This window comes from Myotis lucifugus, unplaced genomic scaffold, assembly GCF_000147115.1.
Source record: "Myotis lucifugus unplaced genomic scaffold, Myoluc2.0 scaffold_43, whole genome shotgun sequence".
In the NCBI taxonomy this organism is placed as follows: domain Eukaryota; kingdom Metazoa; phylum Chordata; class Mammalia; order Chiroptera; family Vespertilionidae; genus Myotis; species Myotis lucifugus.
Window position 1 is genome coordinate 5,098,444 of NW_005871091.1, and position 72,089 is coordinate 5,170,532.

Here is a 72,089-nt window from a genome sequence, read left to right on the forward strand (position 1 = left end):
ATGTGACCTTTGCAAAGTCACTTTGAAATGCTCTGGACCTGTTTTCTCCTCTGTCACATGAGGAGTAAGATTAGCCAACGTAATGACCTACATAAATAAATGGACTTGTTTATACCTAGTTTCCAGTGGTGTCTGGAGCAGACCAAACACTTGTTTTCAAATAACAGAGTAGCATGGATGATATAATCTGTCTAAACGCTTCTGTTGGGTTCAAATGATCCATAAAAAGATGTACCACTAGGGAACTACAATATATTCGAACCATAAATTCTTACTATTGCAATCACCAAGCCCTAAGTATAGGACACCAAGGAAGACTATAGAGTGATTTTTGAATTAGCCTCCAGTCTTATGGCAGCTACCTTGCCAAGGTTTAGGTCTGACAGTCATTTTAATGTGACACAACTTGATATACCAAAATTCAAGCCTGCAAAAGAAATCATCTAAGAGGTGAATTACATAAAGTCATATTTTAAATGTGTATTCATTCTATCAAGGGGATTTCCTGCAGGGTTTCATTAAACAATGATCCTCCTCATATAGTTTAATGATCATTCAATCTCCCCAGAGCTTTTTAGGAGCAAGGGCCCTCTGCACACACAGACGTGGCCCCAACAGCAAAAAGGTGCACTCACTCTGAGAAGAGCATTAAATCCCATATTCAGGCCTCCCTGCAGTCCTCGGCAACATGGTAAAATGAAGCTAATATTAAAATACTGTCTAGCCCTGGCCGGTTTGGCTCAGTGGATGGAGTGTCGGCCTGCGGACTGAGGGGTCCCGGGTTCGATTCTGGTCAGGGGCATGTACCTTGGTTGTGGGCATATCCCCAGTAGGGGGTGTGCAGAGGGCAGCTGAACGATGTTTCTCTCTCATCGATGTTTCTGACTCTCTGTCTCTCTCCCTTCCTCTCTGTAAAAAAAATCAATAAAATATATTTAAAAAAAATTCTGTCTAAAGTGTGACTTTGATTTAATGCCAGATGAGAATAAGTAATGTTGCTCAATTGACAACCATCAGCAAACCATTGGTAGTTTGGGGACACACTTAAGTCCCCCCAAGCTTGTGAGAAATGCCCATTTGTGTCTCCTCCTATTCTGGGTCCATGGGGAAGTTCACTGAGTGCAGTTTAAAGAAAGGACCCAGAAGGAAATGCATTGCTTCTGACACACAACGTGCTACGAGTGTGAATGCTGCATGGGGTTTAATGACATAACGGCCTTGCTCATTTGGGGAATGAGATTTTGAGGGGGCCTCATCCAATTTTCTTCTGATTACCAAACCAAAGGGGCTCATTTCAACCTTTCATAAGTCAAATATCTTCCTTCCAGAGTGGCAGGAAATTTTAACTCCTCTGTTATGTATACACTGGAAAGCCGTAATTGCAAATCCATCAATTTCCTACTGGTGGTTCAGAAGGTTTTAAAACCAATGTACCATCAAGAACTTTGGGGAAATAAAATGTCCCAGAGACAATCAAATGACATAATTTGTATTCTGGGCTCAGCTATGGGATTCATCTCTGAATCCAAGCATCATCAGGGTGGCAAGTGGTGGTGAGTTATGCCAAATCCACACTGTTCCATTGGTCTGTGGATACCACCCCTCCCAACATAAGACTGAGCTAATGCTCCATAGCTGGGAAGACAAATTCCAAATTCATTAATTCATTAGAGTCTGGTATTACAGTCCCATTGTCTGCTCTAAATCTTTTGTTTAAACTAAGCTCTCTGTTAAATGAGTCGTTAAATGGTAATGTTTGGATTTTCATAATTATATTTGAATTTTACGGGTCTTAGATCAGCAGGAACTCAGGCTGAATTAGAAGTTATTAATACCTGACATGTGAAACTGAGGGGTTAGAGAACCTATTTCAGGTGTTTTTCATAAGAAAACTAGGAACTCTAATTCATAAGTGATCAAGTCCTTGCCTCTCACAAATATAGCCCACCATTTGGCTTTGGAGATAACATATATGGGAATGGCTCATGGCAGGTAACACCTCCCACTTCTGTAGCGATAAAGGATGCAGAGCTCTCCCATAGGTATCTGTTGCATTCCTGTAATCTTCTCATGTCAGGAGGGTCTTTTCTCCACAGATTTTCCCACAAGTCTCCAGGATTATTTTCCTGCAAGAGCCAACCTGAAGACTTGTTTTGTTCCCCCTTGATCAAACATGCTACATTTTTCAAAAGAAACTTTAAAGTATGTTCTGAGGGCCCTAGCTGGTTTGGCTCAGTGGATAGAGCATTGGCCTGTGGACTGAAGGGTCCCAGGTTTGATTCCGGTCAAGGTCACATGCCTGGGTTGCAGGCTTGATCCCCAGTAGGGGGCGTGCAGGAGGCAGCCAGTCAATGATTCTCTCTCATCATTGATGTTTCTATCTCTCCCTCTCTCTTCTTCTCTAAAATCAATAAAAATATATATTTTTAAAAAATGTTCGGAGGGAAGCATTTTTTACTCATCTGAAATGTGCATTTCTACTCATCTTGCTTATAACTGAAAACATATTGAGTAATTGTTTTTTCTTCAAACGGCATCTCATGTAGATGTTGGACATATAAAATAGACAGAAACAGGCCGCATTCCAAAGCCACATTCCTCATGGCCTCCAGTCAGCTCCTGGCAGCTGTCCCTGAGCCACCTCCTGTGACACTTAAATTCCTGCCTCACAAATTATTCATCAAGGTGACACTGTAACATGCCAAAGGCTGTCGATGGCCAGTGACTTCTGAACAAGTGTCTCCCTGGGTGCTGAGAGTCAGAGCCGCACTAAGGGACGTGGTGGCTTGGGCCAGGTGAAGGAACCTGGTAGTCACTGAGCAGAGTCCTGTCGGGCAGGGGGGGTCCTTGGGGAAAGAGTCCCAGAATGTTGCCCGGGGCTGCCACTCCCGTTTGCTGCAGGCTTTGCTCCCCCAAGACCTTGACCAAGAAGTTGATATACCTCATTGCCAGGCGAAGCGTTTCATTCTTGCTCAGCTTCTTGTCTGGAGGGTGAGTGGGGATGAGCTTCCTCAGCCTGGCGAAGGCGCTGTTCACATTCTGCTGCCTCCACCGCTCCCTGGTGTTTGTGAAGATCTTCCCGGTCATGTCTGAGGTCCTGGCCAGGGAAAGAGAAAGGGCCCCGAGGGCCAACACCTTGTAAGAGGCCTGGTGGGTAGCACGTGTCCTGCCAAAAACTTGAGATGTTTGATCTTCTTGACCCAGATTTTAGGAAATTCATTTCCTCATTTTCAGGTTTTTTGAATCCTCCTTTTGAGAAGGGAAGAAAACGTGGCAGAAGAAAGGGCAGGATAAGAACACCCTTTGGCCTTTTTCTCTCTGGCTGTTTTAAAGGTTATTTTATCCTAATACCCCCATCCAGTTACAAGGTTATTTTTATCCCAATAACCCCATTGCTTCTTTTATAATGTACTCTTCCTAACTTTTTGGAGTCAGGTACAACATAGAACTGAATAGTACATGCATAGGCTTGAATAATAAAATATATATTTAGTCAATAGGAAGTTAAACATGGATTCTTTTTTTAAAAAGCTGTGGTCCTAAGTTTCATGAATAATACAATATTTGGGATGATGAAAATAGAATGCATCTCTGCTCTTAGCTGGCAGCCCTCCCCTGGAGGATTGGACCCCACAGCATAAGAACTAAAATATTCAGAGTGGACCACATTTAGAGGAGGGTAAACAGGGTGCTGAAGAGTCTTGAAAGCCTGCTGTATGAAGAACAGAAGTGGGGGTATTTAGGGTGACAAAAGAAGAAAGGCCAGGAGCATATGGGGGTGATGATTTGGCATGGATGCTGTAGAAGGTATGCAGGCCTCCCCAAGGCTCCATTTCTGTGACCTCTCCAACCCAGGGGGAGTGATTATCCTCACATATGGCCAAAAATTACTGTGCCATTTTTAACTCTTAGAAACATGACCCCTTTTTTCACGTGGTTTGGATTGACATGCATCAGTGGGAACGTTTTGATGCATCAGCAAACTAGCCAAAGCTCAGACCTCAACAGTTGGGTGCTCTTGGCTCACTGCCATCAGCTGGCCATTCCTGTTCCCACAGAGAGTAACAAATATTCCAACTCCACTCCTCTACACCTGCCTTTCTCTGTGCCTTGAATTCCCTCCTCACTCTCCTGGCCTATTTCTACACATTCTTTAAAGAGCAGCTCAAATCCTCCCTTTCTATGAAGCCATCCATTCCATCCCAGAGCCCCCCATACTCTCTCCTCACTGAAGTCCTTCAGCCCGTGGTGGTAAGCAAAGGCTCTTAGGAGAATGAAATATTTGTAAATCACTGATCACAGTGCCTGACACACAGTAATTACTATAAAAGTGTTGATGACCACATACAACAAAATAATAAATATATTTATCAGTAAAATGACTTGTGGGGTATTGAATTATTCTTGAAGGGTGATATCTTGTTCTTCTATAACCAAGCCTGCTGTCCTTTTATTTCAATCCTTAACCAGCTGTACGCCATAAGCGTCTATAGTTGCAAGTGGCGGACCTTTTTTTTTTATATAAGGAAGGTCCCTTTTATTGACCTTTTTAAATTAAATTCAAAATACAGAATGAGGACCTGCAGCTGAAGGCTGTCGCTAACTGCAGTCAATGCAAATACAACTCAAGGTCTCCCTTAATGTGAGAGCCAATGCTCCACTCTCCGAATCGGAACACGGATGCCTTGCAAAACTATGCTTAATAAGGAAGCAGTGTATTCACATATCAGATACCTGCCATCGTAGAGGAAGGCACAGCAGGACAAAACAGAAGGGAAACGCCACTCCTTCCCTCACCGGGGGGGTGTTCTGGTCACAGCACCAAACACTAACCAGCCCTGGGGCGCTCCCTGTCAGTTCATGGGCCTCAGTTCCTCTGCTACCAGGTAGGTTAACGGTACCATTCTCTCCACCCAGGGTTGTTGTAAGGAATAAATGAAATACCGCATATGAAGGCAACCTGTGAACTACACAGTAAGGAAAAATTAGAGCAAACAGAGCACTTGCCTTGTGCCAGGCACTGTTTCTGTGTTTTAACTCATGCGATGTCCACATGTAAGCAGTGCTGATTGCGGGAAGCGTGTTGTAGACATTGCCTAGGGAGGGAGACATGTTCCAGAAGTTATCCCACTATACAGTACGCTTCATAGGAACCAAATGAGGAGGATCCCAGCTCACTGGGACAAGCACTCTGATACCACCAAGCCCTGACTCTGTAGGAGTCAGACAGTGGTGGTGGCATCCATGTGATGGTTAAAAGCACAGGCTCCAGAGCCAGACCCTGGTTTGGCTACTGCCTCTACGCCTCCTAGCTGTGTGACCTTGAGCAATCTCTTAACCTCTCTGTGCTTCAAATGCCTCAGAAGTGAAGGGCAACTGTGAGGCCACATAAAATGATACCTTAGGGCAATGTCTGGCACACAGTAAGTGCTCACTAAACGTTAAACGATTACAACGATCCCTACCAATAAAACAGAGAAAAGAAAATGTTCATTGTAATTTAATTTTTCCTAATGAAGCAGCTATAATGGCTTTATTTATGTATTTGCTTATTTCACCCTATAGGAGTGTATGGATATGTGTGTGTGTGTGTGTGTGTGTGTGTGTGTGTGTAGATACAGAGCTAAATACCTGGAAGGATTCAGACCAAACCGTCAACAGGGCTTCCTCAGGGGGAGGAGAGTGGGTTGGGGGGAGATAAAAAAAAGGAGACTTGTGGGTTTTATTCTCTATACTTTGGCATTATTTTACATTTTTATAATAAAGTATTCATATTTTATTTGCCTCACAATAGAAAAAAAATAAGAAAGTTTATGGGTTTTAATGTAGAAAAACCTGGCTTTGAATCTCAGCTCTCAATTCCCCAGGCTCCCAATTCCCTAGTTATATGACTGAGAAAATCCGTTAACTTCTTTAAGCCTCAGTTTTCTTCTCTGGAAAATGGAAATAAAGCCATCCTCAGTTTGTTGTGAGAACTAAGTGAGATCCTCCATGAAGTGTATAAGGATATCAGTGAGACACCATGTGCCGAGCACACAGGCACTTAATAAACACGAGGGCTCTCCTCCCTACACAGATGAGAAGTGTCATTCCTCCAGAGCCTGGCGTTTGTCAATCATCTATACGCCCCCGGGACATGTCCCAGCCAGGTTCTGGTTGCCGTTCCTGCTCTGTCCGGGTTGGCGAGTCCAGTGCTGGGCCGGGAACCCGGTGGTGTGAGCGAAACCCCGGCAGCGCATGGCAGGCTTCAGGCTCCCTCCACCAGCCACTTAGGTCCATGTCCTCGCTCGGCAGAGACGCTCCCATTTGGACCCATGGTCCAGTCACAATCATATGCCCTCCAAGCTTTGGCATCAGCAGTCACCGGCACTACGTGCCAGATACTGTGCTGGCTGCTGGACACGGAGGAGCCAGCCACTGCCTGTGTGACATGGAGAGGGAGGCGCAGGGACTGCTGAAGCAGAGAAACAGCACTGAACCAGGCCCTCGGGGGGCTTCCAGGCAGCCCACGTATCCTTCCAACTAAAGGGGTGGGCCAGCCGACCCCCACTTTCTGTTCTGAAATACCACGACACCCACTTACTGCGAATGATCTAACCTAAGCCACTTCTAAACACCCTGGCCGTTGGTTCCACCATGAAAATATGAGTGTTGTCAGAACTGTGCCCACCTGTACCTAAAACTGAAAGCTTGAACCTAAATCAGGAGGATTTTAAGATAGAAAGAAACCCGTCATGTTTTCTCCTGGCAAGGCTGGCTGCTTAGCCAGGACTATGGGAACAAAGTTATTTTCAAGCTTCTCTTGTCAAAAGAGGGTTTAGCTCATTCACTAAGTCAACTCAGGCCCATGGGGGTTCTTTTCAAAGTGGGCAAGAAAAAGATTAGGCAGGATAAACTAACTGGTGTTCTCTCCTAAGAGGGCTCCATTCTATTGTGCCAGAAGCAGACAGAGGGAGACAAGCTTCTGAAACGAGGCCTGCCATCCCAGGAGGTGCTGCATAATTACTTGTGGATTTATCCTCAAGTATGTCCCCCTCCTTCTCCATAGGGGGAAATACAAATCAACGATTTAACAAGCTGGAAAAACTCAAAGCGGAGGTCACTGGAAAATTACAAAAGCCCTGATTTGGGTGGTAAACACACAATGCAATATACAGATAATGTATCACAGAACTGTACACATGAAACCAATGCCACCCCAATACATTTAATTTAAAATTTTTAAATTTTATTTAGTCTTTTTCTAGTTGTGAGGACTGACTGCTGCTAATCTTGATTTCAGAGTAAGCTAAAAGCTTAAAAAAAAAATATGCCAGATGCCACAGGATCAAACTGGGGTGGAGAATTTTGTCCCAGGTCACACAGGGAATCAGTGGCAGAGCCTGTGTCCCAAGCCTGGGTGTTTATGCATTTGTGTCACCACTGACTCCTGCTGGGTCCAGGTGCATAACCTTTTTTTGTGCCATGGAACCTTCTGGCAGTCTGAGGGAGCCGTCTCAGAATAATGATTTTCAATACATAAAGTAAAAAGCCTTTGGTTCTCTTCTCAGAATAATGATTTTAAGTGCATCACTTAAAATACATCGACCCATCAAATAACCAATTATCCTTAATAGTTATTAAAATAATTTCACATTTATATATAATAACGCATTTGCTTTGCTTTATAACACATTAGATTTATTAGCATAATTTATGCATAGTGATATGTAAATGATGTTTTTCAAAAGATGTGCAACCTCTGTAACATGAAAGTACCTATGATTACGGCTAATACCACTGCAGTTTACTGCCCCCATGCATCAGCAAAGGAGAGGTTACATTTAGACGAAAGGTTACTGGAAAGAAAGATGTAACTTTTTCCCAACTAAATATATAGAACCCCGAATTCTACCTACACACCCCTGAATGGACCCCGCCAGGAATGCCTGGGCAGGAGGAAGGTCATAGAAAACAAACCTGTGTTTATATTGTCACCACTGACGATAGCAGGTCACCAGAGAAAAGAGTGACGACAATTGTGCCTCCAGAGAAGGTGACTAATGTCCAAAATAGGAGCTGCTTCTTTTCATGCTGGTGGTTCCGGGACACACAGCCCAGGTCAACCAGAAAATATGCGACAAGGCACCCCGCCAACACACCCACGGTGGCCTGTCCAGGCATTCAGACACTTACGGCTCTTCTTCCCTGAGACTTTACACTTCTCCTCCTGGCCCTTGGTCCTGTATCTGCCTCTTTTTTTATCTTTCTCCTGACAGTAAGTGAAAGAGACGAAGGGTGATCTATAGAGTTGCCTTTGTGGGAGATGCCCAACCTCCAACACCAGGCACAGACATGTATAATAACGCATGTGCTTTGCTTTATAACACATTAGATTTATTAGCATAATTTATGCATAGACATAAATTATATAATTCAAAATTTGCCTTTGGAGATGTTTGTAGAAGTAATATATGCTCATTTAAGGAAAATGATCAAGCAGTACACAAGTTCATAAAGCAAAATAAATAAATAAAATAAAATAAATGGCAGTCTCCCTATCTATCTACCTACCTACCTACCTACCTACCTACCTCTCTAATCTCATTCCACAGCAGTAGCCAGTTTGGTGTGCACATATACACTGTTTATAACCTTTACACGTAATATAAAAACCAGAATACATATGGTTATGCAGGTTACTACTCCCATTAGACAACTCCGCATGTTGATGCTCTAAATAAGTTCATTTACTGTGAATGCCAGCCTCAGGTGGGCACCGGGAGAGCCACCTGTTCCAAGGTGCGCTCCACAGCCGTCACTCAATGCGTGCCCCGCCCAACCTGCTGCCCTTGCCCGCTGCCCTTCCCAGCCTTCCCCCTTTTCTATTTATAACCTTTGCTCCCCCAGCCTGCAGCCCTGCCTTGCGACTCAGTGGTTCCGGCGTCCAGGAAAGCCTGTCCTGTTCAAGTTCCGCACCTGCCAGGTGTCCGGGAGCCGCTCGCCTCTGCACGTGAGCTACCTGGATGCTCTGTCTGGGGTGTCTGTCCCCGGCATCGCGTATCAAAGCAAAGCGGCCCCGCCTGCACGCTCCCCGGAGCTGCGCCACCGCCCGGCCCTGCCCAGAGCCCCAGGTCTTCTCACCCAGTTGACTTGGTGGCTGCTACCCAGTCGCCGCCACACTCCTGCCTTCCGGGCGAGTGCGGCTGGGACTGGCCTCCGGGGCTGCGGAGACCCGCTGGCCCACGAACCCCCGGCCCCCCGCGCCCACCCCTGCACCCGGAGTTCACGCACCTCCTCGCCAAGAGCCAGGAGCCCGCGCCGTCGCTGGCCGTGCGCGCCCTCGCCCGGACGCCCGCCGCCGCCTTTATAGGACACCGCCCTTTGTTAGCGAGGCCCACGGGGCCCTTCCCTCCCGGGGATCCCGCCCGCCCCGCCCCGCTCCCCGTGCCCCCGCTTCCCAGGACCAGCCCTCCCTGTGCCCTGGAAAGGGGGTAGAGGCGGAAGGAGAACCCCGCTTTGTGAAAGCTCAGGGCAGGAGGGGTCCTGCCCCTCCCCTGGGCCGCAGCTGGAGGCCCCTGCGTGCAGCTTACCCACCCTCTCCGAGGCCCACAGCCGCGGGAATGCGTGCCCCGTGGTTAATGCATCAGATGTGAACTATTTAAGTTCCAGCGCGTCTCCAGCTGCGCTCCGAGGACCACTCGCTTCGGAATCAAGAGGTTGAGGGGAGGCAGATCTTAACAACCACAATCCAGACTCACCAGACCAGGTGTTCTGGGATGGGAGCTGTAATTCGCGTTTTTTACTAAGCACTGAAAGAGAGTAAGGAGCACAACGAAGGTAGTCACTGCACTGGACGGATTCCCAGGTATATTCGTCAGTTTCCAGTGCCCAGCACAGGACCTGGCTATCACAGTGGCCTTCCTGCCGCTGCACTTGCTTCTTTCCGTCTACTGTCCAGCATCACCCAGAATGATGCTGTGAAAACTCAAGTCCGATTCCATCACTTCTCTGCTCAAACCCTTGGGTGTCTCTGCATTTCATTGAGACTCAAACTCAGGTCTTCACAGTGGCCCTGAAGACAGCCTCTACCTGACCTCTCTGCTCCTTCTCTCCTGTGTTTACTCAGCTCTAGCCACTCTTACCTCTGTTGTTTGAGGAACACACCACATACCCCCCTGCCTCAGGGCCTTTGCACTGTTTTCTTTGCCTATAACATTCTCCCCCACCTTATCCGCATAGCCTCCTCCATCACTTCCCTTCATTCATCCAACAAATTACTATGGAGTGCCTCCCATGGGCCAGTGCGAATACAGCTTCAAACAAAACAGACAGGTTCCTGCGCTCAAGGAGTTGTCATTTCTCAGGTCTTTGCTCCAATGCCACCTTCCGAGGGAAGGTTTCCCCTCTGACAGCAATATCTGAAATTGCACCATCACGCCCACAAGTACTCTTCATCCTCCTGCCCTGCTGTATTCTTCTTCTTGTCACTTTTATTTAATAATATTATACATCTTTGTCTTGCTGTCTCCTGCCCAGCCCTAGTGAAAAGACATTCATCAAATGTTGGTTGGCTAATGAAATGGATTAGTAATGAATTTCTAGCCATCACCCTCTCTGAATGACCCAGCATAGGATTTGACACAATAAATGCACAAATACATCACAGTTTAGTAGATAAGAACACAGGACTCTGAAGTTGCAAACCTGGGTTGAAACCCCTGGTCTACCCACTTGTGTGATCCCAGGCTGTCGTAAATGTTTCCTCCCACGTCCCGCGTGGTTCAGGGTTCAATATCTGGAAGAGGAGTCGCACACAAATGAAACAGAAAAGACAAGAGATAATTTGGAAATATCGGGGGACCAGGCAAGTAAGCCCAACTCAAGAGGAAGGACTTCCACCGTGCTCAGTCCACACCGACCTTTTATAGTCTGAGGTAAACAATGCAGTGGTTACCATAGTTACAGTTCTTGTGAGTTTCACCTGTTTTGATCATGTTTACACTCCCTGAACTTCCCTCAGCCCATTAGCTTCCCAGGTAAGATCTGGGGAGTGTTATAAGGTCAAGCCTAATTATGCTTAGAGACTGAGCCCTCTAAGCTGGGACTTGTTTGTGACTTTGCCAGTAGGTCAGTCTGAGGCTTAACCCTATATCAGTTTCCCACACCAGGCGAATTATGTAACTTCTCCCTGCCTCTGTTTCCTCATCTCTAAAATGGGGACAATGACAGGTGTGTAAGCATTAAGTGAGGAAAACCAAGCAGGCAATGAATTTAGCACTGTAGGGGTGTCGATGGCAAAAGATAAATAGCTGGAGGATCAGAAATGGCTTGTGGGAGGGGTGGCATATAAGCTAGGCCTTGCGGCAGGGCTGCCTCTAGGCAGCCTGACATTTGTGGGACTCGGGACAAGGGTACAAATGCAGATTCCTGACCCATCCTCAGCCCCATTTTTCCCGCCCCTCCAGTTCTGTAAAAGGCCCTGTATATGTGATGCGGGCTCCCAGCTCACACGGATCTCAAGAAGAGCCCTGTGCGGGCTCTCAAAACAAAATCAGGGCCATTTGAGCAGAAACTCAGAGGTCCCGAATGCACAGAGTGTGGTCTAGAGAAGGTGGGAAATGGGCACAGAACCCAAGGCTGGGTGGGGAAAGCTAACCAGGAAGTACACGTGTAGGAGTGGGGGAGAGGGCAGTCCATGTGGAGGCAACCGTGTGCCTCGAACACGGGAGTCGTATGTTTAGGTTTACACTGGCTACAGAGCTCATTCTGGTGGCAAAGAATGGATTGGAGGGGAGGTTGGAGAGAATTAACTGGTCACTTTGTCCATCGGCACAAAAGGGCCTTTATAACCTACTATGTGCTGTAAACACCGCCGAGCCGTCCTCTTTCTGCCTCTACCTTCTCTGTGCTGTGGAGGGCAGTGCTGCCTCGCAGTGCCCATGCTTTCCCACCTGCCTACTGTATCACAGTTCTGCCAGGGCTCTAGGTAGAATTTGCACCAAGAACCCATATTACCTTTCATGTTAGCCAAACACCTGTGAGATAATATAGGTTCTTAATGGCATAGTCTACAGCTGTAAAAAAAAAAAAAAAGGATTGTGGCAACTGAATAGCAAGATCAGATGTGAACTGAAACAATAAGCTATGAAATAAGATCTGTGTACAGCTGGATAAGGACTGAGAGAGAGGATGAGAGCTACAGAGAAAGGAGCACAATTATGTTGGCACCAGAGCTGACATTTGTTTTGCTCACTGTCTTTCGTATGATGGCTGGTTTCACAATTTTTAACGTGGGGAACGATTCTGATGCACCATTCCACTAGCAGTGACCCTTCAGAGTGACAGGTCCTCTCCATCCTGTCTCCCAGTGTGGAGAGCTCAGGGGCTGGGTCCTGCAAGGGATGGGGTTGAAGTAGGAATTTACATAATCTGATTATTGGGGATTAGGTCCGGGCAGCTAAATGCCTCAGTGTGCTTGAGCTAAAACCCTTACTATTCATGGCTCTCACTGCCCCCTGGAGAGACTGCACCTGCGGGCTCCTGGGGAGGGAAGGGCGGCTGGGGAGGGAAGGGCAGATCCTAGGAGGGCTTGGGCATTGTCAGGATCTGGCTTAATTGATCTGTCTGGAGGAGCCTGTGAACACTGCACCTCTAGTCCTGTGTGCACGGCTTGTCAGCTTCAGGGAGGACCAAACCTGAGGCTTTCAGAGGGGATTCTGTCAGCCCAGAAGGTTGTGGGCCATGGTGGTTTGGCGGGAGGTCATCCAGTCTTAAAACTCCCTTCCTCCTGCCTCATTCTTAGCCCCTTTACATTCTCCAGTTCTGCCTGTCCAGGCCCCAGTGCTTCTCTCCACCCACCCATCTATCCATTCCTTCTCTGCACCGATTGTGTCTGTATCCATCAATTAGCTGGTTTAGTTTTTAAAATATATTTTTATTTATTTCAGAGAGGAAGGGAGAGGGAGAGAGAGAGAAAAACATCAACGATGAGAGAGAATCACTGATTGGTTGCCTCCTGCACACCCCACACTGGTCATATGTTCTGACCAGGAATTGAACAGTGACCCACCCTTCCCCGCCAGTTCACAGGTCGATGCTCAACCACTGGGCATGGCTGGGCAATTAGCTCGTTAATAGAATTTACTAGTAAATTCTTTTACGTAGGTTTTGTTCCTTGAAGTGTCCTCTCTCTTAAGGCGATTTTGCTACTTTGATATTTTCAGAACCATTAATAAAGTGTTACATACAGTAATTTGATGATTTAAATAAAGCCTCTGTATTTGTGTTACTGCATTTCTCATTCTTCATGTTCTGCGTTCATGACTTCTCTATTCTTGATTAGCTCTGCAGAAGCTGGTACATTTTATTGTTCTTTTAAGAACTACCCCTGTGATTCATCATTTTTATGATTTTTCTAAGGCATTAATTTCTACTGTATCTTTATAAAATGTGCTCTTTCTCATTTGCTTATGTTTATTTTGTTCTCTCTCACCTCCCATTCTTAGATTCAGTGTTTATTTTACTAATCTGCATTCTTTCTTGTTCAGTAAGAAAAGCATTTTGGACTCTGAATTTTCTTCTGATATACCTTCCATGTCAGTCTGTGTTTCCATTTGCAGTTATCTTTGCCATTCGCTTATAACATTTGTTGTTTATTTTAAATTTTCTTTTAGAAAGTGGTGTTTGTTTGTTTTTTACACTTGCTTATTGTTGTATTTTTTGGTAACCATTTGCTAATTGTACTGCACTGTAGTCAACAATATGCCCCGAATATTTTTTGCTTTAGGAAGTTTATTGAGATTTTCTTTTTGGTAAAACATGATCAACTTTCATGAATATTCCATAGGTAATAGAAAAAGAGGTATATCCTCTGTTTTGAAAATAAAATGCTTTTTATACACATCCATTAAATCAATCCTCTATATCTTTAGGAGCCAATTTGATTGGGAATAATAAGTACTCATTGATTTGCTGTGTATTAAGTGGAATAAAGTATTGAGAAATACCAAGTGGGAGGTGGTTTAGAAAAGGCCTTTCTTTGGCGTGGCTGTGGAGTCAGACTGACCAGTGTTTGAATCGCTGCTCTAATACCAGCTGTCATCCTGGGCAAGTTGCCTCTCCCAGTCTCAGTTTTCTCAGCTGTAAACTGGAAATAATACCAACTTCATGGGTCAATGTGCATATTGAGTTAATGAATGTAAAGTTAGTTATTTGGAGCAAATGCTTAAAAATCTTATTAACAGGCATCTAACAAACTTGTAGTTGCTCAATAAATAGTTTTACTTTTTTATTATCAGAAAAACTATTCAAAAGCTAGACAGGGAAACTGAATACCTGCCTCTAATTAGCTCCAAAGGGTACTGTCATCTGCCCAACCCAGCATCTTGACTCCCACCTCTCTCCCTCCACTTGCTTTGGGCCCTGTGGTGCCAAGAGGCATCTATTTCTTCCCACTATGTGAAGCAAACAGAGCCCAGGACTGGATGAGGGAGATGTCAAAGAGGGGAAAGAAAAGCTTCTCTTGATTACCTTTTAAGGCTCTTTTTTACAATTAATTTCTACTCTCCAGCCCCCCAGACCCAGGACCCCTTGGTAACACCCACACACCCACATGCACACACATTTCCCCAAGACACCTGGTGCTGAGGCCAGGCAAGCATTTCTGTCCAGAGCAAATGCTGACTATTGCAGCAGAAAGCAGGGCACATAACTGATCCAAGTGAATGAGTTTTTCTTCCCATAGTTACCAGTTGGAGGGTCGGACAGCCCTGGGTGTGCCCAGCTGCTGAGGCTCTCGGGCCAGGCTGGCTTGGCCTTGACTCTGCAGGTCTGGAGCTTCGAGCGCTTCTATTTCCAGCCAATAAATCTAAAGGCAGTTGGAAAGCAAGGGGGTTGGGACCAGAACCAGGTACTAGAGAAAAGAAAGGGGTGGGGTGCAACTCCCCTTTTCCTCTTAATCTCTGGTCTTTGTATAGGACATCACTCATCAATGGGTCCCGAGATGAGGATTTAGATGCTCTGTGGGCAGCAGATAAGAGAGCAGCCTCCTTGCAGAAAGTAAATTCATTGAATGCGCCCCATAAAGTCAATAACTGTCAGGCTTATCAGCTGTCCTCGTACCGCTTTCAGCCCCCTGGGGACCAGACTTGAAATAAAGGCCACAGCACCAGGGTCTGGAGACTGGAGGTGCAGGACTGGGCTTGGGGGGTGGGGGGTGGGGGGTGGGGAGATTCTGCCCCCCTGGCTGAATTCCGGGCAGGTGGGGGAAATCTGCCAGGCCTGAGCTGCCCAGAGCCTTCAGCTTTCCACACTGACAAATCCCAAACCAAACACACACGGCCCCAGGGGATGAGGGCCTGGTCTCCCTTACCCTTCAAGGCCAGCAGATGTTTTCCGGAGGCTTCACTGGGGCTTCTTAGAAAAACTAGAGGATGTTGCCTCAAGTCTAACCAATAAAAAACCTACGGAGGAAACCCTGATTCCCCACTTCTCACCTGGCTTTTCACAGCACTTAGACTTCTGCACTGGCCAAGAGCACACGCATCTTTTCCAGCGGGTGGGGATTCAGTTTCCTTGAAAATTGTCTGAAATAAGTAGGCTGCCAGCTGGGGTTTCAGAACCAATTCTGAGACTCACACTGTAGCTGAAGCCGACTGCACTGACAAGATACAACCTCCCACCTGCCACCCCGATGATCCCAGCAGGCGTTACAGGATGGGCCAGGTCCCACCAACCACGGCCCCTGCTTGAGCTCTGACCCAGGCAGCAGAATCTGGTTGGGCGGACATGGGGAAGAGTGGAAAGCAGGTGGACTTGGCCAGGCCTGATTAGTAGTCCGGAATGACCCTGAGAGCCGGTGAGTCCCAAGCCTTCTCAGGGTAGCAGGCAGGCTGGGGACAAGGAGGCACTTGTCAGCATGAATTGTGCTCCTAGAACAACTACAACAGCTCCTCTTTGCCCTTTGGAGATGAGAGTCTGCAGAGGTGAGCAGTCAACAGGGAAAGGAGGACGGATTCAGACCCAGAATTTAGCATCTTTACTGAGCCCATCTCCTTCCCTGGCTCCTGCTTTCCCAGCTCCCACAGCGGAGCCTGTCCTGGTTTCTAACTGAAGCAGCAGGTGCAGAAATGGCGCCAGCCTCCTCCCCACATCTCTCACACTGCCTTCCTTGGGGTGCCAGACCTAACACTGACCACTGTGTCTCCACCCCCACCCCTTTCCAGGAATTGCCTTCATGCCTTTCCCAGAGCCTAGAATCTCACCACCAACTCTCCTGTACCAGTTCACCTCGTAAACTTGGTCTTGGGCCTCAGATGCCTGCTCCAACTCCCCAGAACCCTTGGGAGACCTACCTTGGTCCAGCATACTTCCTCCCTATGGCTGGCAGCCTGGCTCTTGAGCTCGACTTTCCAGATCAGCCCCAGGGATGGGGAATGTCCCGCCAGGCCTGTGGGCTATATAAGGCCTGAGAAATTATTTAGTCTGGCCCTGCCAAGACATTAGGGGTGAGTTAATTAAATGTTTGACCAAATATAGCAGGCTAAATTTTAAGCTGATAATTTTGTATGGCTGGTGAATGATGTTATAAATATCCAAATGGCCTTTGGCAGAAAAAAAGGTTCCTCACCCCTGTTCCAGACCAACACCAAGTACCAATCAGCCTCAAATACTTCTTGTCCCTCGACTCCCTGTGTCTGTGCCCGACACTGGCTGGGAATGCCGAGGAGTGACCTTACCTGAGCCACCTAGGGTCTAACGCCCACCTGGCTAAGCCTCTGTCCTCTGTCCCTGCAATTTTAGGGATCCGAGATCAGTCTCAGTGAATCTAAATTCTCCCAAATTCCTGTGTTTTCTTCCAGGAGTGTTATGGTTTTAAGGTCTCACATTTAAGTTTTTATTCCACTTTTAGTTAATTTTGGTAAGTGGTATAAGGCAAGGTTTTAGTTTCATTTTTCTGTGCGCAAATATTAGATTTCCCAAGTTCCATTTATTGAAGAGACTGCCATTTCTCTATTAAGTATCTTGGCCCCTTTGACAAATATTAGTTGACCATATACGGATGGGTTTGTTTTCAGGCTCTCAATTCTGTTCCATTGGTCTATGTGTCTTTTTTTACGCCAGCACCACACTGGTTTGATTAATGTAGCTTTGTTATATACAGGAAATGTGATGCCTCCCACTTTGTCCTTCTTTCTCAGGACTGATTTTGCGTATTTGATTAATGTCATTGAACATCTTTTTAATGTGCTTGTCATCTGTATATCCTCTCCAGTGAAATGTCCTTTCTTGTCTTTTGCTCTTTTTTTAATTTCATTTTTAAGATTTGTGTTACCTCTAAACTGCCAATGCCTACTAAAAATATTGCTGAGATTTTATAGGAATTGCATTAAAACCTATAGAAGTGACATTAAACCTATTTTGAGTTTCCCAGTCCATGAACATGGTATGTATCTCTATGTATTTAGGTCTTCTTTGATTTCTTTATCATTTTCATATACAGACATTGTGTATGTTTTACCAGATTGCTTATGTTAGTATCTGTTATTTCTACTGTAAATTTCAAAAATAAACACAAAATATTTCAAGAGATTAGAAAAATTTTATTCATCATCACAAACTGGATTGTATATTATAAATTCTGATCAAAGGAGTAATAGTAAAGGTATTTTCAGTAGTACCACAAATTATTTGTACCTGAAGTAAACTGGTAAGCATACACTAAAATTTACTCATGTTTAAAATATCACTTTGTTTAGAAAATTCACATACATATTTTTCTGATTATGAAGTAGAAGGGACAAAGAGCTACATATGACTTTTATTTAATGGGCACAAGAAATATTCCCCACACTCTGAGTCATAAGAAGGCTACAAAATCTTGAAATTTTTTTAATATGGTACATGAGACAGCATAACTGTTTTATAGAATAAAATACAGTACTTCTCCTAATGCTCCCTTTTAACCTCCTTGTGGGAGCTGCTCACAGTATATAGCTGCTTGGCTGGCTAATGTGTTCTCACATAATCTCTGCACTGAGTTGGAGTGCGAGATGGCAAGAGGGGCATTCTAGGCTAGAAGTTCTGAGAATATAGAAGCAGAGGTTCTCATTAGGAAAATTTATGCTTGCCTACTTTAGCAATGGTTCCTGTACAAAAGCTATCACCATTGAACTGGTCTGTTTGACTTATGCACTACAGTGAGAATTTCTCTCTGATGGGGAGCAGCTTAAAATAGCATCACATACCCTGTTGATTCTTGCCTAGTTGAGACAGAAGCACAAACTTGAGGAAAGGTGGACATGAGTACTTTCAATGATCTTTTATTAATACTGATGTAATCATTTATTCATCAGGATAGACAACTAAATGAAACTAAGTATTCTAAATTCTTTCCCTCTCCAAATCATGACTTCTATCTGATTTTGGCTGGGCAGAGATTTACTAACAAGGAGGTGAGGGGTTACCTCTAGGAAAAGGTGAAATACTGAGAAAACAACAAAAACAACACACAAAAAAGTCCAGGGTAGAGCAGGCACCAAATCTAGGGAGGTACAGAGAGTGAATTGCTTGAAACTAAAGAACTAGGTAGCATATGAGATAGTATAAGAAGACCCTAGGAGAAAACAGCTTGACCAATAAAATAAAAATACAAGTTCTTTTTAGAAAAGGAGGCAACTTGGTAGAGTCTCTGAATTCACAAACCATACAATTTGTTTTTTAATACCTTGATGAAAAACTTTTCCTAAAGCAAATTGAGTCATGCAACCTTCTGAGTAAGAATTGTGTCCTGACCCAGTTTCTTTTACTCCTTTTGAAGAATAATTAGAAAAGGACTTGGAAGTAGAAAATGAAAATTTCTTGAGAACTTACTTAATTCTAGGCCTGATGCTAAGCATTTATATTTCATTTATTCCTTACTAAAAACCCTTAGAAATACATATCATTTCCCTAATTCACTCATGTGAAAATTAAAGCTGAAAGGTCCTCTATCCTAAATCTCATGTGATGAAGCAGGGATCCAAACTCAGGCCTAAATTAAAACCTGTTGTCTTCTTATGCCAACATACTGCCTTCCCTTAGTGAGATGTCAGAGGTGACTTAGCCCAGGCCTTAATGAGGAAAAGGAAAAAGAAATAGCTGCGGGAAATTTTTTCAGAGAAAGGCATTTGGTGGGTCAGAAACTAGAGTTTTTCTATGCTTTAAAGCCGTTTCAAAGGATGGTTATGTGTTAGAAGGTGGGAATGTGGCACTTTCTCTGAGTAGGTTTTGAGGGGAAATTTCCCATGGGGTTTATAACATTGAGGATAAAAGACCTGTTCATTTCCCAGAAGGTGAAAATAGGGGGAGGAAAGGAACATTTGCAGCCTTAAGCTTGTGATATTGGGTGGTTTCAGGCCAGTGTGGGAATTCATTCCAAGTGTGTTTCCCAGATACTATTCTGGTCCCCAATCTATAAGCCTCTGCTTTCCTGTAACACCTGCTGTCCACACCTCGCTGTGCTGCCATTTGTAGCCCTGTAAGACTAGAAACAGTGGTTTGGGGTCACAAAGCATAAAAGGAATGAGCACAGTCTGGTTTCAACTAGTCGCATCCGTAAGAGAATAGCAATAAAGAGGACGGGGAGAGGCTTCAGATACTGGCACTTAGCAGACTGGTGCTGATGCTTCCTGGGAAGTAGAGGGTGGCAACCGGACACCTCTTGAGCTTCAGAGAGTAGGTACTCCTGGATGTGAAAAGCATCATGACCTGAGGCTGATGTACCCAATGAACGATTTCATTTCACCTTTTGAAGCTAAGACATTTTTCAATAAAGGTATCAAGTTAACCTAAGAATTGTGAACAAGAAACAGTCCTTCTTGCCTCTTTGTCACCTTGGGCACTCTATCTAATCAGGAAGATAGTAAATGGGGAATGGCAGAAAATACCCTGGATTGTAATCCAGCTGGGGATGAGTTCTCTGTCAAGCATCTCGAGCCGGGTTAGACACACTGTGCTGTGAGCAATGAAACAGGCACGGGCCGAAGTCATGGCACTCGGGTTTGAGCCTCAGTTGTTTCTTGCTCAAATCATTCATTTCTGGATTTACAATTTAGCTATAAAATAACGGGGTTAGAATGAATGAGGCATGAGGCCCCCTCTGCTTTTAAGATTCAAGAGCAAGGTGGTTTTCACTTGAATGCTGACTTGTGTGGGGGAATGGGCACACTCCGCCACGTGCGGGTCACATTTCAGGTTGACAGCCTGGCCTGCAGTCTGAGGAAAGGCGTCGCTCCCTTTAGCTTCCCTAACATTTAGCTTCCCTTCCTGGACCAAAAGGAAAAGACAGGTAAAGGTGTTTATTGTGCCTACACATCCCTTTACTTCTCACTTAGAATATATAATTAAAGTGACTCAGGAAGAGATGGGGAAGGCAGAGCCACCCCAGCCCACGCAGGAAAACGAGGATTTCAGAGTGAGAGGTATTTGATCAAGTAGGGACTGATATTCAACAGACAGAACCACTAAACCTGATATAAACTTTGCGAACACTATGATCTGGAGAGGGGAACAGTTACCAGGTTTTCCACTTATCCTCATTTTGGAGACCTGTTGTAGTTTTGGAAGAGAGAGGAAATAGGTAGGCTTACATACCATTTAATCCGTTTATAGGCCATACGTGAAAACTATGGAGCTATAATTAATGAACAAATACACTGAAGAGAACATTTAAAACACCAGAGGTATTTCTATGAATATTTTAGTGTTAAAATTGGGAGTACAAGGACTGTACATCAGAAAATACTAAATGTCCATGATTAGCTCATATTTTTACCTAACAGATGGTTTAGAATGAAAGAAGGAAAGTAAGTTTTGTGAAAAGACAACCCTTTCAACATCGTGTCCGCTAGCATGGTCCCACTTGCACGCTTTGTCAACAAGCGCTATCGGAAGTCAGTGAATATTCTCACGATGGCTAGAAATGCAAGCATTACACACACATAAGCTTTCTCTTCACTTCAAATATGAAAATGGAAAGTGTATGGAAATGCAGGCATCTTTGACAAGGCTAGAAATGCGCTCTCCTCTCATTGGATGTTGCCCTGTGCTTTAAATCAATTCGACAGCAGGATGCTTATCAAATGAATCTGCTGGCATCTTGTCTTGATGCCACCTGAAATCTGATCACTTGAATATTAACTCAGAAACCACAACCTTAAAAAAAGCACTAACATATAAGCTTAAATGTTGAGAGCAGGAATGGGTCACTCTTTTTAGCTCCTTCCTTAACCTCATGTGGCAAGCCCATCTTCCAGGCCAAACATTATCTAACATTTGAAAGCACCCAGAGCTCTTCAAAGAGTGAGGGTGTTTCACTCAAGGAAAACTGGGGTGCTTACCAAAGGGAGGCGGGAAAAGGCAGGCATCTGTCTCACTCATCTCTACTCTCCCCGGTAACCTAGCACTGTACCTGGCACGTGAAGACTCCTCAATAAACTCTAAATGAGAGAATTAAATGGCTTAGGACAGTGGTTGGCAACTGCGGCTCGCGAGCCACATGGGGCTCTTTGGCCCCTTGAGTGTGGTTCTTCCACAAAATACCGACTTCTGCGCATGGGCCACGAAGTTTCAATGGCACTGTACATGCTTGCCCGCACGTGGTATTTTGTGGAAGAGCCACACTCAAGGGGCCAAAGAGCTGCATGTGGCTCGCAAGCCGCAGTTTGCCAACCACTGGCTTAGGAGTTAGAACTCTGAGTTTTCAAACTTGTTTTTCTTTGGCTCCCACTTATGTTTGACAGATATATATCTTTTTAAACAGTTATCCGCCTGTTTTTCAGGAGAATTCTACCATTTCAACCCACTGTCTCAGTATAACTGGATAACCTCATCCCACTCGGAAATTGGCCAGACGCCGTTGGGCTGCACATTGGGGGGTGAGCGCTTCCAGTCCCACGTCTTCACGGGAATCTGCCAGGTCTTCCCATAGTTGGCTTCAATGTATTCGATGGTTTCACAGGGCACATGGACCTTCATGTCTACAAACTCAGTCCAGCACAGTGTAAACCTGGGAAACAGGTATCTGTGGCAAAACAGAGGCAAGGGGGAGAGGGCTTAGGCCTCAACACTGGACATCTTGGCTGAGGAACCCAGCTGTTAGGAACTGTTGGCTGAAGGACAGTCCTCTCCCACTAAATACCTTTGGGGATAGATGTTTTTGACCGTCCAGCATCTCTTTCCACTTCTAATGTTAACAGCATCCTAATTTCCCTCCCCTATCCCCAGTCCCAGGAACTCAGGAGGGCTGACCCTACCCCTGGGCTCCACAGACAGGTAAAAAAGGCCCAGGCCTAACCAGTAAACTGTAGCCTCTATTCTCTGTTGGTGTTTTCTGGAAAATGTTTCCTCTCTTCACAACCTGGGAAGACCTTTCAGCAATGAGACTTGAAGTCACAATAGCACATCACAGAAATCTGAAATATCACAGGATTAAAGAAAAAAAAAGGAGCAAGGAAAAAAGCCAGATGTCAAAGTATAATCATGGTGGAAATGAGATCTAACTGGGACGTTCTCCAGGGAAAGGTCAGTTCTCACGTATTCTGCTTTTGAATATCATGTTTATCACCAGAACATAAAGCCATGCATGAGAACGAGAGGCTGAACAAGTTCTAAAGAAAGCAACAAGTTCCTTCCACCCAAGCCATGGGTGCTGGCAGTTTAGACAGTCCCAGCTGGCTTCTGAGAAAGCACGGCCACAGCGAATCTCATAGCTGAGGAGGAAGGAAGACAGCATGGCCCCACCATCTGCTGGTCCTACATATACTCGGCACACTCATTTTCACAGAGTTGCTTATTTTGTCATCAGACACATCCATCCATCACTAGCCTCCACCCTCCCCAATCTGAAGCTGGTCAGCAGAATGTCCACCTGTCCCATCCTATCAAGTTGACACACTGAAGTTGAAATGAGGCATAAATCATGGTCTACCTAGTAAGATAGGCCAAGAAACTTCTCTCTTAAATATTAGCCTCTACAGTCTCACCAAAACGGTGACAGAAAGAAAAACCATAGGTCCAGGATAGACAGGGTGAATAAGAATACCACAAATTTTACAAAGGTAACATTTTGAACAATAAAAGATTTATGAACAAAACCAAAACATTTTAAATGTATAAACAATGTTAAAAGAATTCAAAGACAATTTAACTCAAACATTACTTTTGTCCTAAATAGAGAGATATCCCTAAACTTTTTGTGGTTTTCTTTTCACTAAGTAATTTTCAATCTATTCAGCAAAAAGAAAAATTCCAATTTCCTAGGAGAAGAGAAAAGATAAACAAACCATAAAATATAAAACTGACTGTGAAATGGGATTGTGGAGAGGAAGTGGGGGGTGAGTGACACAGAACACCTGCCATGTTCTCTGTCCAGGTTACCAGTAAACAATGACTAACACACCACACGTCTGTAACGTTGCCTTAGCTTTTAAAGCTAAGAAGTTCAGCTAAGTGGTTTGTACTTTACAGCTCTGATAGGATCCAAAATGTGAACAGACTTAAATTCAGACAAAGCAACCCTAAACAGAATATAAATTTAAGGGATCTTAACACACACATACACACACACACTCACTCACTCACTCACTCCTTCCATTCATTTTCTATCTCATATCATTTTTATTTTATTTTTTTTATAAAACAGTAGAGTTTGTTGGAGTAGACCATTTTCCTTCTCACAGACATCCTTAAAATCTGTAAAACTACTTTTTAATGGTTGGATAAAGTAATTCATCAGTTTAATCGTACAACCTATACACATAATTGTTAAAGAAAACACATTTTATTATTACTAGTTAGCAAGGCTGAGTTAGAGATATTAATTACAATAGAATCTGACCTTTTTAAACATAAGTTCACATTAAACTCTGAAGCTGGAGCAGCAGAGCCATTTTATTAACCACGTGTCTAAAATGGAAACCATCCCCACACGCCACGATAATTTGAACTTAATTAAAAAATCAATTTGCAACGAATATTATAAAAATAAATATATTACTCACAATTTGGGTGTTCGTGAATATTTTCAGCTGAAAATTCTCATGAAAAATAATTTTAAAGTTGGTCAGGGCTGCTACTTAGGGAAAACATTTTTTTTTTAATAGACACGCATGGCATGTGGGGAAGTTCCACCGCTTGCATCTACAGACGCTTATGGCATACAATGGGTTAAACAAGAATTTCCTGTGAAACAACACAAATGGTTTATTCTCTTTACCAATTCTGTCTCTTCTTTTAACTCTTAACTTCTTTTCCTTGTGTTATTCCAGTGCCTTAAACCCTCTAGCTTAATAGAAGTAGGGACAGCATGCATTCTTATATTCTTTTCTAATTTTAATAGAAAAGCTTCTAAAGTTTTATCATTAAGTATGACTGCTCACTCTAAGTTTTTGGTATATTTTCTTAACCAGGTTAAATGAGTTCTAGATCTCTTTTATTCCAAAGGTACTAAAAATCCTTCTTTTTATTTTTAATCAGGAATTTTATCAAAAGGTTTAAATATCATCTACTGAAACAATCACATAGTTTTTTCCTCCCTTTAATCTTTTAATCCTTTAATGTTGAGAATTATACTAATATCACACAGTACAAAATTGTATTCATTGTGTTTCATTTAGGATATTTTTATCTGTGCTCACTTAGACTATAGTGTCCCTTAAAAAAAAAGAAATGTTCTTTATCTTGATTATTGTAGTAGTTACATAAGTATATGCATTTGTCAAAACTTAAAATGGGTGCATTTAACTATCCTATCTAATAAAGAGGGAATATGCTAATTGACCCTCACACCCTCGCAAAATGGCGGTGCTCACAGCCAATGAGGGAATATGCTAATTGACTGCTCCGCCCTCAAAGATGGCAGCGCCCACAGCCACACGATATCCTACAGGAGAGGGCAGTTGGGGGCAACCAGGCCGGCAGGGGAGGGCAGTTGGGGGCAACCAGGCCGGCAAGGGAGGGCAGTTGGGGGTGACCAGGCCAGCAGGAGAGGGCAGTTGGGGGCGACTGGGCTGGCAGGGGAGGGCAGTTGGGGGCGGCCAGGCCTGCAGGGGAGCAGTTAGGTGTCGATCAGGCTGGCAGGGGACTGGTTCAGGGGTGATTGGGCTGGCAGGCAGAATTAGTTAGGGGCAATCAGGCAGGCAGGCAGGCGAGTGTTGGGAGCCAGCAGTCCCGGATTGTGAGAGGGAGTCCGACTGCCGGCAGTCAGACATCCCCCAAGGGGTCCCAGATTGGAGAGGGTGCATGCTGGGCTGAGGGACACCCCCCCTCCCCAGTGCACAAATTTCGTGTACTGGGCCTCTAGTATGTAAATAAGGGGGAAAAAGCAGGTACAATAAAGCATGCATATAGTAAATACTCAGTAGAAGTTAAACTTCAAATCCTCGAAGCATAATTATTACTTCATTACTGTTTACTGGTGATCAGGACTCTGGAGAACAAAAATAAATATAAAAATGCCAAAATTTCAGAGTAGAATTTAGATTTTAGGTCTGGAGTTAAATCTTGGCCCTGCCATTATGGCCAGATGACCTTGAGTGAGTTACTTCTCTCCTCTGAGCTTCAGCTTCCTCATATCTACTGGGAGTGAGAGCATATAATCTTTAGAGATAATGCAAAGATTATTTGAGATTATAAATATAGAGTACCTGATATTTAGCAGATACTGCAGTAACTATATCTTTAATGATGGTGTTAATATTATAATTATTATTAAATCTTGAGCCAAAAACATAATTCTGAAGGCAAAGAGTAAAGTTTTGAAAGCGGAAAATTTTTATTCCTTCCTGAGTTTCTCTCCAATCTTTTAAAAAATGGTAAGCATTCTATGATATTGTTAAGCTTTTCTCAGAATTAACTGTGTTGAAAAAAGGTAGAATATTATAAAGACCTTTAGACTAGCTCTAAAGGTTTTCCCTGCCCCCATCTAGAAAATACTGCAGTTCTTTAAAGCAAATAGTGCTGAAAAGAATGAAAATGGCATATGGCTGGGGGAATCTTCCAAAGAAACTACTCTACACAGCCATCCCGTTCTTTTCTCTGCCTTTTAAGGTCACGGTAACATGATAGAAAATCTGGGACTCACACCATCTGTCCAGACAGCTCTACCACTGCTCATTTCTCCTGTGAAATCATCAGAACACTTCACACTTCCCAAACACTGCCACCATAAAGAGCAGTTACAGCAGAATGAACGGAGCTCTTTCTATCTAGAAACAAAGTGCTTAGAAATGAACAGTTCTTTTGAGGTTTATGGGTTTCAGATCATGTCAGTGAGAAGACATACAAGACTTAGAAGAAAATTTAAGAATAACAAGATTATCATACTGGCTCTAGAAATTATCTTTCTTAGAAAAAGGTGATATTCTCATATGAGTTCTCTAAGAATAGATTTGGCAATTCAATCTCTAATTTCTCATAAGACTAAGAAGAGGAATAGTTTTCTTTACCACCACCACCACCACCACTAATAATAATAATAATAATAGCAGCTAATAATTATTTAACACTCAGAACATGCTTATCCTCTTCAAAACCCTTCAGTCTATTAACTCACTTCATCTTCAAAACCACTCTATGTAGCAGTTTCTATTATTATTCCCATTTCACACTCAAGGAAACTTAGGTACAGAGGAGTTAAATAACTTTCCCGAGGTAATATATCCAGCTGGTCAAATGTAGAGCCGGGATTCAAAAGCAAATTGGCTGCCACCATGCCTTTAATTTCTATGCTAAACTTTCTTATAGATTTTTTTAAAAGCCTCTAAATTATACATGCAATTTGGCATCTTTATCACATTCTGAATAAAAAAACTGTGTCTGAATGTCAAAAACACCACCCCCCATTCACCTAGTCACAATGAGAGTGTCAATTATATATTCATTAACTTATCATCAGAACTTACTCAGCATGAATGTGCTTATCAAAAAGAAAAATAAGTTTTTATCTATATACTAGAGGCCCAGTACATGAAATTTATGCAAGGGAGGGGGCCTTCAGCCCAGCCTGCTCCCTCTTGGGACTGCTGGCTCCTAACCGTTCGCCTGCCTGCCTGCCTAATCAACCCTAACCACTCTGCCTGCCTGCCTGATCACTCCTAATCACTCTGCCTGCCTGCCTGATCGCCTGTAACTGCTCATCTGCCTGCCCGATCACCCTTAACCGCCTCTGCCTGCCTGTTTGCCCCTAACCGCTTGCCTACCTGCCTGATCGCCCCTAACCACTCTGCCTGCCTGATTGCCCCTAACCGCCTCTGCATGCCTGCCTCATTACCCCTAACTGCCTGTGCCTCAGCCCCTGCCACAGCAGCTTCGTCTGGAAGGACGTCTGGAAGGTTGTTCGGCTGTCTGGTCTAATTAGCATGTTACGCTTTTATTATTATAGAAGACATAAAAGCCTAAGCAACTGTTACGACAAAACGACTGGTTACTATGACGCGCACTGACCACTAGGGGGCAAATGCTCAATGCAGGAGCTGCTCCCAGCCTGCAGGCCCCAGTCGCCAATGGGGCCTGCCGGCCAACCTCTTGGTCTTTTCCCCCGGCCGGCAGGCCCTGATCGCCTGATCGGGACTGGGCCCCCAGGCTGGGGTGGGGAATTGGAGGTGGGTGGTGGTGAACATGGCCCCTTTCCCAGGGGGCCCGAGGGCCGGATCCCTCCTTGGGGCCAGCGGCCAACTTCCTGGGTCCTTCCCTCATTTCCTCTCCCCGCCCGGCAGGCCCCAATTGGCCCACTGCCCACCCACCTCGGTGGTGGTTGGCCCCTCTCCCTGGCCAGCAGGCCCCAATCGCCCGATCGGGGCCAGGCCCTGGACTGGGACGGGGAACCGGGGTGGGTGGCGGTGGACACGGGCAGCAAGGGAAGGAGGAGGTGGGGAGGCGGGGAACCTGATCAGCCCTGATCGCCAGACAGACCTAGGGACCCCACCTGTGCATGAATTTTGTGCACCGGGCCTCTAGTAATATATAAAAAGTTTTAAGAATATGCTCTGAGGTCAGTGTCAATTTGGGAATGCTTTATAACTTTGAGAAAAAAGGTTTGGATTATCTCAAACCTCCAGACCAAGATTAACTTTACATGAAGGCTCCTTGCCTTCAAAAAGGACCCAGCAATTCCAGGAGGGTATGCCACCGTGCACAGGAGAAATGAGGCTGAGTGTGGATTCCCCTTCTGTGTTACAGAACATTCCCCACTGTGCCCAATGGTTCCATGTACTCAGTGATCGAAGCCGCAATCTCAGCTAGTTGGTGAGGTAAGTTTATGCCACTAATTAATATCATGACCGTCTAACTGCATTACTAAGGAGAGCACAGTTACTCTAAAGTTATTTCTGTCTTTTCTCATCAAGGACTTTTTCCATGGCAGCATTAAAAATGTTTAAAATGCCAAACTAATATACTACATTCCTTCAGCTCTGAGATCCCTCCCCCCAAATTTTTCCATCTGTGACTCATGTGTCTTACGATTATAATTGGCAGTTTTTCCTTTCTTAGTAGCACATAAAATAATAGTGCATCTTACAATGTATATCATCTTACATTTGACAAAATATGGTAGCTGTTATGCCCAATGGGCATCTTTCAAGGATTAGCCCTCAGCCTCTGTTAAGGGCACAGATCAGAGCTTGCCCAGCACTCATGGCCGCATTCAATCCCAATTTCCTCACTTCTCCTTCACTTCATCATGATCTCCTCACTGATCTTTACCCATCCCCAACCAATTATCAAACTCCTACAGCTCTAACGGTCAATCTGTGTTCCTTGTTTTGGTTTTATCTGATAACTCAAGGGCTTCTAATCATAATGACTCTCTGAACTGACAAAGCCAGGGACACTTCCTCCCATGGATGTCCTGATAGGTGGTTCTCACATCACAACATAACTGGGCTCTAAGGGTAAGCTGAGAAAGTGTTAGTTAATACCGGTGCCTTGACAGAGTCCCCCCACCCAACCTCTGAATATTTCTATAGCCCCTTTTATAAGTACTTATCTGAATCATACTTAAATTTTTTTCCTGTTTTGGCCTGAGTGCCTCCATTCCACATATGGTCAGTCTCTTCATAGAAGAAAAAAATGTCAAGTTTTACATCATCTTTTCCCTGGAAAGATAGTTCCAAGCTGTCTTCTACCTAGAGGGAAGATGAAAACCTTCACAGACTGAAACAAAGGAAATATATATCTTTTTAACTAAAAAGATAATGTTTTATACAGAGTACTGATTTTAAGATACATGTGTTTTCAAGGTGGAGCACCACTGAAATTGGGATGCATCAGTAGCACAGCATCATTTCATTTCTTTCTTAAATGCATATAAAATAATGGTGCTTCTTACAACTGATGACAACTCAGGGTAATGACTTAACAGTAGCTAAATTATCTCTGTGCAGAATTTCCTGTTCCTGAGCCCTTTTCTGACTAAAGAAAGAAAAGAACCAAAGACAAATCACTCCCTTTAATAATCAACTATAAGGAAATAAGTTTTTCATTACAATCAATAAATAAGTACTTGTTCTATTACAGAAATCCATATACATACAATATGTACATAAAAACATAGATAAAAAAAGGTACAAAGAATTTTGACAGTATTTTCCTAAGAAATTTATCCTACAAATAATTATGTTCCTATTGGACTTGGTGCCTCTGTCTGTTACAGAATCAATCACATAATTATTTATGCAATTTTTCTTCCAATTAGTGAACTTCTCAAAGGTAAGGACTATAACTTACTCATCTTATGTCCCAGGTGCTGACCACAGTGTCAAGCATAGAGTGAGGGTTGAGTAATGTCTGCTGAATGACAAGAGTTCTATTGCTTCGATTTTAATCACAGGAAACATTGTATTAAATTTTCTTAATAAACTAGAATGTTTATGATAAGGAAAGTAATTTCCAGTGACTAAAATACTTCTACTTTATTTCCTGGACAACACTATTCTGGAAACAAGAAACTAAATAGGAAGGTGATTGCAAGGGATCATAGGCTTAGGGCATAGGAATCAAATTGTCTAGAAGATTTCATCTAAGTTGCAATGACCTATTCCTAGCTGACCTGAGAAAATTGCTGTGACTTAGGGCAGATGAAATAAACAAGAAGTTCAAGTACTGTTTGAAATGAGTCTGTATTTCTAACCCTTAGCAATCAATGAAATGTTTTGTGTTGATAATGATATGATGCCAAAGTGAACATAAAATTAAATTACTCATGAGAGACAATATAACTTTAATAGGGTAGATGGGCTTCTTATATTAATTGTTTATTACATGTTGTATTAACTATATATTATATTGTTCCCTAATATAATGGGAATAAATTCATCTGCAAGAGTACAAGGTCTTTCTCTCCTTATCATTGTTAACAGAAAACCAGATTTCCTCGTTTTCCTTAGATAGTGCAGAGGTCACAAGTGGTCACAAGCTTCTGCTGCACTCATCCTGGCGAATACCGAGTGACAAAATGACACAGCAACGTTCTTAATCATTTCCGAGGTAATTCAAGTTTTACTTTTGAGACATGTTACTTATGAAGTAAAGCAGACTTTTATTACTGACCTTCCCGAATTTGTGTTTGAGTGGAAGTCCTGCATCCTGAAATGCTGAAATAATATTAGATCGGTAATCTTGTATAAAAATTCCTAGGTCAACATCTTTACTATAAGGAATAATACTGCACTGCCGATACCATCCTAAAAGTAAATAAAAAAAGAAAAATAAGAAAACTTAAAAAAGAACAACAACCGAGTTTAGAAAAAATCAGTCATTATTATAATGAATGATCTCTGTAACAGTGGATTTTATTTCATAGGAGTAGACTTACGGTGCTTCACTAAAATTATTATTATTTTTTTTAATTATTATTTTTAAAAAATATGTTTTGGTTGATTTTAGAGGGAGAGAGAGAGAGGGAGAGAGAGAGAGAGAGAGATGAAGGGAGAGAGACAAAGAGAAACATTGATAAGAGAGAAACATTGATCAGCTACCTCCTGCACACTCCCTATTGGGTATTGAGACTGCAACCAGGGCATGTGCCCTGACTGGTCATTGAACCAGGTGACCTCTTGGTGCATGGGACAACACTCCACCAGCTGAGTCACATTGGCCAGGGCTTACTAAAATTATTTTTAAAAATTAAATCCTAAGATAAAATATGTGGTTATAGGACCCACCTGTTGAAGAATCTACCTTCCCTCCCTTCCTCCCTCCCTTCCTTCCCTTCCCTCCCTCCCTTCTTTCCTTTTACTAGTCTGAGCACTAAGCATCCTCAAAAACTTTCATAATGTATTTAAAATTTATCTTTTATTGTTTAAAAGTATTACAGATATCCCCTTTGTGTGTTTTTTTCCCATTGACCCCCTCCACTCTGTACCTGCACCTCCCAGGCCTTCACCACTCTACTGTCTGTGTCCATGGGTTATGCATACTTATAGATATAAAAGCCTAAGTGACTGAATGACCGATCACTATGACATGCACTGACCACCAGGGGGCAGAAGCTCAATGCAGGAGCTGCCCCCTGGTGGTCAGTGTGCTCCCACAGCAGGAGTGCCGCTCAGCTGACCAATGGGTGCCAGATGCCAGGCTCATGGCTGGCAAGCACAGCTGCGGCGACGTGAGCCTCTCCCGCCTCTGCGGCAGCGCTATCGAGTGACAGCGGCGGCAGGCGCAGCGGGGCAGGGATGAACGGGAGCAGCGCGGCACCCAACCCAGGCTCAAGTTCAGGCTCCTCCCCAGCTGCCTGCAGCTTTGCACACTACTACATTCCTTGGGGGATGTCAGACTGCTGGTTTTGGCCCAATCCCCACAGGCCAGGGCCTGGATCAGGCCAAAACCAGCAGTCCGACATTCCCTGAGGGGTCCCAGATTGCAAGAGGGCTCAGGCCAGGCTGAGGGACCCCACCAGTGCACAAATCCGTGCACTGGGCCTCTAGTATATATATAAATTCCCCGGTTAATTGCTCCCCTCCCACACCCCTATCACCGCCTTCCCTCTGAAATTCATCAGTCTGTTCCATGCTTCTATGTCTCTGGTTCAATTTTATTTATCAGTTTATTTTGTTCATTAGATTCCACATGTATTTTAATTTCTGAATAAACTATTAGCTTTAATAATTTTAACTGGGCCATCCATTTAAAAAAATTAAATTACTTTTGATAATGTTTAATCATAAACCTCTAATGATGAAGGCTGCCTTTAAGATAAGCTAAAAAAATATAATTTAGCCCAGCTGGTGTGGCTAAGTGGTTGAGTGTCGACCTATAAACTAGGAGTTCAGAGTTTGATTCCCAGTCAAGACACATGCCTGGGTTTTGGGGTTGATCCCCAGTGTGGGGTGTGCAGGAGGCAGCCGATCAATGATTCTCTCTTGTCACTGATGTTTCTGTCTCCCTCTCCCTTCCACTCTGAAATCAATAAAAATATATTTTAAAGAAAAAAAATATATGTATATATGTACATATATACATAAAATTTAATTCTTTTGCTTAAATATCTCTTTACTGAACAGTAGTTCGTAGAACTTAAGAGTTCTGAACAGCTCATGTCCGATGGATCATAAAAAAAGAAGAGCAGTATCAACCTCAATTTTCAGCATGTCCAAAGGTATTTCTAGATGTATCTACTTCTCAATCAGATACTACAGTACTATTCTAAAAAACCCCACAAAATTTATACCTTAATATTGCTAAGGGTTTCTCAGTCTCCCCTATTATCCTTCGACACCTACCATCCAAATTATTTAAAAAGTATATAAAGGCCTATGATTATCTTTGTAGGTATTGCCACTGGGCAATACTGTTTGGAATTCTAAACTTTCATTTTATTTTAACACCAGTGTTCCAGTGCACGGATTCGTGCACATTGAAAGGAAATTAATTAGAAAAAATATTTTAACATCGCTATTTGCCCTTTCTCTATAATAAAAGTGTCAACCAAATTCACGATCAACAATGACAGATAGAAACACTCGTGTGTGATTGGCACCAGTAAGAGCTTTATATGTATCGCACATGTGGGAATCAACTTAGCCTTTTATACATATAGAATAAACTTGCTTAATTAGACCTGCTTTCTGATTTAGCTAAATTTTTTCCAGCCCAGTGAAGCACCCCAACTTCTCTTTAAGGTAATTGTCAGCAACACAGCAGTAAATATCAGCATGAAGCAGATTATTATTGTAGATCATGCAGGGAGAACCAAGGGTAAAATATTTAACTGCAGCAGTGTTTGACTATATTCTGCGCAGTGAGAAAACCTGAAGTCATTTTCAAAGTCCACCATTTCTTATTTCTTTTCAGTCGGGTCAAGTTTTTAAACTTTCTAAATCTCTGTTTTCTGGCTAATGAAAAGAAAATAGAATTCTACCAAGTCTCCTATCTACCTACTCTAGGACTTCTGTGAGGATCAAATGAGATGAGGCATGGGAAAACGCTTCAGGGACATTTGGTTAAAGTGTAAAATGTTTGCACCTGGCTATAAAGCAAGTCGTGTTCCTGGGCTGAAGAAACTTCAAGGAGGCTAGGTGCTAGGGAGAGGAAGCTGGGCATTGCTATGTGATGTCATTACCTGGCACCCACAGCGACCATTTCTGGGCTGTGCTGTGGGCTGCATTTTGTGCCATGGGGTCTTGGCAGCATTGGCTGTGATTTGGTGGGGTGTTGCTCCTGGGTGGTGGCAGGGCCTATGTCCCATTTGGGGGAAGCTGAGTGTTGGTTTGTCGGCGCCAGGTCTGTGGTACCGTTTATTTTTATTATTTATTTATTTATTTAAATATTTTATTGATTTTTTTACAGAGAGGAAGGGAGAGGGATAGAGAGATAGAAACATCGACGAGAGAGAAACATCAATCAGCTGCCTCCTGCACATCTCCTATTGGGGATGTGCTCGCAACCAAGGTACATCCCCTTGACCGGAATCGAACCTGGGACCTTTCAGTCACAGGCCGACGCCCTATCCACTGAGCCAAACTGGTTAGGGCCCGTTCATTTTTAAATGGCCAGTGTGCATCATGGCAGCTCCTGCATTGAGTGTCTGCCCCCCTGGAGGTCAGTGCATGTCATAGCTGCTGGTCAGAAGGACACTTAGCCTTTTAGATATATAGACTAGAGCGCAGTACATGAAATTCGTGCACGGGGCGGGGGGGGGGTGGGTTTGTCCCTCAGCCTGGCCTGCGTCCTCTCGCAATCCGGGACTCCTCAGGGGATGTTGGGCCTAAACTGGCAGTTGGACATCCCTCTCCCAATCCAGGACACTGCATGCACCAGCAACCATACTTTTCATATCTTGCTGTTGTATGGGCAGCTACATATTTTTGCCCTGATTATAAAAAGTAGTACATAACATGATCCTTCTAAGGCAGTAGTACCATTTTCCCCATCTTATGGGTGGAAAAACTGAAGCAGAGAGAAGTTAAGTAATTGGCTTTGTCACAGAGTTATAAGTGTCAGAATCAGGGCTGACCAAAAATGTGCAAGCCAGAGTCCATGCATGTCATCGCTGCATCATCCTGTTTTATCAGTGTTAGAGTAGCCTTTCCAGGTTTCAATTTTTAAATCTAAGAGACTGTTCCCAATATATAGGGTAGGGTCCCTAGACCTGGCCGGTGATCAGGGCCATCTGCGGGGCGACCAGCAGGTGGGGCAATCGGGGGGCCCCCACTGGCACCTGCCTTGGCTGGCAGCCTGGCACTGCCCACTGGCTGCCCCCCCACCCCGATCGCCGCTGCCGGTCACCTCCCTCTCAGGGAGCAGACGATCAACGCAGGAGCTGCCCCCAACTGGTGGTCAGTACACGTCATAACGACTGGTATTCTGCCGTTGGTCAATTTGCATATTAGGGTTTTATTATATAGGATGGATCTTCAGAAGCCTAAGATGAGGGGAGGGGGGTCTCACTGTAGTTTGAGAAAAATCTACAATCCACATTTGTAAAAGAATCATAAACTATTAAAAATGGAAGGCTCTTAAATATAATCTAATCCAACTCCCTCATTTCATAAATAAAAAAAACCATGTGGCTAAAATCTCAAAACACACCATGACAAATAATTAAGAAGTATTTTTGATGACAATCAGTAAAACAATTTTGCTTCAAAAGTTAAACTTTAAAGCATATATCACATAAGTGTGTGAGAGGTACTCCTTTTTGGCTTACTCTAGCTGTAAACTCCTTGTCAGGAAAAACCATGTGAATTTTCCACAAAGTCTAATAGACAGGCTAACCAAATATCCCAGTCTAGGCCTGTTGTCCAACATAATTATCAATGGAACTCCCTTTCACTTTCAAAGGTCTCTTGAGTTAGAAATAAATGATACGGAAATCCTATGGAAGCAGGAGCGAAATTAATTTTTGTACACATAGTTATAATCAAGAAAGAACACAGTTATAACTAACTACAGTTATAAACAAGAGGGAATAAAAACAACATTTACGATTCTAAAATTTGAAATTCCAAAGGAGTTTAATCCAATGCACAGTGGAAAGAGAGCCAGAAATCTTTCTCAGATTCTAACAGCAACTTGCCTAAGCGTCTACATTCCCCATCTCAGAATAATTAGAACATGGTAAGGTAGTGCTGCCCAATCAGTGATGCTACCGATGACCTGGAAAGGCTTGTGGAAGACCTTATGGCACTCCCCTCAGTCTTTCTCTCAGTAGCAACTTTTGATGCAAGTAAGTTGTTTGTATGATGTGTAAAGAAAATGAATAGTTTTTGTTTAAATGCAACAAATAATCTTTGGGATAGAAATAATAAAATGCTAATGTAAGGCTTACCTGAGAATCAAGTATACAGGTTCTGATGTAAATTTTATACACATGAATTATAATTTTTGGTAAACACACATATGGCCTTCCTAACTCACTTTTATGCTTCTGAAATTAATTTCTTTAAAGAAATCAATAAATTCTTGCTCCATGCTCTATATTTATTCTATCTATAAATATGACACTTAAACTATCACTGATATTTTGCCATCTCAAGCAGTCATTCCTAAAGGGAAAGAGGGCAAAATGACACAAAGACAAATGTAAAGTAAGAATTTTACCTAGACAAGTCCCACTGCTCAGCCAGAACCGTACTCCCAATTTCTTTAATGTTTTGGCTGCAAGTTGCAACAATTCCTTTGCACTCTTCCGAAAGGCCACAGCTTCCACAGTGCTATCATCAAGGTACTGCTACAGATATAATAAATGGTCAGCTATTATTGCCATTTCTAAATTGCTAGAAACATTTCTGTGACATCCAGGTTAAATTTGAAAATTAGCCCCATATATTTTTCTATTATAAAAATGAAGTTTCAGAGTTGTCTGTTAGTCACACGTTTCTTTTATAAAATAAGACTACAGGAGTAGATTCTAGGAGACAAGTTAAAGGGGAGGAACACAACCAGGATGAGACTTACACCTTTATTAGCTCCCTCCTATACATCACAATTTAACAGGCTGGGCAAGTAGGGGAAAAGAAGGCTAATTCTGAGTGCTACCAGCATATCTGAAGCAAAATACAATCTGAGTCCAGGTGTCCAGATATTTCCACATTCCCTGCTTGTTTCTCACTGGAATTCAACAGACTGGAGCTCATTCATTATTTTTTGATAATTAACAAAATCAAGTTCAGAAAAAAATGTATGTTACCCTAGTTCTCCTTCCCCCTCCACCCGCCAAACTATTCAAAACCAGAGCCATTAGGTGAGGCAGAGCCAGCAAGTGCACAGTGGTGGTCTGTTTAAGTATCAGAACCTGAGCCAGTGATGAGGGCTCCACATGGAGGCCTGTCCAGCGGGGGAGCCAGTGCCTGAGCAGGGTGAGAAGTGTGTCTGTGTAAGGGCAGTCCAGTGGGGGATAGCAACATCTCAGCAGGGAAAGGACAGCAGTCACACAGGAGAGGGGCAACAGAAATGATGGGAGATTCAACAAATAAGTACGTAGATACGTTAAGGATAATAGAGTCAGGTTTCTCACTGTTTGAGAAGGGAATCACAAATATGGAAATAAATTAATTAGACTGGGGATATCAATGTGAATACACACATACACATACACACTCTACTCCTGTCACCAGGAGGACCTGTGTGCAGCAAAACCCAAATAGCAACAAGCACAACTCTATGCAACTAGCATCCAGTTGATTTCAGGATTGTGGCAGGGAAATTTACAATACGAACCTAGTACATCTTGTGCCAAAAATAAGGAAGTGCTCAAAAAATGACAGAGACCCATCAAAATCACACAGAAGCCATTGGGAAGGGGTTCCCAATGGCAATATGGGACAATTATGAGACCAAAATAAATAATGAAAATTCATTGAAAGAATAGGAAACCATCAGTTCATACTGGTATAAACAAATAAATAAATTGAAAGTTTGATGATGATATTGACAATGTTTACATAGTTTTAAAGTACCTTCATGCCAAATACTATTAATTACAATGGTAAAAAATAGAAATTTCGCCCTAACGGTTTTGGCTCAGTGGATAGAGCGTCAGCCTGCGGACTGAAAGGTCCCAGGTTCGATTCTGGTCAAGGGCATGTACGTTGGTTGTGGGCACATCCCCAGTAGGGGGTGTGCAGGAGGCAGCTGATGATGTTTCTAACTCTCTATCCCTCTCCCTTCCTCTCTGTAAAAAATCAAAAAAATATATTTTTTTAAAAATAGAAATTTCACGGGGGTGAAGCCAAGTGCTCAACTTTAATGTCAACAGCAATGGAACATATCAAAGTTGTGCAGCACCTGGGAGGATATAATGAGAAGAGCATAGCATCACATCTGTGTGAGCCCAATAAAGCTTATAACCTGAATCTAACATGAGGAAGGACCAGACAAAACCCCAAATAAGGGACAATTTTTAAAACCCAAAAGTAACAAGGTCATGAAAGTCAAAAAAGGACTGTGAAACTGTCCCAGACTGGAGGAGACTAAAGAGACAAGGGAATTAAACACAATGTGATGCTAAACTGAATCTTTTTGTTATAAAGGTCATTATTAGGTTGGAACAATTAGAAAAACTTGAATGAGGATTAAATAATCTGTATGTTAATTTCCCAATGTTTGTATTAATACCTATAGAGAATATTCTTGCTTTTAGGAAATATTAAATTATTTGAAGTTATGGGGGATATGGTCTACAACTTACTCCCAAATGGTTTAGGAAAAAAATTATCTGTATTATATTTGCAACTTTCCTAAAAGTTTGGGAATTATTATTTTTTTAAAAAGTTTGGAGGCTGCTTTTATGAGATTTTTAGATTAGTTGCTTGTTTTACACAGGACATTGCATTTAAGACTGTTTGGCGCCATCAAGTGCTCAAAGTTATGTATGTTTGCTTCCATTTGAAAACAGACCCTCCTTGTCTTTTAATTATGGTTTTAACTTAAGAAATGATGAAGAATGAAACATCTGAGAGGATAAAAAATTTAGAAAGTTATCCATCCCATCAGGCACTCTATATTAGTAATACCAATACACTAGCAGAATCACAAGTCTGTTTTGAAGCAGTGAAGGACACATAACATGGTGAAGAATGGATACAGAATTCCACCTGGTGATGTTACAAATATCAACCTCCAGACAGCATTGTAGTCTTGCTATGTGATGGTATTTAAACATAAAAACTATGAGGCTGTGATAAACAGATCAGCCCTCTGGACATTGGTCATCTATACTTTTTGCTCAAATGCTGATTTTTCCCCTCAAAATCTCAAAAGAATGAAAATATGCAATTAAAAAATATGACACTATCCCTATGATTTCTCAATAGTTTGAAACACTTAACATTTTACACTGCCTTCCCACAAAGATCTACAAATGAGTCTGGGCAAATGCTTGCTAGTAATGGAGTAGCTCTAATAAGTGTCCCTAAAAAAAAAATCATTTAATTCAAATGAGCACATTCTTCTCCAGGCATTTTGCCATGATTGTACAATTTTTGTGTGTGCCAGGTACCATGCTAGATACTGGGGCTATGAAGGTGAGTAAAATAAGATGTCTGCCATCGAGAAGTGCATATGATCTAGTAGGGGACAAGACAGACATTCACAATTCACTGTCATAATTAGTATGCCAGAGTAGCTACCAGAACAAACTCCCTTAGTGCAGAAAGGGTGAACGGTCAAGTTCAAGCATCAGACCGCATCTCTTCTGCTTCTTGATACTACATGGGGCGGATATGATGGGCAGCACTTTAAGGAACAAGATTAGGAAGGCTCACTTGGGCCCTTAAGCCTAGGTCCTAGAGGTCAGCACAGCTGACCAGAAAAACCTCACATTTGCTGGTGCTGGGCACTTGACCAGTGATGATGTAGCTGGGACATTTTCCCATGCTGCTCCTGTCCCTGTGTACACACAAGGGAACCCCAGAAATAAAAAGCAGGTGGAAGAAGTAGGGTACCAAAACCCCACTGTGAATTTCACTGTTTTCCCATTATTTCTGTTTCATGTCATCTCTTAGAGAGCTGAACTTTCATGCCCTTCAAAATCATCTTTATATCCCCAGGGTCAGCAGAGTTCCTGGGAAATAGGCTTTCAATAAATGTTTATTGAGTTGAAAGCTAGGGCAGCAGAATAAAGTAAAGTTCAAAAGCACTTGGTCTTTGTGTAGCATTTATCTTAAAAAACCCTCATAAACACAAAAGTTTCATATTCAGTGTCAACCCTCTGAGAAAAACTGTATTTTCCATGAAATATTCTCTAAGATTTTTTCCCCATGGTCCATCTTCTGCAGTGGCTTCCTCCTTGTTGGAGTGCTTCAAGAACAGAATATGCCATAAAGTTTACAGGCTGTCCTAACTGAAATCAGAGGCCAGTGCTAAACCTACCAACGTCTACCCAAGTAAACGAGGTCTCCATACGTATCAAACCATATCAAATATTTTCTGAAGGTTAATGTTTAACCTACTTTTTAAAAAAATTAAAAGAAAATAATCTAGAAGAAAATAGATGAATCAAAAAAATGTTTTCTACCCATTTTCCATAAGTCCCTTTATTCCCATCCCTATCCCCAGAACTCTTAAAAACAAACACACTTCCTTTAATTTAAAAAGTATACTACTTGGTTATCTCTAACCTGAAAGAATGCCCGAGCTTCTTTATACCTACACTCAATAAACCTAGAGTGTGGTATTTCTTCTAGAAAGTGCATTGGATCTTTTGGAATGAGAACTTCTAGTCCATCAACAGTAATCTGTTGTAATTCTGGCCTGAAAAACAAAAGTTAAGATTTATTATAAGGATTTAACACAGAGTGAGTACCGGTAGCCTCCTCAAAATATACAACGTAAGCAAAATAGCTCAAAATCAAGCATATTTTCTTTTTTAAAAAAAATATATTTTATTGATTTTTTACAGAGAGGAAGGGAGAGGGATAGAGAGTTAGAAACATCAATGAGAGAGAAACATCTATCAGCTGCCTCCTGCACACTCCCTACTGGGGAGGTGCCCACAACCAAGGTACATGCCCTTGACCGGAATCAAACCTAGGACCCTTCAGTCTGCAGGCCGACGCTCTATGCACTGAGCCAAACCAGTTAGGGCAAGCATATTTTCTTTAATTACCTCAGATATCACTTTTTCAGATCTACTCTCTTAGCAACTTTTAAATATTCAATGCAGCAGTGTTATCTATAGTCACCTTGCTATATGTATATTATATCCCAAAACTTATTTCCCTCATAACTGGAAGTCTATTCCTTTTGACTACTTTTACTATGTAAGTTTGAAGTTTTGATAACTAGAATCATAAGGTTTGCATTCTTTTATGCCTTGCTTCTGCCACTCAACAATGCAGGATTCATCTATGTTGTTGCACAGAGCACTAGTACATTCGTTTCTCTGCTTTACACTACTACTGGTTGTATGAATATAGAATGATTTGTTTGGGGGCATTAAGAAGAATGTTGCTATGAACATATTTATATATATTTCCTGGTGCATTTGTGCGGGAGCTTCTTCCTGTTGAATATTAACATTTCAAAACTGAGTTATGTGATGCAATTACTAAATGTAAAAAAAAAAAGTAATAATTACATATTAGATGCAATTACTAAATGTAAAAAAAAAAAAAGTAATAATTCATGACTGGACGATATAGGTTTCACATTTCCCCTTCAGACCCTGAATTTACCTGTCAAAAGCTCCTGGATAACGACCAAACTGTAACTTTCGAAAAGGAACAAACTTCTTGTCGATGTTTCCTTTGAGGCGCAGATGGCCATGCCAGAGGTAGTTGCCACTCCTCTCGTGAAAGACCACCACGTGAATGGCATGCGTGGCCAGTTTACAGATGTAGTGCAGGGGGATTTCAGTTCCAGAAAGTGAGTCTATCCCATCCAGCCGGGGATCTTTGCTCTCGATCTTCAGGCACTGAAATCCCATGTTTTCAGCTATCCGAAACCAGCCTTCCTAAAACCAAAGAAACATCAAACATGAATATTTAAAACCAAGAACTAGCAGCAAAACTAAAATGATTTATACTGAATTAAGCCATACATATTTTTGTGCTAATCTGTTCTTTGCCAGAAGATTTGAAAATGAGGGTGGTGAGGGGAAGGAGATAGTGGGAGAAAAAAGAAAAGTAAGAAGAGAGAAACTAAGTAGCTTGGAAGACATGTTCAAAGACTCTCTTCATGAAAATAAATATAAAATTTTTCCTTGAAATGAGAATGCTCATTTTAGTGGTTTCTGATTAGTATCTATAAAATAAATGTTAGGATAGCACTTAAACTACTAATTCTCAATTTAACTTCTAATAACCTTTATCTTTAAACGTACTTGAGAAAAGTATACTTTCATCCTATAGTTTATATCCTAACACCTTACACTGAAGAAGCCCATTATAATGCAAATCAATAGAAAACAGACTAAGACATACTATAAAACAAAGTGCATTTTCCAACATCATTAGTTACTAAGGCCCGGTGCACAAATTCGTGCACCGGTGGGGTCCCTTAACCTGGCCTGTGCCCTCTTGCAATCTGGGACCCCTCGGGGGATGCTGGGAGAGCCAGTTTTGGCTCTATCCCTGCAGGCCAGGCTGAGGGACCCCACTGGTGCACGAATCCGTGCACCAGGCCTCTAGCATGCATATAAGATCTTTGGTTAATCTCTTCCTGCCCTCCCCTCTCCCCCTTTCCCTCTGAGATTCATCAATCTGTTCCATGTTTCCATGCCTGTGTGTTGAGCATCTTCCCCCTGATGGTCAGTGCGCGTCATAGTGACTGGTCGAATGGTTGGACACTTAGCATATCAGGTTTTTATTATATAGGATAACATAAATCTCACAAGACAAGACTAATGTAGATGGTAGATTCTTAGTCCTAATCTCAATAACCAGTGCTATAGATGATTAAACAGTGTTAATGATGAAGAACGCCTTACATTTGAATAGAATTTATAATATTCAAGGAACTTTTATAAACATTATTGCATTTATTTATGACATCTATCCTCTAAAGTAAGTAGCAGAGGTATTATAAAGAAGCAGACTCACAGAGCTCTGAAAAAAACACACACCAAAATTAATAATACCAGCATTTATGTATTATCCAACCAAATCCAAGGTTCATTCACTCTGTAGCACTACCTTGCTAGTCTATATTTATACAATGTGTACAAAGCTCATTCACAATCATTATCTCATCTGAGGCCCACAAAACGATGTGAGGTCAGCAAGGAAGATGTTTTGCCTCCTCTACAGTTAAGGAAAAAGAGCTCTAAGTGATAATACCAGACATTAAAGTTATTAAATGGTGGAGCTGTGTCAGGAAGTTTGCATGTTTCAAGAGGACTGTATTCACATCACTTATCACCTTTGAACATTGTCATTTGGATTAGATGTAGCCTCATCTATACTCTTGTAACACACAAACCCCTATCATAGTATTAACTATAGTTTTTAAAACTATTTGTTTAAACTCCATTAACAGACCAAGTTCACCAACCATAGCAATCAACAGAGTGGCTAGTACCCAGCAGGTGCTCAATAAATATTTGTTGTTGTTTATGTTATTAAATGAGAGAAAGTGATAATTTTAGTAGAATGCTAACTAGTACCGTAACAACTGTCTTCTCCTTTCTAGATATAGAGCTAATTTGTGTTCTGGACAAAGGAATGTGGATGGATGTATCACACACCACTTCCAGGCCTGGCTTTACAATATCCTGTAAGTTCTTCCATGCGTTCCCTGTTCCAACGGCATGTAGGAAAGCAAAGAACTCCAAGGTGGAAAAGCCACACAAAGGAAACAGCATGGATCTCTAAGTCACTGCTCAGAGGAAAGGTGTCCAGGAATCTCCCTGACCAAGAATACTCATAACTTAAAGATGTAATATTAAAAAACAGAAGCATAAACATTTCATTTATAAATGATAAGGTAAAGTAGACAGGTGAAAGCGGCTGGTTCTAGGAGTGCGAATAACGGCTGAGGAGAGAAGAGGCAGATATCACTCTTTTTCATCATGAGCTTCCCATTACTATCTGATTTTTTTAAACATAGCTCTAGCATAATTGTGATTAAGAACTAAAAATTACATTTAAAATACCATGTCCTAAATTTTCTATAAGTTTAAATATTTTCAAAATATAGAGTTGAAAATAAATAAAACTCTTAGACCACTGTGAGGCACACACACACAAAAAATATAGAGAGTTGAGAGGAAAGAAAAAACAAGAACTGTAAGCTGGAAATAAGTCAAGGTTCATTCTCTCGAGGCCCTGGGTAAGAGTGTGGGCTTCTCCTGCTTTCTTGGACCACATCGCCACCCTGAAGGGTAGCCCACCTGTTACAGGTCACACAACGGAACAGATTCCACTGCACAATTAGTGCACAAGCCATCACGGGTGGCTGACTAACTAGTTGAGTTCATTTAATCTGATGCTAATTTTTGCATTCTTACTTGAAGAACTCCTCAGAATAAAAATTAGTAAAGCTGGGAAGTTAGACAGTTAGAGGTATTCAAAATAAAGAAGTAAGCAAAGTCTTGGCTTGTTTGAGATTTTTTTCTTTTTACTGTGTGACTTTACATGTAAGTTTGAATTTTTGGAGACATCTAAGAAGCACCCCACTTGAGTATCAAACAAGTACTGTGCATTTACAAAGTGGAAAGAATGGTGCTATAGGTTAGGGATACCACCTTCACATACACCTCGTGTGGCAGATACTAACAATTCATCACCAAATACCTTCCTACTTGACAGCCTACACTGATGGGAAGGCTGAAAACCTGGCTTTTTAGCCTCCTTCACAACAAGGAGACATATGAATATATAGTAGTTCTGGGCCGAGAGCCATAAATAGTTCACCAGAAGCTTCTGAGAAAATTTTTACTTCTAAAGATGGACAGTATCACCATCCCTTGCTGTTACCTTCCGGCCTTGAACTTGAACCTGGTGCCTGAGAGCTAGGACAGCTGTCCCGTGAAGGTGAGAGAAAGGAAGAATGAACTTCAGTGATGCAAGGCCTGATGCCATTGGCCACCAACAGCCACCAACCTTTATACAAGAAAAATAAATTCCCTATTCACTTAAGCTATTATTTTTTATTTCAATTACCGTTGATATTCAGTATTATATGAGTTTCAGGTGGCCAGCATAGTGGTTAGACATTTATGTAACTTATGAAGTGATCCCTTGATAAGTCTATACCCCCCTGACACCACACACAGTTATTAAAATATTATTGACTATATTTCTATGCTTAAGCTGTTATTCTCTTATTACTTACAGCTGGAAATATTCCTAACACAATTTATAAAAAGCTTTAAAATTTTTTTTAAATGTTTTACATTTTAAACTAGTATTATCATATTATTTTGTAAAGACATTCCATTATCTGAAAGCAAATCATCTTACCTCATTCTTCCACAGGTGATACTGTAGAGCAAAGGCAGTAAAGTCTCTTGGAACACAGAAAAAGTTGCATTCTGAAGTGGAGCCATGAGAAGTATTTTTTACTTGTTCCAAGTTTTTATTAATTAATTCCAGAATCAAAGGATCAATAAGGAACACGGGTACATTTTGGCTCGATGTTAGCATAATAAACTTTTTAACTGCACGCTGTTTGAGAGGAAAAGAATCTCCTTAATTCTACTAAACCAATACAATAATCTAATCTCTTATTAAATTGTATTCATTGATTTTATAAGTATATATAGAATGTTTACTCAGTAGACACCATCTTTATTAACTAAAATAATAATAATACACAGTTTCTATAGTCTATTAAGGAAGATGAACAGATATTTATAAAGGAAAATAAAATACATGCAATATTTTATAAGGTACAGAACAGTAAGCTACTAATTAATTGTAAACAAAAGGAAGCTTACACATTTTTCTTTTGGTATTATTAGCTAAATCTTTTCAAGCAAAAGTGGAAGATAAGATACCAGATCTGTCAACCTTTTAAAAACAAAAAATCAATTGTATGTGCATACTGCTTAATGATCTTTCTAAACAAAAGACCTCAATTAAAATATATTGCCAACTTGACCATCCCCATATACAATTCAACTTTCTAATTATTCTGCAATATTTTTAGACATTTTTGTGCTGGGTAGTAAGCAGTCCTCTACTGAAAAAATAAATTTTAAAATTAGAATAGAAACAGACTAAATCACACTGAGTACCTAAGAGGAGCAAACAGTAGCAAATAGTAAATACTCAGAGTAAATAATACCTAAGAGTAGCAAAAATAAATAGAATAAAGGGTGTACACTATAGCTTAAAAGCTTACTTCAGTGCAAGCAATTATGATCTCAAAGAAATGTATGCCCTTCAAAAAAGAAAGAAAATTATAGACCGCCAGCCTTCAAGAACATAGATACAAAAATACTTAACAAGATATTGAAAATCAATTCCAGTCATTTTTTAAAAAAAGACCAAAAAAAAAAAAAGTAAATATCATGACCAAGTAGAATTTATGCCAGGAAAAAAAGACAGCATTTGAAAATCAATTAATGAAACTCATCATATCAACAGAATAAAGGGAGAAAAATCTATAAGAATTTTAATACAGAAAAAGTATTTGACAAAATTCAATACCTATTAACAATTAAGAACTCTCAGCAAATCAGGAATAGAACACTTCCTTAATTTGATAAAAGGTATGAACCAAAATCTATTATTGAGTTGTAGAAGTTCTTTATTTATCATTGGTACTAGTTTTTTGTCCAATACGTTTTGCAAATATTTTCTAGTCTTTGGCACATCTATTCATTTTCTTAATGCTGTCTTAATAAGAAGTTTTAAATGTTGATAGTCTCACTGATTTTTTTTTCTTTTTGGTTCTTGCTTTTTGTGCTTTACACTAGGAGAATAAAAGAGAAAAAAATGGCTTTGAAAGAAAGATGATGAGATGATAGACACTAGTACAAATAAAAGTGCTTAATAAATGTTTGTTGAATGAATCTCTTTCAGCTTGGTGTTAAATACAAACATGATGAACACATATATGGCTTCATTATGATTATTAATATAAATGTAGATTAGAGCAGGCTCAAAGAGAGATTCACCTTCAAAATCCGACTTCCAGGTTGCTATCAATGAAATCACCAATGCTCCTTGGAAACAGATGTCCAATGGACTCTAAATCCAATTAATTCTAAATCAACATGACTATTATCATCTGGCCTTCAGTATTCAGTTTGTTTACAAGAAAGAAAAATGTCTTGTTGAAAACAGGACACTAGGATAGCCTGCCTATTCATCTGCCAGTGTATACAATTTTATCAGAACCTGAGTGGTTTGGTGGGACTTGTTCTTAGTGAAAGGCTAGGTCCTAATAATTCATTCTAGAATTTTATAAGGGCTCAGTATTAGACTTATTGATCAGATTTCAATAAGTACCTTTTATTCCTTCTAAAATATTAGAATAAAAGTATTTCAGTACTTCTTTCCCTGTGATTTTGCAACTATTATAAAGAGTGATTTTTAGTACTGTGGGCTGCTCTCTAGGTTTTTGTTCATGTACCTTCAAGTAAACCCTTTTAAAAAAAATCCATTATTTTCTTCCACCTCAAGAATCATTCCCTGAATGAAAAGGATGGGGCTGCCCTACTTTTTCCTGTTATGTTAAGCTTTAAATGATTCACAAATCCCATTAAAAAATATGTCAATGAATCTGCACCCCTGCTGACTGCTTTATATACCAAAGGTTTCGGAAATGTTGTTGGCTAATCCGGACAGAGTAAAAGCTTCTATCTCACTGATGCTATTTCAGCTTTAAAACATTTTCTGAACATGCTCTTTCAATTTACATATGAGGACTCTTAATAAATGGCAAACCTGGAAAGTATATATAACCAAAGTATCATCATACTTTAGAATGTTAAAATTTATGATAGAGAATCCCCATTATCTTCAGATGGGTATATTTCCCAGCTGTTAAATACAGAATTTCAAATTTCAACACATTATTTCACTCAAAGGATACTAAACCTGGTCCAAGTATATTATATATGTGTTTTTCTCAAGGGTGGGATGAGGTAGAGTAGGGCTAGACGGAATGCACAAAATGCCCCTTTTTATTTCCTCTGCTAGAGTCTTTACAACTGTGACTGGGGAGCATGCACTCCAAGTGTACCATACTTCCCTTTCCCTCAGACTAGCCTAAGTACACACAGCAAAACATCTGCTATGTTCAATAACTAAAAGTTCACATTGAAATATCTACCTATGGTGTCAGGTGGGTGCTACACTTATCAGGGGGGGTCACTTTGTAAGTTATCACTATCTAACCACTAGGCTGTACACATGAAACTAATATAATATTGAATGTGAACTGTAATTGAAATATTGTTCTTAATGTTTTAAAGTTCACACTGATACTTCTAGACTTGATAGTTGAGGAACCTAATAATAGAATATCTCAGACTTTACCCTTGAAACAGTTCAAATCCAATTGGTGCCACCAATGACCTAAAATTATCACTAATACTTTATTGCTGCTGGTGACTTGAAAGCCTACTTCTAAGCTACAGCTTTTCATGTTTCTGGTTAAACAGAAGCCAAAGACTGAGAAATATCCGGTCATACCCAAAATGTATACTAACAGGATAAATTTAATTTTGTATTAGTAACCTAGCATTGTTTTTCATTCTAAGTTTAGAAAAAAAAAGGGTAAGCAACTATGTTTTATAAATGTGTAGGCTCTGAAATTAATAAACAAAATTGGGATATATTGTAATATTGCTAGTTTCCCTTATCTTATAAAGGAAACATGTTGAATAGGTTTTTATTCCTAGTCATTATTTTATAGTTCAATTCTTTTTTTTTTAATTTACAAATATTTAGTGGGAGAAATGTTTTTTTTTTCTTTTTATAGTTCAATTCTTAATAACATATTTATTCATTTGGGGAAGCACTATAGCTCAGTAAATGAGGGTTTGGGAGGCAAACAGAATCTGGACTCAGTCACTTACTAACAACCTAACCTGACTCTCTCTCAGTGAACTAAGGATAACAATGTACTGACTTGTTAGAGTTTCCATGAGGACTAAATGAGATACTGCATATAAAGCACTTGGCATAGGGCCTGCCCCTTCCCCTTGACCACCTACCCCGACTCCTCACCAAGGTAGCTATTATCACTGTCATCATTCAGCAAATACTTATTGAGTATATAAACGAATAAACTAAAATGAACATTGTAGTTAAGGAATTTCTTGCTTATTGTACATACCCACTGTATGCTATCAAATCCAATTCGGCTTCCTTTGGATTTTGATAAACCAGCTCCATTCTAGGAAGATAACAAAAGAACATTTTGGTAAGTTCAGTAACCAGCAAGAAACATTACATTTAGGGGAGACATGAGATTCAAACTGCATAACTGGTTCATAGTCTATAATAATAAAAGTGTAATATGCTAATTAGACCGGAGGACCTTCCAGACGAAGCCGGGGCTGCGAGGGAAGCTCGGGTCCCGGGTGCCTGCCAGCAGCCAGAGGGAAGCCCGGGTCTGGGTGCCAGAGGGAAGCTGGTGTCGGCAGTCAGGGGAAGGAAGACCTACTCTTGCACGAATTTCATGCGTCGGGCTCTAGTCATTAATAAGCATTCAGCAAATATCTAGTTTCATAGAGTTATGAGCTAAGAATTCTACAATTATACAATACATCTATCCAAGATAGAAAACAATGACAGATTGCAATAAGCTAATTAAGTTGTTAAACAATAAAATATACATGGCCAACATCTCCAAACTAATTAATTTCCATCAATAAATAGCAAACTCTTTGCTATTCTAAAGCTCTTTTGGGGGATTAGGGTTTTTCCATTTAGCTCTACATCCCTAACTTCAGCTTATCTCCACACAATGAGTTAGTGTTAGGACACCTTGGCAAAATGGTAAGAAAGTATAATATTTATTGAGCAGCTCCTAAGTGTACTGTGTTTGACACTTTCATACATGAATAATGTACTCTCATCTATCCCACATAACAATCCTGCACAGTAGGCATTGTTTCTTTTTCACAGCTTCAATGCCCACATTTTTCCTAACATACATCATAATTTCAAATGTTGAGGTTGTTTTTTATTTTTTTTAATATATTTTTATTGATTTCAGAGAGGAAGAGAGAGAGAGAGAGAGAGAGAGAGAGAGAGAGAGAGAGAGAAACATCAATGATGAGAGAGAATCATTGATCGGCTGCTTCCTGCACGCCCCCTACTGGGGATGGAGCCAACAACCCGGGAATGTGCCCTGACCAGGAATCGAACCATGACCTCCTGGTTCATAAGTCAATGCTCAACCACTGAGCCAAGCTGGCTGGGCAAATGTTGAGGTTTTTAAAAAAGTGTTTTTTAAAATACTCAGGCCTAAAGAATCAGTTTTCATCAGATAAGCCCCAAAATACTTTGAAAGTAACAGGAAAAAGAATGTCTAATGTCTAGAGACAAGAGAGAAACTGTTTCAAGCTCAAAGAAGATCCAAGAGGTTTCTTATGTCTTGAATGTGTTCTTTCTCTACAAGGTATAAAAGGGAGGATACTGAAGAACAATTAGAATAGTCTCACCCTAAAAATGAAATGTGATCCAAGTTTCTAAAAAGACTCATCTCACCTTAAACCACAAACTAACTCAAGGGCAGGGAGGAAATCCAATTCACCTTTGCATTGCTATGTCTATCATGGTGCCTGGTAATTAGTAAATGCTCAACATAAAGTTTGTTAAATGGAGGGAAGGAGGGAAGAAAGGAAGGAGGGATATACTGAGTAATTAAAGCAGGGTCAGAACTGGTCTCTCCTCACAAGCTCAGCAATTTAGACAGTAACATTTTAATAGCAAGGGATATTTGAGAAAAAAACAACAAAGAGGCAGCTCTATATTCCCATCAGTATAAAAACAGGATATTGCCCTAACCCAGTGACGGCGAACCTTTTGAGCTCGGCGTGTCAGCATTTTGAAAAACCCTAACTTAACTCTGGTGCCATGTCACGTATAGAAATTTTTTTTATATTTGCAAAACCATAGTAAAATATCAAAATATATATTTTTGATATTTATTTTATATATTTAAATGCCATTTAACAAAGATACATCAACCAAAAAAATGAGTTCGCATGTCACCTCTGACACGCGTGTCATAGGTTCGCCATCACTGCCCTGGTCGGTTTGGCTCAGTTGATAGAGCGTCGGCCTGCGGACTCACGGGTCCCAGGTTCGATTCCAGTCAAGGGCATGTACCTTGGTTGCGGGCACATACCCAGTAGGGACTGTACAGGAGGCAGCTGATCGGTGTTTCTCTCTCATCGATGTTTCTAACTCTCTATCCTTCTCCCTTCCTCTCTGTAAAAAAATCAATAAAATATATTTTTTAAAAAAATAAATAAAAATAAAAACAGGATATTATCCCCCCTTTCTTAAAACAATTTTTTAAAAACCCTCTTGACTTCTCTTTTCCCAACTAACAATTTTCTGTCCTTTATAGCAAAACTCTGAATGGCTGTGTGTTTTCATTGCCTCTAATTGCTCTCCTTCCACGAATTCACTTGAGCTTAAATTCACTCTGGACTTGTCTTATTTGATATATCAAGAATTGCTGTTCGCTCTGCCTCTCTTAAACATTGTATTAACGTGGCCCTCAGGATCCCCATACGTTTGGTCTCCCTGCTATTTCTCTCTGGCTACTCCTTCTGAGCCTCATTTCCTGTTCTAACCACCTTCCTGACATGCTGGAGGCTACCAAAGCTCAGACCATGAAACTTTCCTCTCTCGTTTACTCTACGTTCACTTCCTTGGTAACCCGTCTACTCCCATGGCTTTAAATACCATCTCCCAATTAATATTCCCAACTAGACTAGTTCTTTGAAATCCAAACTTATATACCCATTGTCTATTCACTTGGATGTCAAATAGGCATCTCAAGCTTTACTTGTGCAAAAAAAACCCCCTCCTGATCATCACTATTCCTCAGTTTCTCCTAGTCTTTCCCATCTCAGTAAACAACTTTTATTTTCCAATTATCTAGACTATAAATACTATAGTTCCCTAATCTTTTCTGCCTTTCATATCCTACACCTAGCCCACCAACAAGTCCTGATAGCTCTTCTTTCCACTTCTCCACCACTAACACTCTACTCCAAGCCATCAGCACCTCATGTAAATTACTAGAATCACCCTCTAACTCAGCGGTTCTCAACCTGTGGGTCGCAACCCCTTTGGGGGGGGTCGAATGACCCTTTCATAGGGGTCGCCTAAAACCATCGGAAAACACATATATAATTACATATTGTTTTTGTGATTAATCACTATGCTTTAATTATGTTCAATTTGTAACAATGAAATTGGGGGTCACCACAACATGAGGAACTGTATTAAAGGGTCGCGGCATTAGGAAGGCTGAGAACCACTGCAGTCTAACTGCTCTGTGTTTCGGGTCCTGTTTCTACAATCTACTTTCAACAGAGATGTTCTATCAAACTTATTTATCATTGATTTCTTTTTCATGAGAGGCAATCTGTTTAGAAGAATAAGAATTTTTATATAACTACATCAGAAAACTCCAATAGATTAAACATCACTAAAGCCTGGCACCTTTGACTTTTAGTGTGTTGTTAGAATAACATTTAATTGCAATTTTGAGTTGCTTGCTACACCCACAAAGATGGAAATTGCAGTAAGAAATATTTCTGCAAAGATTTGAAAAACTGTGATTAATTTATGTGCTGCACAAGGGAAGTATTTAGGAAAACATACAGCTAGAATGACGCCTAATGATGAGAAAAGAGAAAAAAATTACCTTTGCTGATAAATAGTGCTTGTAGTAGTACAACTGAAATAACAGAAACGCAGAACTTGTCAAAGTTAAAAGCGCCAAAATCACGTTCTTATTGATTCTATTCATCAGTCTGTGGTGCTCACTTGGTTGACTTTCGAAAGTAACCCAGTTGGTTTCATCTTTTTGGATGAGAAGATAATCTTGTTTTTCATGAACAAGAAGATATTTCTAAAGAGGAGACAAAAATCTGTTTTTAACTTTTCACCTCTAATCACCAACAACTTAAGAAAAAGTTATCTAAAGCTCTATAGAACAGTCTTTGATTTGGTAATTTCCTATCCTGAAGAAATAATCAGTTCTGAGATAAAACATGAAAGAACAAAAATGTTTATCATGACATTCTTTACAACTGCAAATAACAAAAACCATAAACAAGATCTGTATAAAAACTGACCAACAGAGATTAGGGGCTTCTCCCCCACAGTTCCTGACTCAGTAGATCTGGTGTGGGACCTCAATTTACATTTCTGACAAGTTCTAGATGCTGCTGCTGCTGACCATGCTGAGAACCACTTCCACAGATAGAAGAAATCAAGGAAGTTTTGGTCAAGGAACATCATCTGTAGGATAGTTCTTTGTTGTTTTTTGTCATCTAGGTAGGATGTGATCAGTGTTTACAAATATCCCATGTATGTTTTCAGTTTTTGCAAGTATAAAGGCCATGAGAAAAATTTTTGTTCTTTCATCTTTAGACCCATCTGATTATTTCTTTAGGACAAGAAATTCAGTATCATTCTACTTCTTCTTACCTCTTCTCCACTGTTTGATTTTGGTTAAATATATTTAGTTCTTCAAAGGTTTATCTTTATTCCTTTAAATATACTAACACCTCTATTACTTGATGTATAAACTTTATGGTTTTTGTTCTCTAGCTAAAAATAAGAGGAAACAGCAAATTTAAACTACCTCCTACCTTCTCTTTCAATCCTGACTTTTATTAGTTATTTTTACCTTGTTACAATTCTATTATATTCTACTAGAGGCCCGATGCACGAAATTCGTGCGGGGGTGGGGGGTGTCCCCTCAGCCCAGCCTGCACCCTCTCCAATCCAGGACCCCTTGGGGGATGTCTGACTGCCAGGGATCGGGCCTAAACCGGCAGTCGGACATCCCTTTCACAATCCTGGACTGCTGGCTCCTAATTGCTCACCTGCCTGCCTGCCTGGTCGCCCCTAACTGCCCCCCCCCCCTCCGCTGGCCTGGTCGCCTCTTACTACCCTCCCTGCTGACTTGGTCGCCCCCAACTGCCCCCTGCCGCCAGCCTGGTTGCCCCTCACGGCCCCTCCTCTGGCCTGGTCGCCCCACACAGCCTGCTGTTCAGTCGTTTGGTCGTCCCTTACTAACCCCCCTGCCGGCCTGGTCACCCCATGCAGCCTACTTGTTCAGTCGTTTTGTCATCCCTCACTAACCCCACCAGCCTGGTTGTAGCAGCCATCTTGTGAGGGCATGAGGGTTATTTTGCATATTACCGCTTTATTATATAGGATAACTAAAAATCTCACCATTATTTTGGCCTTATTGTTAGTTACTATGTTCCCTGCCCTTTTGCTGTACGATCTCTGTTCATTTACTGGATGGCTGATATTCATCTTCTCACAGTCCATCAAAAAGAACTTATGGGTATTATTTACCCTGAATTCTTGCATTGTTCAAAAACAATTGTCAATTGACAGTTTGTTTTGAAGTTACAATATCTTTACCCTGATGACTTATAAGCTTTATACCATTCTCCTGTTATGCTAAATATTCCCGACAATATCTGCCTTCCCCCAGCACTCCCGTATATGTAAGTTAATCATTTTAATAGGATGAGCAAAGAATGCATTCCTTATCTTTGAAATTCAATTTTTTAAAAAAAATATATTTTATTGATTTTTTACAGAGAGGAAGGGAGAGGGATAGAGAGTTAGAAACATCGATGAGAGAGAAGCATCGATCAGCTGCCTCCTGCACACCCCCTACTGGGGATGTGCCTGCAACCAAGGTACATGCTCTTGACCGGAATCGAACCTGGGACCCTTCAGTCCCCAGGCTGACGCTCTATCCAGTGAGCCAAACCAGCTAGGGCTGAAATTCAATTTTTAAAAAACTAATATGTAAAGATGTTGATGACTGTTCTATTAGTTTTTCCTCACTGTGTGCCCTACAGTCTGTAGAATCGATTTCTTGTTTGTGCAGTTTTCTTAAGTTATGTTTGAATATGTTTCTGTTCCAATGTTTAATTCTCTATTTCCAGAACTACAAGTAAGCACTTGTATCATCTCCTTTCATTCCCATTTCACTTGGTTCAACTTTCAAAAGCCTGTCATCATGTCCTTTACTGAGTTAATTCTTTTTGTTTCCAATGTGCCCTTTTACTTCTGAATTTCTTTTTCTTTCCCTTTTGCTATTTCCATTTCTTTTTTATATGTTTTTATTGATTTTTAGAGAGAGAGGATAGAAAAGGGAAAGATAGAAACATTGGTGAGAGAGAAACATCAACATCGATCAGCTGCTTCCTGCACCCCTCCTTCTGGGGATGGAGCCACCAACCCTGGCATGTGCCCTGAGAATCCTGGTGCCTGGGTCAATGCGCAACCACTGAACCACACTGGCCGGGCTTTCATTTCCTTTCGTGAGCTCTACCAGATCATAATTACCATATACTGTTTTCTTACTACTTCTTCCTAGCTCTTGGGCCAATTAATTTTGTTTCTTATTTTTAAAAAGTAGTTGTTTCATTAAATTTGTTAGGCCAATAGTTTTTTCATGGGGCCTTTGTCACTTATCTCTTATTTTATTTTCTCACAATATTTTTGTATGGACACTGTGCCCATTTCTTTTATTATTACTTCTCTTTGAGTGATGTGAGCTTCTTCCTGGTCAGTTACTTGCAAGATTGTGGAAGGAAGAAACAAGCTGTGTTCTGATCCAGAGGATACTCTCTGGATCACAAGAAAGTTCTTTATGACAGAGCGTTTTGTGCATGTTTATGTGTGGGAGAGACAGAGAGTACATGTGTGAGAATAACTATGAAAAAGGTGTTTAGCCAAAACTTCTTGCCTCACCAAGAGAGCGCTACCTTCAAAGACAGTGTATCTGCTGCTGTCTCTTTGGCTTTTCCTTTCTTGCTGGTTCACGGTGCCAAACAATACAAGGAAGCTCCCACTGCCTTCCTACGCATCCTGACCCCACTGCAAACCGATCTCTCTCCTCGTTCGGCCAGCTCTACCTGAGACCTCTTCTACCAACATCCTCTTTTAATTTCTTCCTGCTTACATCTGACAACCATTTCTTAAATATTTTGATTTGAGGTGACAGGACTCCTAGTTTCATTCAAGCTGTGATCTTTATCTTTATTCGCTTTGCTTTTTCAAAGTAATTTCAGATAGCAGAGGGCACAAATGACTTTACTTTGCCAACTTAAATCAGAAGTCTTGGTTTGGGGTCTTAAAACAAGCCAAATGAGCTTCCAGAGCTAAGCCTATATAAAGCAGATACTCTAAGAAATTATATTAGGCCAATAAACCACTAGAGAGAAATTACATCAACAGTGACATGAATAATCCACTAGAGCTACAGATAATTCACATGTGGGGCAAAAGTAGGTTTACCCCTGTGAGTACACAAAACTTTGAGTTTATTCTTGTATTATTAGTTTTAATTACTGTATTATTTTCTACACAAACAACTGTAAACTCACTTTTGCTCTCCCCCCTGTATATTAAGCAAAGATGACTGAATATATCATGATCATTTTCTATCTCCTAAAACTTGGAAAACAAGCAACATAAAATAACATTGATGATATTAAATTTTGTTGTCAGCAAAAATCTAAAATAAAACAATAAACTCTGATAAAGGCAGCTCACAAGATAATATCCTCCATTTTCAAGATTTCAGCTCAGCTTCTCGTATGTGTATAAATCGTGCATCAATGTGTACCAATTCCTAATGAAATCTAAAGTGGCATTCAGACTGTGCCAAAGCTCAGCCTCTTCTACACCTGAATTAATAACTGGGAAAGAAAGCATAAAAGGCCCATACAAACCACTACACAAACATAAAGTTCAAATTAATATCTTGTTCTCTCTTTGGACACATCTCTAATCTAAATTAATTCTTACATGAAATAAGCCTCCAAAACACATCATCACTTAACTGCATTTTTATTATCAAGATGATATCCAATTAACTACACTTCATTATTTTCTATAAATGCCAAGGCAATTCAATTGCAAAAAAGGAATACTAGCCTGTCAAAACATTCCGTTTTGCTAGCACTCTCTCTACATTGGGAATGTCGTTACTACTTTAAAATGAATAATGTGACACTTAAAAAAATAAGATACTCAAAAACTTTTCGCTGGTTCTCTACTACCTACAAATAAAGTTCGAACTCCATACAATGGCGTCCAAGGGTATTCGCAACCTGACTGAACACAGGCAAATTTTCTAGGCTTTCTCCCTCCTCACTCTCTCCATGGTTTTGCCCACGTATTCCTGGAGCACATCCCACACTTGCCTGCCTCCTTGCTTTTTATTCCCTCTTGCCTGAAATGCTCGCATCCATTTCCACAAGACCAGTTCTACACCTCTTCTCTGAGCTCCTTTCAAATGACCCTTCTTTTGTGACAGTTTCCACGCTCTTCCCAATCAGAAGTGACCTCTTCTAGCTCTAAACCCCTACTCTCACCTTGCAGGGAATAAATATTTACTCTCTATTGTAACAGGCAAAGACGCCAAAGAACTGTTAAGCACTGTAGGTAAAATGATAAATACCATACAGTTCCTGTCTTCTAAGGGTTTAGAGGTGAGTGTAAGCGTTTTCAAAAGAAGCATGGTGATGAGCATAAGTGGCCCAAGCATCTACGGGTTCTAATGCCAACACGAGGTTCATATAAATATGGTGTCTTCCAGCACAGAACTATTCTCAGAGGACGTGGGCGCAGCCTGGAACGAGTGCACGAACCGGGACCGGGCAGTGGAGGAGGAACGGGCAGGTCTGTTTCCCAGCGGGATATTTAATGGACCACGGGTGTCAGAGTCATCGATCCGTTCCAAACACACACACACACACACACACACACACACACACACACACACACACACACACACCCTCCTCAGCAATTTTACTCTGTGTCCAGACATGAAAAAGGCTGTAGAAAGCAGGAAGAACCTGCTGTCATCACGGTTCTCTTTTTACATCTGAGGAAACGGAGGCTCAACGAGCAATGAGCTGCCTCCCGTTCCTGGAGAAACTGACGATGGCGATGACATCCGCGCCCAGGTCTCCAGACCCCCGGCCAACGCTCCCCGCGGTCACCTCTACACGGGCCGGGTCTTTCCTCCGCCCCGACCGATGCCGCACACAAAAGCGAAACTTGATGTAGCAAGGCGAGCAGCGTCCCCCCGTTATGGAGCACAGAAAGGGGTGCTTCAGTGAACACCCTCCGAATGAACGAAAAGCTGAACCCGGGGGAAGCACCAGGAGAGAGAGGGGACAGTTGATCAAATGACGCCCTCCCGGTAACGCTGTAGGAGCTGCGCGGCCCACGGGGGCACCTCCACCCCGGGGCATCGCGGTCCCTCCGCTGAGGCCAGGCCCCGGCCACTGCCCTGACAGGCAGGGCGCTCACCGGGCCCCCGGGCCTCAGCGCCTCCGCGCCGGGGCACACGCCGGCCCACGGCCGCCCGGCTCCCCCGCCCGCCGCCGGGTCTCCCGCCCACCCCAGGCGGCTTTCCCGACCTGCTCCAACGCCACTCCCCACCGGGTCCTCCAAGGGTCTGGGTCGCCCCCCACGACGGAACCCGTCCCACTCCGAGGATTTTACTTGCTGACACGCACCGGAGCGTGGGAAGGTCCGCCCGAGGGGACGTCCGCCACGGGGCGCTCGGGGACCGACCGCGAGGGGCCCCCTCCCGGAGCGCGCTCACCCCGGGGCCCGCCCCGACCGCCGGGGGACGCCCTGCGAGGACACCCGAGCCCCAGGCGACACCTGCCTGACACACCCGCCCATCCCCGGCGACTCCGCAGAGCCTCCCGTCTCTTACCTCACCGACGGCGGTGGTAACTGCTTTACGGCACTCACGGCAACTGCTGCAAAAGGGGCCGTCAAGTGCGGGGCGGCGGGCGCGCGGCTGGTGGGTGTCGGAGGCCTTCCCACCTTCCCCGCCCGCCTCGGCGCGTCCGCGACTCCTGCAGGCCTCCCCCCCTCAGAGGGCAGGGCTGAGCCCGGGCGACGTCCTGGCTAAGGCCCTTCCCCCGTCGTCGCGGCAACCACAGCCGGCACCGAGGCGGCCCGCGCCTTTAGGGAGCGGCCCGAGAACTGGGGAGGCACCTGCCGAGCTGTTGGCAGATGAAAGCACAGGCTGCCAGTTCAATGTGAGTTCCAGGTAAACGAGGAGTACTTTCCAGGATAACCCCTGCCTGCGGATTGGGGCCCTCAGGTGCGATGGGTGCGGGGGAACCCGCAGCTGCGTTTTCGTTGCTCAGGAGGTTGAAGGGCACGCGCGGCTCCCACGCTCCCGCGGCTGGTGGACCCGGTTCGGTCTGGGATGGACACGCACGCGGTTCCGGAACCGGCTCTCTACCTTCTAACAGTGTAATTAATCCAAAAGACCAGCTGTCAATCAACTTTTGCGTGAATTTTGGAAACTATAACGCATTAAATGGTAGTCATTTCTACAAAAATTATCAGCTTATAGTAAAAACTGAAAATACTCCCCTCATATATTTGTCTTCTAAACTGACTTTTGGAAGAGTATAAAAAATGAAAAATCTTTTTCCTATTTCCAAGGGTTATGACCTATAGCAGTTTGTTTTTCCTTCCAGGAAATTTGTGTACGTACAAGCTTCTTCTGGAGAAGTCCTCATTACTGAGAACTAGTTTTTCTGTATTCTTAGAGCTTTTTGTTGGTAGGTTAATAAAAAATGTAGGTGACATCCAGGAGGAGGAAGTTATCACACTAATGGGACCATCGGACACAGGTGTTAACTTTAGGGACCTAAAATGGGAAATTTTGAGCATCCAAATGAGTAACTGCTATTGACTGAAACACATCAAATATATAAAAATTTTTGCTTCATAATGATTTCTTAAAACTGAAACTCCTTAGTCATATTTGAAAGTTTCCAGGCCACCAACTCATTATCCTGAAACTTGATAAAGGAAAAAATAAGTATTCATCCTGCCTTTCTTGTATGAATTGCATTTCAGTGTAACCAAAATGCTAATGAAAATCACATCTGATAAATAATGAATGATTGAACAAACACCAGTTTGTTACTCCAATGAAATAATACAAAGGACAATACTCATCAATAGATGCTAAAATTAAGGTGAAATGTTGATGAGCAACTTTTTAGTAGATGAATTAGGCTGCCATCACCTGAACCCACTGATTAATCTTACCATTAAATCTGGGACAACCAGACATTATGTAAGTCCTAATGCGATGCAACAGAAAATACACATCACCTGTAAAGGATTCTTGTCTAAAAATTGAATCTACATTTAATAAAACTCTAGATTTAATGTCCGGTATAGAGAAGTGACCAGCATTTAACAAGGGGGGAAGCTACTACAAAATCAGAGATTTAAGAGACATATAACCAAATACAATGTGTGGACCTTGTCTGGATCCTAATTTGTTGAAAGCCACCATAAAAAAAACACACAAACAATTTTGAGACAACTGAAATTTTAACATGTACTCAGTCATTAGATGATATTAGGATTGCTGTTAATTTTACTAAGAATGTTAACAGTGTGGCTGTGCTTAAAAAATAATCATTGATGCATATTGCAATACTTATCCATGTCATTTTTAGATACCTTAAAGAATAGCAAACTTTAACAACTGATAAATCTAGGCGACGAGCATAAAGTTATTCATTAATAGCCTCTCCTTTTCTGTATGTTTGAAAATTGTGTAATAAAAATTAATATGAAAATAGCCCAGCCAGTGTTGCTCAGTGGTTGAGCATCGACGCGGGGGTGGGGAGGGGTGTGTGGGAGGTAGCCGATTAATGATTCTCTCTCATCACTGATGTTTCTATCCCTATCTCCCCCTTCCTTCCTCTCTGAAATCAATAAAAATATATTTTAAAAAAGATAAGATCCCTTCTAGCTTTCACATAAAAAAGGGAGGGGGTTAATCATTAGGTTCTTACAAGTAAATACCTTTCAAGGTATTTGTTCCATGTAAATCTAAAAAAGACAGTTAAAGCAGAGTGTTTACACTGGCCAATATTTTGATTTGAGCTGTCTTTTTAAGCATGGGTCAACGGATTGGAGTTTCTGTTTTTTCTTATGTAAATCACAGACATAATGTATCATCTATAATTTTTAGTGTGTTTCTTTAAAGTGGACCTGGAACTTAAAAATACAAGTGAAAGAATCTGAACTGAGAGTCTTAGATTTTTCTTTTTTGCAGTCCTCCCTATCATTTACAATTCTTAGATCTTCATCTCTAAAGTTTCCCCAACTTTCCTCATAATTTTTCATACTCATATTTCATTGGATTATGTAATATTTAACATAATTACAGCAATGACTGCTACTGGCATAAACAGATTTGGGAATAATTCACTAGAGGTAAACATACAACTTACTTCTCCAGGATACTAGGGGGGAGTCTGCAGTGAGCCTTCTAGTCAGTATGCTTCAATCTGGTTAGCCAATCCAGTTGAAGGAGGGGTACAAGGATGGGTAAAAACTGCCTTTATTATAAGCAAACATTCATCTTTTAAAAATCACTCAGTTGCAGGGCACACACACATCCTAGACTACCCAACACTGTAGGGCCTGAAGCAAGAGTACAAATGGAGGCCAACCCTGACATTTTAAAGTGTCTAAACAGGTAAGAATAAACTAGATTAGCCTGTTCTTCCCCCAAGCCCCTGGGTCTGTCTTCATTTACTTCTAACTTCACCTTTGCCAGAAGGGCCCTGGTATGCATGCATGTGGACTCCTCAGTCTGCATTACTAAGCCACACTCCTCACAAACTCCCACCCCTTAAGTATGGAGGTGTATACACCTATAGAGCATTGTCTTCAGGATGGACCTGGGAAAGAGACCTGCATGTATTCTGGAAGCAAGCTTTGGGTTGGTTCAGCAGGGAATTCTACGCAGAGGAATGCAAACTCTGAGTGGGTGCAATCCCTTGGCTCCTTCACTTTTTCATTCCATGGAGGAACAACCAGAGTGAGGAGCAGGGCAGGGACTCTTCTTGCCCAAGTCTTAGTGCATGAATATGCTCACGGTATCATAATATATATTAGACTTGCTTTTTCCATTTCATATCATGAATACTCTTCCATTAAAAGCATATTCTGTAACAGCTGTGTAAAGTTTCTTGAAAATTCCACAATCTAATCATCCCAGCAACCTTCTGCAAAAGGAGCATAAACATACTACTAGTACCATGTGGTGTAACTATGAAATAGGGCGTAGTAAGGGAAACAGAAAAGTAGAGGGCACACAATTTCCTGAGCTCTTATCCCACAGAGATCCAGCTAGGGATAGCACTTCCCATAATGGTCTACATATTTCTAACATTTATGGATTGGGGGTGGGGGACGATGACAGGCAGAATATACCTGAACAAATACATAGCAACAGGAGCTTGCTACTGCAGCAAGTCAGAAAAGGGGAGCCTTCGGAATACAAGTCGCCCATTCTTTTTTCAGTTAACAATTAGTTTGCTTGTATTTGCCATCATAGTGAGTATATCTATGAGAAATACCTAGAAATGGAATTACATTGTCAAAGGTAAGTGTATTTAAACTCTCGCTATTGCTAAATTGTTCTCCAGAAATCTTGCCGCAATTCACCCTCCATCTTTAATATGAGGCTACTGGTTTCTCAATATCTTTATCACACTCCTCTCCCTATGACTCAAGACTATCTAGTTTCCCTTCATTCTTCTCTTGGTGAAAATGATCTTAGTTACAGGAGCTCCAGCTTCATCTAGCCACTGATTGGTTTTCTTTTTTCTCCTAAATTGATTTAATGTTAGAATACACATTTTAAGTTTTAGGTTCTAGTTCTTACTCTTAGCTACCATCGACCTGCAATCTGAGATGTGACAAGCTCCAAAGTCCCTAACTCCAAGCATGTTTCACCTTCCATCAATAGCTGCACTGTCCTAAAACGGCAGCTACACAGAACTTTCCATCATTGCATGAAATTCTGTTGAAAGTAGTGCCCCTTTGGGTGCAAAGGAACTATGACTTTTTTTTGTCATCCTCAAAAGCACATTGTATATTTTTAATGAGAACTGATAAAATGCACGCACTGAAGCCAAAGAAAGCAGAAAAAGAAGTTTAATTTTTAGATGAGATATTCCAGGTGCTTTTCTAAGAATTTAACTTGGTCATTCTACACAGAGCACACAATCATTTCAACGTACAAATTACTCCACTTTGAATACACCATTTTAAAGTTAAAAACCATTTAAAAGGCTTTGTCTTGTTTCCAAGGAAAATGAGGCAATATGTGTTTTAAAACACTAGTTTGCAGCACTGAGTGTATTATAAGTAGTTCATGTTTTTCATCCACAACTTAAAATTTTAACCTGAGGAATTAGGATTTTGATTATCAGAACTGCATAGCAAAACCATGTCCAGATGATAACATACCAAATAGTCTATAAATAAAGATAACATGTAAACCATTTAATAAATCCAATTTAAAGCAAAACAATTTTTCTTAGGAGAGACACTAAATGATATCCAGGTTCATGTTGTTGTTGTTTTAATGACAATGCAACAAAAGTCTAATGTTAAATGGGCACATACACCTTAAATCATTTATCCAATGACAACAAACTTTAACCATTTGGTTGCTTGGAAATACTTACTTAGGCCAAATTCAGTCTTTGCATACGTGGCACTGAAGAGTCATAAACTGAAAGTGCAAATGCCTGGATGGAAACATAGCTTAGATCATTTATTTATGCTACTATTCTACAGCAACACACACTAATGCTGTGGGAGACATTTTACAGTTATAGAGAGTTGATACAGAGTACAGGCCTAAGGAGAAAATACAAAAAGGCCACATCATGCAAACGAAAGAATGTTAAAGGGCACTGTAGTCAGGGTTTTTTTTTTTTTAAATCATGTTTAAAGTCCTAGTGATACCACTTTAAGCACATGCTTTATCAAAGTAAATGGCATCTAGAAATATCCAAACATTTAAATCCATTATTTACTGAAAATAATCCCTTACATTTATGTAGCATTTTACTGTTGTTGAAGCAATTTCATATACTCCATTTCATTTTGTTCCTCACAACAGCCCTGTGAGGTAGGCTGAGTGAGATGTAAGGCAATGGATGCCCAAAGATGAGAAATGATTTATATAGAGGATATAGATCTAGTGTATGGTAGAGCTAAGGTGATTAATTTTAAATACTTTTTAAAAAATGAAGCCAAATGTTTTTATATTGAGAAATTTTAAAGACTAGTGGTTTTTAATATAAATTACTTTAAAACTTTAGCTATTATTTATCTTACAGTATGAGTTAGGTATAAATTTGATTTTAAAGAGTCTCCCTTAAAAGGTAAACTAGACTCAGTGCTTTGGTACCTAAGAGATATTGGGAAGGTTAAACAAAAAAACAAAAGCAAAATGCATTATTCTCAGAGCCTTAGGCTCTCCAAAAAGTTCCAATACGAATAGAAATGCCTTTTACCAATTACTTACATTTTGACTTAAAAAAAGGTCTAAACTTAAGCTCCAAGCCAAAGTGAACACATTCACCTACCTTCTGCCCTACATACTGTGAAATCTTATGTATGTCTATTCCAAAGGACCAGCTTTTACTGAATGGGTGCCATTAAGAAAATATATAGTTTAAACTAACATAGCTCAAATGGTATAAATCAAAAGTTATTACCTTATATTGACCCAGAAATAGTAAATACTGTTTTAATTTAATTGAGTAGTCTGAGGAGAAAGTACTATGGCAATCTCTGGTATTTATAAGCCAATACTAACCTTTATATGGTATGCCCAACACTATCTTTTCAGCAAAAACAAAATATAATAAATGTAATCTGTTTAACTCCAAATTACTCCAAAAAAACTAAAGTATTTGCATTAATCAAATATTCCAAGTAACAAAGCTATCACAGGTGACATATCAGGATCACAGATATTGGCATAATGTGAATACTGTAAAATACAAACAACTAAAACTACACTGAACATGAGGTATGCTTTCTGTGATGATTAAAGAAACATTCACGATCTCATAATGCTCTAGCACTGGCATTATGAAATGTACATTTTGTTTAAAAATAACAAATTACTTTATGGTTACTTGGATGTTGAGTAAACTTATGCTGACCATTCACTTCCCTAAAAGAATATATCCAGTGTAAAGATAAAATCAAGGGAGAAACTTTTACAGATCTATTTTATGTGATTACATAAAAATGAACATATTATGTGTAATGTGCTTATCAAAATTTGAATTTTTTAACAAACTATAACACATTTACCTTTTAAAATTTCTGATTTTTAAGATGCAAACTTTGTCATTACACTACCCAAAAGCAGCAAAACTATATGCACAGTAAATCAAACTTCATTAATTTTGGAAATCTGAATACAAAGTATGACTGCCACATCACAGACTTAAAATAATTGTGGTATTCTTAGCCAAAGAATGAACACTGATCTAATAAATATAAGCTTTCTGAAAAAGAATTGTTATGATTTGAAAATATAGTTCTTAGATTTTTCAGCCTGGAACCACATAATTTATAGTAAGAAGTCTACACTTTCCTCTTCTGAATGAGTACTCTTTGAAGTAATCACTTTTCATAATATCCTTTTCCAATTGTTAACCTATGTTTCCGAAAGAAACAAACAATATAAATAACGATAACTTTATGGAAAAAGTATATAGGAAAAAAATCATTCTAGGTAAGTCATGAAAGTCACAAAAATTCAAATGATACATGATATTGTTCATGTTTTAATTTCATAAATGAGTCAATAAAACTAAGCCAATATGTTTCTTTTGATGATAACACGGGAAAAACTGTTTATAGAACAAAGTAGGCCAAGTTTAGCTGTACAGCAGCAGTTCACTGTTTGTCATAACGGTACACATGCCATCAATTAAACCCATGTACAGACAGGCATGCCTCTAATATTTCCCATTTGTTTACCTACACTGGGAACATTCAAAGAATCACTGTATATTAAATTTCTATGTGCAGTCATTAAATGTTTGGTATATACATATTTACCAAAAATTAAAGATGTATGTTACATGGTCAGCCCAAAGAATCAAAATGAATTATAAAAGATTTCTAAAGTGCTTAAGGCAATTCCTTCATTTCTTTATCCAATTTACTAAAACTGGTTTGGGATTCAACTGCTAAAAGAGAAATATAATACTAAAAGCATGTTTTTATAAAACACAATTGTTTTAGACCTGTGATACATCCATTACTGTCAACCTCTCATGCATTTCTTTTACAGAAAGCAATCATGTTTGACCTATCAAAACAAAGAGTAAATAAACCAATAAAGAATGTTTGAAAGGGTATACCAACTAAACACAATGTATTAAATTGAGCAAAAGAGCTCAATATTTTTAATTTAAATGTCAATGACATATATATATATATATATAGTCAAGTTGAAATAGTTACATTAATTTGAGACTATTTAATTAGGCACTATAGTTCATTTTACTCCAGTGTGAAAATGAAGGTGGCAAATTTTCTCCAGTTTAACACAAATAAACTTATAAACAACTAAACCAAAACCCCACACATTTTGCTCTTTTCTTTTAGAGACCTTTAAGAAGCACAGTAAGAGGTAAGTAAACCTCAGATTCATATTCTGAATAATAGTATTACTTCAAGTGAATTTTCCAATTGAGAATTAGAGAATTTTCTATGACGGGTTTCAAATGATGGCATGAGTACAGGAAAGAATCATATGCACTCTAGCAGCCCCTGATTAGTATCTCCTTTCCCCATGCCCCTGCAATAGAAGCCCTCACCAGTTTAACATAATGGCCTCTGGCTTCAGTATCAGTTGACACTGAATGGGATATGGGACATGGAGTAAAAAAGAGCATCCTTAGAGGAAGAAGGCACTGAATTAAAGAGAAGACACATTTATATAAGACATAATAGTAAACAATTTTATACAAGAATTTCTGGCTTTTTCTGTGTCATTTTTGCTAAAATATACATGTATAACAGTTCACAAAAAGCAGCTCCACCACTAAATTACTGTTTTCAGGTTTGACTCTGTGGAAGATAATTATAACTTCCTGTTTCCTCAGGTCCTGGATAACCTGCTATAGGAAAGAGAACATCCAAAAATTTCTATCGAAATCTTGGAGAAACAAAAACCAAAATTATATTTGTTTGAAGAATCAAAAGAATATCTATTAATATATTTCATTCTCGAAACTCCCTCATAGTCTTTATACTTTTAAATATATGATCAGACAATGGTGCAGATATGAATGACCTCTGTAAAAACAATACCCAGTTCAAATAAAATTCCTCATTTAGATTTGTTTCAAAATGAACAAAACATCCTATCAGTAAGCCATAAAATTTAAGAAAGAATGAGCTATTCCTATTCCGCAGGCCTTTCTGTGGATAGCAACTGTAATGTAAGCAACGTCGGTCACTTCTTGGAAGAAGGTTGTCATAGTACAACATACTTAAAATGAGAATGAATGTTAAAATGTTCCAAAAATTAAGGAACATACCAATTCAGATCTCTTTAAAACACTCAAGAAATTCTTAAATACTACTGTAATTACAACTTTCAGTTTGGCTCAAAGGATTTGTGTTATAAATTTTAATCAACTTTTAAAAAACAGATATGCTCTCAATAACCATGGGTTTCACTAGTTGTTAACACATTTTTCCTAACTTTGGGGAAGATTATTCTATGTTGATTTTTTTCTAAGTAAAGACTGAAAAACTTATATGCCAAATAAGTCAGAGATAGATTTTTTCCCCCAAAAATACTTGTTTAAACCATTCCATATCTTATCAAAAGCATATATAAATGACCAGTAAAGGATAGTTTTAGGCACCTCCCTTTAGAGCCTATCTTTCTTAGGTAAAATTTGAGTAGTGTAGGTTTTCCACCTTCTATATAACTTTAATAAACATTCTTCCTACTAAAAATGTTAAAAATCAGTATAAGTATTATCAGTTATTACCAAATCCAAGTGGGAATTTTACCAAAGATAACTACTAAAGATAGTGTTAACTAGATAGCAAAATCAGAAAATATAAAGCTTTTAAAAATCGTACCCATCATCCAAAACGATGGAATGAAAAGCAGTCTAATTAAATAGGGCAACATATAAAGAATATCCTTTGCTATTGTTAGTGCAGCAGGTAAAACACTGAAATTTGGGTGATTTTAAGCTATTATGTCTAGAAACTCTTTCTATCCACTCTTTATTCTGAGTTATAACCACAAGAAAAATACCACGACATTTAGAAAACTGAAAATTATATATATTTTAGTCAATAAAACAAAAGAGGATAATTTGGCAAAACTCAACTTATTTATAACAGGGGGAAAACAAATCATTGTAAGAAAACCTGTCTAGAATCCCCAACCAATTTTATTTTTTTGGGAACCTCAGAGGACTGTATATTTTTAAAAGCTTCAGTGTAAGAACTAAATGATTTGCAGTGATAAGAGAAAAAAAAAATAAAGACAAAAGGCAAGATTTAAATGCTTTTTCTTCAGGCCCTAGGGCTACCATATGTAACTAAATATATTAAGAGCCAAAGTAATCCAAGAAACACAAAGATGAGTTTCTATTCAAGTAACTATTGAAATACTGCCTTTTTCTCCATTTGCTCTTCAAAATATCAGTTTCTTGCTCAATCTCTGCTTGCTTCTATGACATTGCACAGTAGGTTCCTTTGAATACGTGGTACTGGATGCTTAATGCTAACAGATTCCAGGCCTTAAAGCAGAACGCAGCAAACCTCATTTCCACCACTCACAAGTTTCTATGATTAGACCACCCAAGCAGAAGGAGGGGTGAAGCATTCTGAGTAGGCATTACTGAGTAACAATGTTTAGGCTGCTAGCTGAACCAGTCATGCCGTTTTCACTTTTCTGAAGTGTTCTCACAGCACTTGGAACCTGCATCCCAGTACTCAAAGAAAGTCCACCACACCAAACCTAAGAAAAGACAGAAACAAAACTTCAGTCAGATTTCAAATCAAATTAGAATTTAAATGAGCCTTAAATTTCCATCTGAAAGGCAAAATGCCACATATGTGAACATCAGTAAGTTGTAAACTGATAACCTTCATATTTGAACTGAGGGGAAGTGAAAAGGCTTACTCAAGAGTCTTTTAGAATCACAGAAGCCAGAGGGAGTCTTTGTGGTAGCAGAACCCCCTGGAGCTGCACACAAGACAGGGACCCAAGGGCTGCAGAAATGTAGAGGTTAAACTGGATTAATCTAGGCAGAAGGAGTTGGCTATCATTACTGATGCTAACTTTCACAACTAAGAGAAGTGCACAAAGAGCCAACTTCCTTATCCCAGTAACAACTTTAGATTTTGATGAGGTGTGCCTTGAGACTATAGGAATCTAACACCCTCCCGTTAACAGTAAAATCCATTAGTTTCTTCCCTAATGTAACAGTAATAACGCTTTTATAATTTTGTAAAGACTTCTGAGAAAAATAAAAATCCAAATAGCAATATCCACATACACTTGTCATATTCTATTTATTATCAGAAATATGAATGAGTCTATGAAAGATAAAACTGCTTTGCTTGAGAACAGAGAGCAGTGAATGTTTACAGTGCCTTTATTCAGAATTGCCAAAAACTGGAATATCCAAATGTCCTTTAACTGGTGAATGGATGAAAACCTGTGGTACATACATATTTGGAATACTACTTAGTAATAAAAAAGAAGGGCTACAGCCCAGCAGGCGTGACTCAGTGGTTGAGCGTCAACACATGAACCAAGAGGTCATTGGTTAGATTCCTCGTCATGGCACATGCCCAGTTTGTGGGCTCGATCCCCAGTAGGGGGCGTGCAGGAGATACTCGATCCATGTTTCTATCTCTCTATTCCTCTCCTTTCCTCTTTCTCTAAAATCAATAAAAACCTGTTTGTTTGTTTTTAAATGGGGCTACTGACAAATACAACAACACAGATGAATTTCAAATGTACACGGGTGCACCTGGAGATTATTATGTTAAGTGAAATAAGTCAGAGGAAGACAAATACCATATGATTTTACTTATATATGGAATTTAATGAATAAAGTAAACTGACAAACAAAATAGAAACAGAGGCATGGATCCATAGAACAGACTGACAGATCTCAGAGGGCAAAGGGAAGGGGGAATGGATAAAAGGAGGAGAAGAGATTAGCCAAAGAACATATATGCATAGCCCATGGATACAGATAATAGTGTGGTGATGGCTGGGGAGGGAAGTGTGGGAGCTGGGTGGAGGTGGGTAAAGGTGGGGAAATAGAGAGCATCTGTAATAGTGCCAACAATGCGGGGGGGGAAAGTCTACAAACCATACAATTCCTTTCTATGATATTTTGGAAAAAGCAAAATTTTAGGGACTAAAAACTGGTTAGTGATTGCCAGGGCTGGGTGTGACAGGAAATGTCTACTACAAAGGAGCATGAAGGAATTTTCTAAGGTGATGAAATGTTCTATGTCAATTATGGTGGTGGTTATACAACTGTATGCATTTGTCAAATCCCATAGAGCTGTATGCTATTATAAATTGTACCTCAATAAACCTGACTTTAAAAAAGAAAATTAAGCCTAACTGGTGTGACTCAGTTGTTAAGCATTGACATGTGAACCAGGAGGTCACGGTTTGATGCCTGGTCAGAGCACATGCCAGGGTTGCAAGCTCCATCCCCAGTGGGGGGAATGCGGGAGGCAGCCAATCAATGATTCTCTCTCACCCTTGATGCTTCTGTCTGTCTCTCCCTTCCTCTCTGAAATCAATTTAAAAAATATATTAAAAAGTTAAAAAGACACTAATAAAAGAGGGAAAAGGAAAGCCAGAGTGGAGAAGATATCTATAATACATATGTTTGGCAAAGGACTCAGACTGTATAAAGAACTCCAATCAATCAATAAAAAATAGGAAGAAAACCCATGGAAATACAGGCAAAAGACTTGAACAATCATTTCACAAATGAGTATATTCAAATAGTCAATAAACACATAAAAAGGTGTTCAACAGCAAGGAAGTGCAAATGAAAATCACAATGTAATATGGAAGAACTAGAAAGACTTAAATATAAAAGGACTATAAGACTATCAGGACTAATATAAAAAAGGACAATACCAAGTGTTATTCAAGATGTGGGGGAATTCAAACTCTCAAATACTGCTAATGGTAAATCAGTATAACTAGTGACTTTGAAACACTCTACTATAGTTGATCACATACCATATGATCTAACAACCCCAATCCTAGTTATATACCCAATAAAAAACATATGCATTACTAAAAGACATGAACTAGAATATTCATAGCAGATCTATTTATAAATGACCCCAAAGGGAAACTACCCACGTATCCAACTAAATTAGAATAAATAAATTACATGGCAGTCATATAATGGAAAACTATATGAGAATGAGTGAACTACCACCACATATAATCACATGGATAAACTTCACAACCATGATGTTGAGCCAAAAGATATTGTATGATTCTATTTACATAAAATTGGAAAGGAGGCAAAATTTTTGGTATTAAAATTCAAGATAGTAACCTCTGTGGAGAAGGGCGGTAAGGGCTGCAAATGGGCAAAAGGGGCTTATGAGATTCTGGCAATGTTCCACTTCTTGATCTAGATGCTGGTTACAAAAATGAGCACAATCCTATGAGGAGTCATCAAACTGCATGCTTATGATTTGTGTCCTTTTATGTATTATCATTTACTTCAACAAAATATAACAAAAATACACGGACAATCACAGATTTAAGAAGTGGATTGGTGAAAAGGAGGGGAATATGAAGAAAAAAATAAGATATTCTACTTCCCAATATGTTATTCTTAAAGTTGCCAAACCAAATAAAATATAAATTAGGTACTCACCATGAAACCAGGTAGTACTGGCTGAGTAAATTTTGTCTTAAAGGAATACAACAACTGTTTTGAGTTTGCATCATAGAAAGAAAGTTGACCTAAAAGGAAAAGAAAAAAACCTGATTATACAAAATATTATAACATCTAATTAAGGCTCACATAAATCATGCATAAAAGTAGCAACTAAATGCATATTTTGACATTAATTGTTTTTGCTACAAACTATAATGGCTGGACTTAATAATTTCTTACTGAAAATCAGTAGAAAACATGCTTAAGAAAAAGTCAAAATCCAGTTCTGTTTCCCTGATTTTCAAGATCTCCAGAGTGCTTCCTTAATCTGGCAGTATTCTACTTATTCAACTATAAACTATTTCCTTATCATTATTTAACAAGTGGTTCCCCTGTAAAAACTAAGGTGATTTCTTCCTCATTTTTACTATAACTAGTTTCTACCCAAATCCTATCACCATTTAAAGTTTACTCTATTAAACTTTGTCTTCTAACTACTTGAAGCCATAGTCATACCTCAGTCTCTGAAATCATAGTGTAGTTATCATGGCTTCAGCTTTGTTGATTTTTAAAATCCTCTCACAGTCTATCTTTCAATATGATCATGCAATTAAAATAATGGTCTATTTGACCACCTAACTGTCCAATCTGATGGCCTCCTTACAACTGATATCACTTCTTCAAATTCTTATCC

General features: G+C 40.6%; 3 protein-coding genes and 1 long non-coding RNA gene across 14 annotated transcripts in view; 1 reads left to right on the plus strand and 3 right to left on the minus strand.

Annotated features, from left to right (window-relative positions):
- Window positions 1–2,542: 2,542 nt before the first annotated feature.
- Window positions 2,543–3,122, minus strand: TAL2 (TAL bHLH transcription factor 2). The gene has a single exon (XM_023753221.1). The coding sequence runs from the start codon at window positions 3,085–3,087 to the stop codon at window positions 2,770–2,772; it is 318 nt and encodes a 105-aa protein (XP_023608989.1). The 5' UTR covers window positions 3,088–3,122; the 3' UTR covers window positions 2,543–2,769.
- Window positions 3,123–21,657: 18,535 nt separating this feature from the next.
- FKTN (fukutin) lies at window positions 21,658–58,391 on the minus strand. 7 transcript variants are annotated; one of them, XM_014455215.2, is made up of 10 exons: window positions 58,318–58,391; window positions 52,246–52,452; window positions 48,688–48,747; window positions 44,859–45,062; window positions 41,133–41,410; window positions 40,077–40,209; window positions 36,058–36,187; window positions 30,568–30,701; window positions 29,017–29,144; window positions 21,658–22,042 (listed from the first exon to the last, which is right to left on the minus strand). In XM_014455215.2, the coding sequence occupies exons 2-10, from the start codon at window positions 52,348–52,350 to the stop codon at window positions 21,829–21,831; spliced, it is 1,386 nt and encodes a 461-aa protein (XP_014310701.1). In that variant the 5' UTR covers window positions 52,351–52,452; window positions 58,318–58,391; the 3' UTR covers window positions 21,658–21,828. The 7 variants fall into 7 exon arrangements, with proteins under 7 accessions (XP_014310701.1, XP_023609076.1, XP_006088121.1 ...); XM_023753308.1 differs by lacking the exon at window positions 58,318–58,391 and adding an exon at window positions 58,112–58,157; XM_006088059.3 differs by lacking the exon at window positions 58,318–58,391 and adding an exon at window positions 58,013–58,084.
- Window positions 58,220–60,222, plus strand: LOC111825863. The gene is made up of 2 exons (XR_002829071.1): window positions 58,220–58,648; window positions 58,760–60,222. It is a non-coding gene; the product is annotated as an uncharacterized LOC111825863 (long non-coding RNA).
- A 2,354-nt stretch (window positions 60,223–62,576) lies between these two features.
- Window positions 62,577–72,089, minus strand: part of FSD1L (fibronectin type III and SPRY domain containing 1 like) — a 51,137-nt gene continuing 41,624 nt past the window's right edge. For all 5 annotated transcript variants that reach the window (XM_014455217.2, XM_023753314.1, XM_023753312.1 and 2 more), the window contains 2 exons: window positions 71,393–71,481; window positions 62,577–68,472 (listed from right to left, as the gene is read on the minus strand). In XM_014455217.2, the coding sequence (XP_014310703.1) occupies window positions 68,350–68,472; window positions 71,393–71,481 (212 nt within the window). In that variant the 3' untranslated portion in view covers window positions 62,577–68,349. The remainder of the gene's footprint in view (window positions 68,473–71,392; window positions 71,482–72,089) is intronic.

Excerpts from the sequence above, each read along its gene's own strand:
- TAL2 (XM_023753221.1), bottom strand. The coding sequence starts at position 3,087 with ATGACCGGGAAGATCTTCACAAACACCAGGGAGCGGTGGAGGCAGCAG.
- FKTN (XM_023753307.1), bottom strand. The coding sequence starts at position 57,132 with ATGCTTGGGCCACTTATGCTCATCACCATGCTTCTTTTGAAAACGCTT. Across the intron at positions 48,748-52,245 it reads AGCACTATTTATCAGCAAAG|AATGGAGCTGGTTTATCAAA; the intron begins GTAATTTTTTTC and ends TTATCTTCCTAG. Across the intron at positions 30,702-36,057 it reads GAGCAGTGGGACTTGTCTAG|GATGGTATCGGCAGTGCAGT; the intron begins GTAAAATTCTTA and ends ATTTACTTTTAG.